At 45.1% G+C, this 63,783-nt stretch overlaps 1 protein-coding gene across 1 annotated transcript; it reads left to right on the top strand.

Moving 5' to 3' along the window:
• Nucleotides 1–12,509: 12,509 nt before the first annotated feature.
• PGM2 (phosphoglucomutase 2) lies at nt 12,510–56,556 on the top strand. Its single transcript, XM_040335144.1, has 14 exons — nt 12,510–12,639; nt 18,761–18,928; nt 22,220–22,326; nt 24,296–24,380; nt 27,769–27,852; nt 28,090–28,283; nt 33,591–33,780; nt 34,332–34,429; nt 42,903–43,083; nt 43,183–43,276; nt 43,385–43,514; nt 44,952–45,141; nt 49,375–49,508; nt 55,610–56,556. Exons 1-14 carry the CDS (start codon nt 12,577–12,579, stop codon nt 55,710–55,712), a joined length of 1,821 nt encoding a protein of 606 aa, XP_040191078.1. The 5' UTR covers nt 12,510–12,576; the 3' UTR covers nt 55,713–56,556.
• Nucleotides 56,557–63,783: the final 7,227 nt, after the last annotated feature.

Raw genomic sequence — 63,783 nt, 5'->3', positions numbered from 1 at the left:
CTCTCTCTCTCTCTCTCTCTCCCCTTCTCTCTCTCTCCCCTTCTCTCTCTCTCTCTCCCACCCCTTCTCTCTCTCCCTCACCCCTTCTCTCTCTCCCTCACCCCTTCTCTCTCTCTCTCTCCCCCCCTTCTCTCTCTCTCTCTCTCTCCCCCCTTCTCTCTCTCTCCCACCCCTTCTCTCTCTCTCCCACCCCTTCTCTCTCTCTCTCTCTCTCTCTCTCTCCCACCCCTTCTCTCTATCTCTCTCCCACCCCTTCTCTCTATCTCTCTCCCACCCTTCTCTCTATCTCTCTCCCACCCCTTCTCTCTATCTCTCTCCCACCCCTTCTCTCTATCTCTCTCCCACCCCTTCTCTCTCTCTCTCTCTCTCTCTCTCACCCCTTCTCTCTCTCTCTCCCTCACCCCTTCTCTCTCTCTCTCTCTCCATCACCCCTTCTCTCTCTCTCTCTCTACCTCACCCCTTCTCTCTCTCTCCCACCCCTTCTCTCTCTCTCCCACCCCTTCTCTCTCTCTCCCACCCCTTCTCTCTCTCTCTCTCGCTCCCACCCCTTCTCTCTCTCTCCCACCCCTTCTCTTCTCTCTCTCTCTCTCTCTCTCTCTCTCTCTCTCTCCCACCCCTTCTCTCTCTCTCCCACCCCTTCTCTCTCTCTCTTTCACCCCTTCTCTCTCTCTCTCCCACCCCTTCTCCCACCCTCACCAAGCCCCTCTCCCCTCCCAAATGGACACTAACAGGTGACAGCAAGTGAGAGTTAGTGATCCCATCCCTTCCCAAGCACTGCCACTTAACCCATGCCCCCAGCACTGCCAGTCTGCCACTGGCCTCATCCTCCTAATGAAGGACTACAGGTCCCAGCATTAGTCCCTTAGAGCTGAGGATCTGACATGCTCCCCCAATGGACGGGGTAGGAATCGGGTAGGTCAGTGTAATGATCAGGTAGGTCAGTGTAGGAATCAGGTTAGTGTAGTGGTCAGGTATTTCAATGCAGCAATCAATTGGGTCAGTGTAGGGATCAGGAAGGTCAGTGTAGTGGTCAGGTAGGTCAGTGTAGGAATCAGGTACAGTAGGTCAGTGTAGTAGTCGGGTAGGTCAGTGTATGTGCAGTTTTTACCCCAGATCCCTTGTGTCATTTGTATTTCTTTTGTGGTATAAAGTACAAGGTTTTATATACAACTTTTTGTGCCTTAGATATAAACAGCATTTGTTTCATGTATGTTAGCCCAACATCGCAAGAACAATTACACTCTGTGAATCTAAGCAGCTGCAATGTTGGGCTTCCATACATGAAACAAATGCTTAAATAGGTAAGGGGCGGGGCCTCTCGGCCACGTCATATGGCGGCACTGCCTCCTTGTGATGTCACCGACCACTGCTTGCTGGGGGGGGTGTCCCTGAATGGCTGTATGGAAATGTGGTCACCCTAGTCCCAGGAGACAGACAGAGCAGAAGCGCGGAGGAGGAAGTGAAATCCTCCCGCGCTTTCAGTTCTGAACAGAGGGGGTGCACTGCAGCCGTGATGTCACTGGTTGCTACACGCCAAGCGGCTGTAGCAACCAGTGAGCACAATGAAAGTCATGGGGAGGTGGTTCTGCATGCTGCAGACAGCGCTACCGTGGCTCAGACTCTGCTGAATTCATAATGACTTTACCCAGTGCTTCATTCCGGGACATTGTATTGTCCCGGAATGAAGGCATCCGGGAACAGGGACACAGATGCCAATTAAGGGACAGTCCCGGGCAATCCGGGACACGTGGGCACCCTAACTGTGTGGGTATTACAACCCCCAAACGGCAAATGTTCATGAACCCTTACTGTTTTGAGCTCCCTATAAGGCTGCTTTCACACTGGGTTTACCTGCACCGTGGGCACAGTGCAGTGCATCTGCAACTTTCCTGGGTTAGCTGCATTTTGCCATAGACTTCTATTATATCCTGTAGGTGTGGTGCACTTTCTGAAAGCGCACCAAAACTCCTGCATTCAGAAAGTGCATCAAAACCGCGGGATATAATATATGTCTATGGCTAAATGCAGCAGGTACACTCTGCTGCACCTGCGCCGTGTGGGTATACCGCAGCACATCAGTGTGAAAGCAGCCCTATGCTATTATGCCCAGTGTATTGCTTCACACTGACCTAAAGATGTCTTCTTTCCTGCAGCTGGCACCACTCTGGAGACCGCTAGCCTGGATAAGAGGTGGAGTGCAGTTGGTATCACTCTAAATGGGACAGGAGCCAGCACTACAGAGAAGCAGGGCCGGTGCATTGCCACGAAATGAGATTTGCCATGGAATGAGATGGTCCGCCTCCATCACATCCTATTGGCTCACTCCTGTCACGTGACATATTTAAACGTCAAGTATCGACGCGAACATCAGTCTCAGCTAGGCTATCATAGGGAGAGGATCTCCTCTCCCTGTGATAGCTGAAGCTGCACGGAGCTGGTGCACGGAGCTATTTGCGTAGTGCTGCGCCTGCGCACTACAACTTTACCTGCACTCGATGCTCTACTTTCTGTTCCCCGTTCCCTGAGCCTTAACGGGGGACGGGGAGTAGAGCTGCGGGCGCGGGGTGTAGTTAGCACTGGCGGGAGGCACGCTGACAGCGCTATCGGGCATTGGGATCCGATATCGCTGTAGATCCCAAAGTGACATTGTAATGAAGGAGAACATTTATTAGCCTGACATTGTAATAAAGGAGAACATTTATTAGCCTAGTAAATGTATGAGCTTCTGTGGCCCGATTCCGCTCTCGGAATCGGGCCACAGAGGCCATGTGAGCTCCGTGCACCAGCTCCGTGCAGCTTCAGCTATCACAGGGAGAGGAGATCCTCTCCCTATGATAGCCTAGCTGAGACTGATGTTCGCGTCGATACTTGACGTTTAAATATGTCACGTGACAGGAGTGAGCCAATAGGATGTGATGGAGGCGGACCATCTCATCCGATGGCAAATCTCATTTCGTGGCAATGCACCGGACTTACCATTGGGCTTGATTGGGCTCAAGCCCATGGGCCCTGCCCAATAGGGGGCCCCCTTTAATAAAAAGGGGGTCAGGAGGTCCCCAGTGGCCCAGAGGCCCCCAGACCCCCGGACGGCTACCCCCCCTTTTTTTTTTTATAAAAAAAATGTTTTTTTATATATTTTTTATTTATTTATTTTTATATATATCTATATATATATATATATATATATATATATTATTATTATTATTATTATTATTAATAAAGGGCCCAGAGGTCTCCAGGGCCCCCGGATGGCAACCCCCTCCCTTTTTTTTATGAAAAAAAATTTTTTTTTTAAATATATTTTTTATTTTATTAAAGGGCTCAGAGGTTCCCAGGGCCCCATGTGGCAACCCCCCCCCCCCTTTTTTTTATATTTTTTTATAAATGTTTTTTTTTTTTTTTATATTCTTTTATTTTTTATTAAAAAACCCAGAGGTCCCCAGGGGCCCCGGATGGAAACCTCCCTTTTTTTATGTATTTTTTTATAAATGTTTGTTTTTGATGGCAACCCCCCTTTTTTTATATATATATATATATATATTTTTCTTTATTTATTTGTAAAGGCCCCCCCCCCCCCGCTTCTCAATTTGCGGCAGCCCCCCGCTTCTCAATTTCAGGCGGGAGCACCCCCCCTGTTCTCTGCTCCAGGGGGCCCATGCCTTAAGCTGTGTAAGGGGCCCCAAAATTCCTGATGGCGGCCCTGCGCATACCTCCTAACACGCACGGATTCTGCGGGACTTTCCCACACTTTCCCGCAGTTCCGTGAAAGGGTTAATTTTCCCGCACTGCGAGAGGAGGCAGCACAGAAGCAGGAGGAACCGGAGCGGTGTGTGGAGGACTGTGGCTGATGAAGGGATGAAAGTCGACAGCCGGGCTAATGACAGTCTGTGGCCCCAGCTGTCAGCACAGGTGTGAGAGGCACTCCCCCCCGCTCAACAACTGCAACCTCCCCCCCCCCAGGAGGAACCGGAGTGGTGTGTGGATGTCTGCTGAAGGGAAGAGAGCCGATACATTCTGTGCACAGGTGAGAGGCACCCCCCCGCTCAACAACTTTAATGCCCCCCCCCGCTCAACAACTTCAATTTGCCCCCCCCCTCGCTTAACAACTTCAACCCCCCCGCCAATTCTCGGCTCCAGGGGGCCCCTTCAACACTCAAGCCCAGGGGCCCCCAGCACCCTAAGTCCTGCCCTGCAGAGAAGGCATCATCTTATGTGGCTCTTGATCTCTACTACAGCTTCAACTTTACAAGTAGTCCCTCTGCATTGCACTCTGATGCTCAGCAAACCCAGACCATGATCTACCAGTCACCTGTGATCTGCAGGTTGCTGACCCCCGCCCTAGACTGACCTATAGTTGTTGGTGTACTTGGGACTAAGCTTGGGGTACTGGCGGCCTCTGTACTATCCAAGGAGAACCTGTCTGCTTCCAGCGGCCCCTTTGGGGGTGAGCCCTACAATATATCTTTCTGGAGTTTGGCTCTTTAATTATAGAGACACACTGTCATTTAGGATTTGAGAAGATGCACAATGGGGTTGATTTACTGTTCGTGTGCTAGGGAATTAGCCTAGTGAATGAGGTGAAGCTCTGCTGACTTGCTGACTTCCATTAATCAGTCATGTGCCTGCAAAAATTCAGTTTTTTTATTTACCTTGAACGAGATTGAGTTTTCTTTGTGTAGCACCCCCTTGCTTTCAGCATGGGCGCTACGCTAAAGTTAGTGGGAATGGGAGAGTTACTTTGCTCCCATTCGTGTTTGTCTAAATTTGGGACTTCTGTCATCCCAGAAATGTCCACTGGGTCAGTCTGTGGTCAAGGGGTGCAATACCACCCCTTGCCGGCAGTTGGTGCCAGAGGGGTTCTGGCAGAGCAAGTTTTCCCCAGCAGCCAATTGGAGAAGTTTTCCCTCGCGGGCATGCTGGGAGAGAGTATATCTGTGACGGGGTCATGTGTTGAGAAGTCTTCGCGGGATCCCGGTTCCAGGTGCGGTATCCACCTTCAGGGTACGCGCATCCATGGACCCTGCCAACGCGACCCACCTGGCCAAAGCTGACAGCTGCATCGAACCTCATCCTGAGAAAAAAAGGGACCCCAGTCTTCTACTGGGTCCCATGACTTGTTGAAAGGATCCCAGTCTGGGATCAGGCATCCGGACCACTGACAGGTATGCTTGCTGTCATCCAGGGGGCCCATATAGGAAAAGTCAACTGGGATGATTCGCTCTCTTTATTCACCTAAGTCCTTTATTGAAACTGGCCTGTGGCAGAGGCCCTAGAACCGGGTCTGTGAGAGAGAATCGTTCCTCCCAGCTAGTTCAGAGTGACGCTTCGGCTGCCAGGCCTGTTATAGGGGTCTGTCCGGGGGCACTTTACCCACTCCAAGCAGAGTGGCGACGAGTTACTACAATTGGTACTATACCAGCAGTATTGATTGCTCCATTCAACATCCAGGCCTGATACCGAAAAGTTCTCTTCTCTTTCCTTCATTAACCTTGACCTTCCTAATACGTGTTGATTTTGGCCGTGTTTGGCCTGGACAATAAAGCATTGAAAACCCTTTTATTGGCTGTCTGGACCTTCGCTCACTACCACTGTTCTCACAATTGCACCCCTAGACACCGCCAGGCCGATCCCAAAATCAACCAGCGGCTCCTTCGGGGGTGAGCGCTACATTTGCATAGTGACATGCCACCACATTCACTAAGCTATGGGGAAAATTCTTTTGCAAAGCGAACATCCAATATGACTTTTTTAAATCAACCTTTGTGCGCGTTTAAACACTATTAACCCTTGCCTTTCTTGAAAAAAAAAGATCATTTGCATCAGTGGTTCTCAACCACAAGGTTGTGGCCTGTTGCAGGGCTTTGGTTTTATCACAGTGCCTTCCCATAGTTCTCCCTGCCTCCCACAATTGCCCACAGTGACCCAAAATCCCCACAGTGCCCCAGGCCCCCTGAGAGCTCTCAGCCTCCACAGTGCAACCCAACCTCTGACAGTGCTCCCCCACCTGCTGCAGAGTCCCACAGTGCCTCCTAGCCCTCACAGTAAACTTGTCTCTCACAGTGCCCCCAGCCTACTTTCGGGACCACAGCCCCAAACAGAAACCTTGTCACCCACAGGGCCATTAGGTTTGCTGCAGAGCTCCTATCCCCATCCAGAGCCTTCCAGCATCTAAATACTTATTTCATGTCACAACCGAGTTTAAAAGAGAAGAGAGGCGCCTCTAAGTGTAGCAATATGATTACATATAATGAGGGCACAACCAGAGGCGGCTCGAGGCTTTGTGAGGCCTTAGGCAAAACTTGACATGGGGCCCCACTCACACCCATGATGGGAAAAATAATTCAAGGACAAGAGCCTCTTCCCCACAACCCTGGCCGGTGGTTGTGGGGGTCGGTGGGCAGGGGGCTTATTGGAATCTGGAAGACCCCTTTAACAAGGCAGCCCCCAGATCCTGCTTTTTAATAACTATGGGACGGGGGCCACCTGGTTATGTCACCTGGTGAACCCGCCCCCTTTTGACTTCATTGACTGAGGGCATGCTGGGTCATTGACGTCACAAGGGGTGGTGCCACTGATATTCACTGGTTGTTAGGGACGCTGGCAGCCCCTCTCCTGAGTCAGGGCTCATAACTCTGTCTGCATGAGCACAGCAGCGTTAAGGTTCCCTGTCCCTCAAAACTGGGGTAATGCATTGGGTAAGCTAGGCGGCCGTGAGGCCCCTGTGAGTGCGAGGCCTTAGGCGACCGCCTAATTTGCCTAATTAAAGAGCCGCCTCTGGGCACAAAATTTAGCAACTCACATGGTTGATGAATAAAACAGGCACATCTAAGTATGCAGGCATCTGAGGTAAAGCTGTCCACATAGACCATCCTCCGCACCGCCATCAACGTCATCCCTTCCATGCTGCGCTCCACGAGCGATTCAAGCCTCGCTCTACTGCAGGGTAGTCTTCCCGATCACAATTGCAGACTGACAGCGGTGAGAGTCGGTGGTGTGGGGGATGGTCTATGTGGACAGCTTTACCCCAGAAGCCTGCATACTTAGATGTGCCTCTTTTAATCATCAACCATTGAGTTGCTAAATGTTGTACCTTCATTAAATGTAACCATATTTCTACACTTAGAGGCTCCTCTCTTCTCTTTTATACTCTGTAGCTCCTGCTGGATTTTTTCTTTCTGGAGGCTTCCATTTGTGGATGGACATTTTATGGTTACGCAACCTATCACATTGCTATAATCTTTTTATATGGACTATAGACTGAAGGATTTATGATTAAATGCGGAACGAATCATTTGAGTTTCCATTAATTCTTATGGGGAAATCTGCTTTGATATACAAACGCTTTGGATTACAAGCATGCTTCCGGAACGAATTATGCTCGCAATCCAAGGTTTTACTGTAATAATATTTAGCAGGAATTTGTTGTGTTTGTGTCGGCTAATAACAATTTTTTTTTCTGGGGGGGGGGGGGGGTAGGCTGTACAGGGCCTCATGATTTCTAACAGCAGCCCTGTGTCAGGCCATTATATAAAGTTTTGCATGAAACAAAAGAACATGGAACTGCCTATGCAGGTTGGAGATTTGTTTCTATATTGGCACTGAATGCCCTGAAATGGTTTCTGACAATAGGGGCTTTTATAGGATGGCACATGACTGATCCCATAAGTGACCAGACGCTTTCAGTTTAGTCACACTATTAGTGATCAATGTGTTTCCTGCAGAATCCAATTATTTCAATTTTTTTCTGATAAATGATCTCCGTCCACTTTATAACGTGACTGTGTACTGCAGCTTATTAACTGGACAGAAAAGTCACATAGAGCAGCATCACTGAGCGCACAGACAGTGGAACGCTGAAGAAAAAAGTATCCCCTAAAACAAATATCTGCCCCACAAAGGGAAAAAAGTATACAGTATATATGTAGCGCTACCCCCATAGGAGCCGCTGGTGAATGTGGTCGCTTCCCACCCTGCACAGCCAGGCACGTGAATTTCCAGTCACTCAGAGACAATAAGCAGTCCATGCAGCTTTGTTTGTTTTTTTATTTTATTAGGGTAATTGAACTTGGATGGGGAAGGGTGCATATGGGATGCCCATTTTATCAATGAAACTCTGTTGGGACTTGAACTATATATACTCCAGTATATACATTCTCTCCTCTTCTACCTTCAGCACACACTTGCTTGCAGACAGCACAATTTCAACTGAGTCTGGACGAATGCCCTTTGCAGGCAGGGACCACGTGCCCCTATGGTGTAGCAAAAATTAAAGGGCCAGATTCTCGTAGATATCCGGCGGCGTAACGTATCTCCTTTACGTTACTCCGCCGCAAGTTTAACGGGCAAGTGCCTGATTCCCAAACCACTTGCCTGTAAACTTGCGGCGGCGTAGCGTAAAGTCCACCCGCGCAAGCACTCCTAATTCAAATGATCCTGGTAGGGGGCGTGGATCATTTAAATTAGGCGCGCTCCCGCGCCGATCGTACTGCGCATGCTCCGTCGGGTAAATTACCCGACGTGCATTGCGCTAAATGACGTCGCACGGACGTAATTTGTTTTGACGGTAACGTAAATGGCGTCCAGCGCCATTTACAGACGACTTACGCAAACGACGTTAAATTTTCAAATTGCGACGCGGGAACGACGGCCATACTTAACATTGAGTACGCCACCTAGGGGGCATGTTTATCTTTACGCCGTGTATCGCTTACGGAAACAACGTAAAAACACTAGGACGGGCAAGCGTACGTTCGTGAATCGGCGTGACTAGTCATTTGCATATTCTACGCTGACCGCAAAGGAAACGCCACCTATCGGTCAGCGTAGATATTGCAGCCTAAGATACAACGGCGCTGGCCGTCGTATCTTAGGCATGTTTAAGTGTATCTCAGTTTGAGAATACACTTAAACATATGACGGCCTTAGATTCGGACTTACGTCGGCGTATCTGCTGATATGCCGGCGTAATTCTTTGAGAATATGGCCCAAAGTCTTTAATGCTAGCTGTCCCAGTGGCGTAGCGTTGGTTGTCAGCTCCCGGGGCAACGGAAGTAATTTGCACCCCCTAACTTGTGAACTTTTAGCACTACCTGATTTTTTTCCACTAGAACGGTATTAAACCCCTTACCTAAGCACATGTATTGTATATTAAGAAAATACTGATGTAATACTAGAATACTCAAATGTATTTTTATTTTACTCTCTTAAGAGTAGTGCACAGAGTTCCTACCTACAATGTCAGCCTTGAGGGATTGTGTGACTTGTAGTTTTGCAACAGCTGGAGGGCCACCAGTTTAAGACCCCTGTCTTAAAGGCCCGGGAGGCGCAGGCGCGAAGCGGTTCATGAGGGTTTTAACCACTTCCTGCCCAGCCTGTAGCAAAATGACGGCTGGGTTGAATACTTGAGGATCTGGGTGGACGTCTTATGACGTCCTCCCAGATCGTGCCTTGCACCCGCCCGTGGGGTTGTGCTGCAGTGCAATCTGTCACCGGCTGTGTCCACCGGATGGGCCAATCACAGCTAATCACAACAAAACAAACTAAATGACTTGATTTCATTCAGTAAAAGCTTGCTTATAGTAATGAAATTCATTGCTAGAAGCAAACATATAGCCAGATTCAGGTAGGGGCGCGTATCTTTAAGGCGGCGTAGCGTATCGTATTTACTATACGCCACCTTAAGTCAGAGAGGCAAGTACTGTATTCACAAAGCACTTGCCTCCTAACTTACGGCGGCATAGCCTAAATGGGGCCGGCGTAAGCGTGCCTAATTCAAATGAGGATGGGGGGGCGTGTTTTATGTTAATGTTTGGTGACCCGACGTGATTGACGTTTTTTTACGAACGGCGCATTTGCCGTCTGTACATATCCCAGTGTGCATTGCTCCAAAGTACCCCGCAAGGACGTATTGGTTTCGACGTGAACATAAATTACGTCCAGCCCCATTCACGGACAACTTACGCAAACTACGTAAAAATTTTCAATTTTGACGCGGGAACGACGGCCATACTTAACATTGACTAGGCCAGCTATTTGTTGGAATAACTTTACGCCGGAAAACGCCTCGCAGTAAACGGCATATCTTTACTGCGACGGGCGCACGTACGTTCGTGAATCAGCGTATCTAGGCTTTTACATATTCTACGCCGAACTCAACGGAAGCGCCACCTAGCGGCCAGCGTAAATATTGCACCCTAAGATACGACGGCGCAGGCCGTCGTATCTTAGATAGGTTTAAGTGTATCTCAGTTTAAGCATACACTTAAACTTAGGACGGCGCAGATTCCGAGTTACGTCGGCGTATCTACTGATACGCCGGCGTAACTCTCTCTGAATCTGGCCAATAATGTGTAAAACAAAAAATACTAACCACTTACCCGGAGTAGTACAATGTTACTATGGTAACATATTGTTCTGGTCAAAGTGTGTTAAAAAACAAAGTATCCATGATCACCGCCACACCAGTTATGTGTTGCACTGGTGACAATATGTAAAACAAAATAAAAAATGACAACTACAAAAAACTTGCCATGCCTCTTAAAGGGGTTGTAAAGCTTCGTGTTTTTCACCTTAATGCATCCTATGCACTGTATCACGCAGGAGCGCGCCCACAAGCTAACCCCCTTGGGAGAGAGCTTCCCAGAAGGGGGTAAGCTCTTTCGGGGAGGAGCCGAGACAGCCGCCGAGGGACCCCAGAAGACGAGGATCGGGGCCACTCTGTGCAAAACAAACTGCACAGTGGAGGTAAGTATGGTATGTTTGTTATTTAAAAGAAACATTTTTTTAACCCTTACAACCCCTTTAATAAATACCTTGGACTGTGTACTTTCCAATAAGGGCCATTTGGGAATATTTGTACTGTTTTGCCACTTTAAGGCCTCAAGATATGAGATCAGTACATCAGGATTGATCAATTTTTAGATATATACCATAGTTTGTGGACTGTATAACTTTCCTACAGACTTAGGCTGGGTTCACACTAGTGCAAATAGGATGAGGGTTTCCCCACATCCAATTTGTATGACAGAAGACTGTGACTGGCTCTCTCTATGGAGCCGGTTCACATATCTCCAGGGCGGCCTGCAGAGCGCATTACAAAGGGGTCCTGTGCATCTTTTGGTCCGTTTCAGGGGGAATTCAGGCAAAAATTTGTCCCTGAAACGGAGAACAGGGACGCACCGGACCCCTGCTACGAGCCGCATCTGTTATCAGTGTGAACCCAGCCTAAATAATATACACTGGCCTGGATTCAAGAAGCAATTGCGCCTGTGTAAGCATAGGTTACACAGCGCAATTGCTTACTTGCCCCGGCGTAACGAATGCTCCTGATTCAGGAACCTCGTTACGCCGACTGCAGCCTAAGATCTGCGCGGCATAAGGCTCTTATGCCCGCATATCTTAGGCTGCATTCTTGCGATGGCCGCTAGGTGGCGTTCCCATTGTGCTCAGCGTATAGTATGCAAATTGCATACTAACGCCGATTCACAACATTGCGCGAGCCCTGCGTACGCAATTTACGTTGTTTCCGTATGGCGGTTTTTGCGTAAGGCTGCCCCTGCTATTAGCAGGGGCAGCCAATGTTACGTATACCCGTCGTTCCCGCGTCGCGAAATTTGAAATTTACGTAGTTTGCGTAAGTGAATCGTGAATGGCGCTGGACGCCATTCACGTTCACTTTGAAGCAAATGACGTCCTTGCGACGTCATTTGCCGCAATGCACGTCGGGAAAGTTTCCCGACGGAGCATGCGCTCTACGCTCGCCGCGGGAACGCGCCTAATTTAAATGATTCCCGACCCCTACGGGATCATTTAAATTGCACGCGCTTACGCCGGGCATTTTGCCGGCGCGCCCACGCAATTTACGGAGCTACTGCTCCGTGAATCAAGGGCAGCGCAGTAAATTTGCGGGGCGCAGGGCAAAAACGTTGCCCTGCGCCTCCGTAAAAAATGTGCAAAACTACCTGAATCCAGCCCACTGATTTGGGTTATTTTCACCAAAGAATGTAGAAGAATACATTTTGGACAGAATTTATAAAGAAGGATTATTTATTTGCAGAAATAAAGAAAAACGTGTTTTCAGTCTTTTTTTGTTTCTTTTTAGCACAAAATCAAAAAAACAGTGGGGATTAAATACCACCAAAAGAAAGCTCTATTTGTGGGAACAAAATGATAAAAATATAGTTTGGGTTCAGTGTAGCATGACAGCGCAATTGTCATTTAAAAATTGACCGCGCTGAAAGCTGAAAATTCTCCTGGGCAGGAAGTGGGTAAAAACACAGGTCAGCCTGTGTAAAGAAGGCATTATTCTTCTGTCATTGCTAACTCTTCACTGCTGAAATGAGGTGACAATGTCTTGCTTGTGTCTGGCTATTACATGATGCTCAGTCCTTGCTGTGATAGAACTCCTTGCACCCTCTCCGCCTTCTCCTATTCCACCACTAGGTGGCAGCTGTGTGCGGAAGTAGAGGCAAGCCCCTCACACGTCACCGCTCACATGATCCTCTGACTCCTCCCCGGCCGTATTAGGTGTTCCCGGTGGCGGAGGTCGGTGCTGTCAAAGACAGGCGGAGAGAGGACATGGCGGATCGGGGGGACGCGGGGCTGTACCAGGAAGCTGAGCAATGGCTGAAATGGGACAAGGTGAGCCTCCCCTCCCTGTACAGTACATGACACCTTCCTTCCATTCATTACTAGCACCATCCGGGGTAACCATGACTGCCAATGTCATAGCAGCCCGGGCATGCTGGGATCTGTAGTCCTAGGAGCTCTTCTCACATTGCGTGCTGCAGTAACCTATCTGCATTGATGTGCGTTGTTTTTGCGCATGAACATGCGTTGTTTTATGTCTGCCCATTCATTTGAGCCCCCCATTCCCACCAAGACTACGATCACAGCTGGGAGTTATGTGAATGAGCACAGAAGTGATGTTTTCTCACATGTTCGCAGAACGCGCATAAAGCGCACCTTGTGCTTGCAGTGCCATGGCAACCCAAACGCGACAAGGAGATGCACAAAGCTTGACACCCAACACAACGAGTTCTTCGGTGCATTTTACAATCCGCTCGTTTGAACCGGTTTCCCTGTACATGTCACATGCGATGTGAGACAAAAGCACGAAAAATGAATGTTTGCGAGGCGCTAGGTGTGCGTCTGGCCCAATGTAGTGTGATGTGTGTTATTGTGTATGTGTGCGTCACAGAGGACAGCCTATTGCTTTCACTGGATTGCTGTATACACAACAGACACACCAGAGTGTCAGCGGACAGTAATAACCCCCCAGCATTGGTGTCAGCGGACAGTAATAACCCCTCAGCATTGGTGTCAGCGGACAGTAATAACCCCTCCAGCATTGGTGTCAGCGGACAGTAATAACCCCCCAGCATTGGTGTCAGCGGACAGTAATAACCCCCCAGCATTGGTGTCAGTGGACAGTAATAACCCCCCAGCATTGGTGTCAGCGGACAATAATAACCCCCCAGCATTGGTGTCAGCGGACAGTAATAACCCCCCAGCATTGGTGTCAGCGGACAGTAATAACCCCTCCAGCATTGGTGTCAGCGGACAGTAATAACCCCCCAGCATTGATGTCAGAGGACATAATAATAACCCCCAGCATTGGTGTCAGAGGACATAATAATAACCCCCAGCATTGGTGTCAGAGGACATAATAATAACCCCCAGCATTGGTGTCAGAGGACATAATAATAACCCCCAGCATTGGTGTCAGCGGACAGTAATAACCCCTCCAGCATTGGTGTCAGCGGACAGTAATAACCCCCCAGCATTGGTGTCAGCGGACAGCAATAACCCCCCAGCATTGGTGTCAGTGGACAGTAATAACCCCCCAGCATTGATGTCAGAGGACATAATAATAACCCCCAGCATTGGTGTCAGAGGACATAATAATAACCCCCCAGCATTGGTGTCAGCGGACAGTAATAACCCCCCAGCATTGGTGTCAGCGGACAGAGTAATGGCCCCCAGCATTGGTGTCAGCGGACAGAGTAATGGCCCCCAGCATTGGTGTCAGCGGACAGTAATAACCCCCCAGCATTGGTGTCAGCGGACAGTAATAACCCCCCAGCATTGGTGTCAGAGGACATAATAATAACCCCCCAGCATTGGTGTCAGAGGACATAATAATAACCCCCCAGCATTGGTGTGAGAGGACCTAATAATAACCCCCCCAGCATTGGTGTCAGCGGACATAATAATAACCCCCCCAGCATTGGTGTCAGCGGACATAATAATAACCCCCAGCATTGGTGTCAGCGGACAGAGTAATGGCCCCCAGCATTGGTGTCAGAGGACATAATAATAACCCCCCAGCATTGGTGTCAGCGGACAGTAATAACCCCCCAGCATTGGTGTCAGAGGACATAATAATAACCCCCCAGCATTGGTGTCAGAGGACATAATAATAACCCCCCAGCATTGGTGTGAGAGGACCTAATAATAACCCCCCCAGCATTGGTGTCAGCGGACATAATAATAACCCCCCCAGCATTGGTGTCAGCGGACATAATAATAACCCCCAGCATTGGTGTCAGCGGACAGAGTAATGGCCCCCAGCATTGGTGTCAGCGGACAGAGTAATGGCCCCCAGCATTGGTGTCAGCGGACAGAGTAATGGCCCCCAGCATTGGTGTCAGCGGACAGAGTAATGGCCCCCAGCATTGGTGTCAGCGGACAGAGTAATGGCCCCCAGCATTGGTGTCAGCGGACAGAGTAATGGCCCCCAGCATTGGTGTCAGCGGACAGAGTAATGGCCCCCAGCATTGGTGTCAGCGGACAGAGTAATGGCCCCCAGCATTGGTGTCAGCGGACAGAGTAATGGCCCCCAGCATTGGTGTCAGCGGACAGAGTAATGGCCCCCAGCATTGGTGTCAGCGGACAGAGTAATGGCCCCCAGCATTGGTGTCAGCGGACAGAGTAATGGCCCCCAGCATTGGTGTCAGCGGACAGAGTAATGGCCCCCAGCATTGGTGTCAGCGGACAGAGTAATGGCCCCCAGCATTGGTGTCAGCGGACAGAGTAATGGCCCCCAGCATTGGTGTCAGCGGACAGAGTAATGGCCCCCAGCATTGGTGTCAGCGGACAGAGTAATGGCCCCCAGCATTGGTGTCAGCGGACAGAGTAATGGCCCCCAGCATTGGTGTCAGCGGACAGAGTAATGGCCCCCAGCATTGGTGTCAGCGGACAGAGTAATGGCCCCCAGCATTGGTGTCAGCGGACAGAGTAATGGCCCCCAGCATTGGTGTCAGCGGACAGAGTAATGGCCCCCAGCATTGGTGTCAGCGGACAGAGTAATGGCCCCCAGCATTGGTGTCAGCGGACAGAGTAATGGCCCCCAGCATTGGTGTCAGCGGACAGAGTAATGGCCCCCAGCATTGGTGTCAGCGGACAGAGTAATGGCCCCCAGCATTGGTGTCAGCGGACAGAGTAATGGCCCCCAGCATTGGTGTCAGCGGACAGAGTAATGGCCCCCAGCATTGGTGTCAGCGGACAGAGTAATGGCCCCCAGCATTGGTGTCAGCGGACAGAGTAATGGCCCCCAGCATTGGTGTCAGCGGACAGAGTAATGGCCCCCAGCATTGGTGTCAGAGGACATAGTAATAACCCCCAGCATTGGTGTCAGCGGACAGAGTAATGGCCCCCAGCATTGGTGTCAGCGGACAGAGTAATGGCCCCCAGCATTGGTGTCAGAGGACATAATAATAACCCCCAGCATTGGTGTCAGCGGACAGAGTAATGGCCCCCAGCATTGGTGTCAGCGGACAGAGTAATGGCCCCCAGCATTGGTGTCAGAGGACATAATAATAACCCCCAGCATTGGTGTCAGAGGACATAATAATAACCCCCAGCATTGGTGTCAGCGGACAGAGTAATGGCCCCCAGCATTGGTGTCAGCGAACAGAGTAATGGCCCCCAGCATTGGTGTCAGCGGACAGAGTAATGGCCCCCAGCATTGGTGTCAGCGGACAGAGTAATGGCCCCCAGCATTGGTGTCAGAGGACATAATAATAACCCCCCAGCATTGGTGTCAGCGAACATAATAATAACCCCCCAGCATTGGTGTCAGCGGACATAATAATAACCCCCCAGCATTGGTGTCAGCGGACATAATAATAACCCCCCAGCATTGGTGTCTGCATACATTACATTTAGGGCTGCAACTAACAATTTTTTTCATAATCGATTAGTTGGCCGATTATTGTTTTGATAAATTGGATAATGGTTTTAAAAAAAAATAGCATTTTAAATTTTTTTGGGGGCCAAATTGTTGTTGGGCAGATTACAAAACACAAATTGCCGCAAAAACACATTACATGCTTTTCTGCAGCTTCTCCTTTGAAGTATATTGAACCAAAAAAACAAAATAGCACCATTTTGCATTAAAAAGTCCTTGCCCTTTCCAAATACGCAGCAGCTGAAAAGAAAATCATGGATGTGAACGTGTCCCATAGGAAAACATGGAAATGAACTGTAGTGTGTTTCTGCAAAAAGCACCTAAACACAGAGGCGTGACCCGGCCTGAGATGTTTAGTAACATAATGGGGTTATTAGTACAAAAAGAGCAAATAATCGCTACTGTAATGCTGGCCATACACTCCACGAAAAATCCACCGACCGTTCGGTCGTGAGCGCAAATGATAGTGCCATCATGTAATGAGCGATAAATCGTTCAGTGGATATAAATAAAAAAAATTTGGTTCGTTTTTTTTACATATACCTAGTGCAGAAAGTTCAGACGGGGAAACACATTACCTTCCGATTTATCGTTCGTTCTGCAGAAAATTTCCAAATGTGTCCTTCGTTTTTCCGGCTCAAAAACGTCCCAGCGATTATCGATTTTGTGCCCATTAACTGTCCGAAAAACGAAAGAACTGTCTGAACGACGGATTTTCGGCCGAATTTTCGTATAGTGTATGGCCAGCATAAGGGGTTAATTTTTTTACTGTGGGACAGTGAAAGTAATATTTACAGTAGCGATTTGCTCTTTTTACTATAAAGGGCTAATTTTAGTTTTTTTTTTAACCCCATTATGTTACTGGCCGATTAATTGATTATGAAAATTGTAATCGATTAATTTCATGATCGATTAGTTCCGGCCCTAATTACATTATCACTGTTAGGCAGGGGGAAGCATTTTTGACATAAGTGACCATAAAACCCTTCCTGTCGGTGCTTCAATTGTTTGCTTTCAAGGTGAAATGAAACCTGGACTGCAGGCAAAGCCTTTTGTTATGTGTGGAGAGGGATTGGAACCCCTGTCAGGCTTTGGATTGCTGTTCTGAGGTCAGTGTGGGGAGGTAATAGTAATGAGCAGACACGGGTGTGTCATGAAGTTGCGGTGTGTACACGTGTGATGGTGGAATGTGCAGAGGGACGGACACACGGTGTGTACTCTGAGCTTGTGAATGAATGAACTGCCCCTTCTCTGGCCTCCCTCAGTGAAAGCAGAAACCTCTCCCATGATCAGAGGTACTCAGTGACATGTCATATTATAGGAGATGGACTGGCTGATCCTCTGACACCATTCTATGTGATAAAATGAATGAAGCCAGACACAACACTCACTTATTCTCAAGGTTACTAGCAGAGAGCTCTGTGTTTACAATAAAAGCAATGTTCACACTTTGCAAATGTTTAATATATAGGTGCTTAATATATAGCACTTCCACCTAGTGGGGGCCTGCACTTCCACCTAGGGGGGGCCTGCACTTCCACCTAGTGGGGCCTGCACACAGCTGATGGGCTGCTTCTGCTGTGCTTACTCACAGCACAAGTCAATCTGCAGGTAGGGGCAATGGATTCCACTGGCATCAGCTGATTGTCGGGCAGAGACAAAGAACGAAGCTCTGCCTATGTACACAAAGCTTTGTTCTGATAGGGTGAATTGATGGGTTTTATGTTCCCATCTCTTCCCTTAGTAAAAGCAACACACTGGGTTAAAAAAAAAAAAAAAAACACTGGTCAGGCGCAGTTAAAGCGGGAGTTCACCCGAAAAGTTAATTTTTAACCTTAGATTGAGGCTCGTTTTGTCAAGGGGAATCGGGTAGTTTTTTTAAAATCGAAGCAGTACTTACCGTTTTAGAGAGCGATCTTCTCCGCCGCTTCCGGGTATGGTCTTCGGGACTGGGCTTTCCTATTTGATTGACAGGCTTCCGACGTTCGCATACATTGCGTCACGAGTAGCCGAAAGAAGCCGAACGTCGGTGCGGCTCTATACGGCGCCTGCGCACCGACGTTCGGCTACTTTCGGAAAATCGTGACGCGATGTATGCGACCGTCGGAAGCCTGTCAATCAAATAGGAACGCCCAGTACCCGGAAGCGGCGGCGAAGATCACTCTCTAATACAGTAAGTACTGCTTCGATTTTAAAAAAAACGACTCGATTCCCCTAGACAAAATGAGAATGAATCTAATGTTAAAAATGTACTTTTCGGGTGAACCTCCACTTTAAGCCTTTGATCGCCCTAGATCAGTGATGGTGAACCTTGGCACCCCAGATGTTTTGGAACTACATTTCCCATGATGCTCAATTACACTGAGCATCATGGGAAATGTAGTTCCAAAACATCTGGGGTGCCAAGGTTCGCCATCACTGCCCTAGATATTTAATTCCTTTCCAACCATTAGTACAGTGCATAGCACTGATCACTGTATTAGTGTCGCAGTCCCACTGTAACTCCTAAACGGGTTTTGTTAGAAGCTTTGATTTTGTGATGCTTTAATTTTCATACTTGTTTCTGTGCAGAATCCTAAAACCTCCGAGTTGGTCAAGCAGCTGGTGTCAGAAAAGAACAAAGAAGAGTTGAAGAAATGTTTTGGTGCCAGGATGGAGTTTGGTACAGCGGGGCTGCGGGCAGCGATGGGCCCTGGTGTTTCCCAGATGAATGACCTCACCATTATCCAGACAACTCAGGTAATCTCCTGCTGAACATATCTACTGCTGTAGGAACCCGTCTTTATTATTATGGCAAAATAGGACATTGGTTCTATGCTCGCCATTGTTTTCCTTTTCCTGATTGTCTTCTGGGGAGACCACAGAGCAATATGTGTTCTGTCAGGGAGACGGGGAAATCAATTTCCAAGCTAATGTCCATTCACAAAACAGGAAGACGCAGACCGCAAAAAAACCCGCAGTAGAGTGACGATACAACCATTAAAAAGTAAAGTATGGGTTTCAGGAGAAAAAAAAAATTATACTCATGTCGGTGGGTGCAGCATCTGTCCCCCGCTGGCTCGAAGGCTGATAACTGAGCGATCAAACACCGCTGATCACTCGGCTCTCTTTAGGCTGCAGAGAGCCATTGACTGTCAGTTAGTATATGTCTGCTCTGTCCCTCCAGCGCTCACTGGATCATTGTGCTATTGGAAGGGGCTCAGTCTCCCAGTCCAGGGATCTTTTTCCTGGAGCCTAGACCAGCTCTGGGTCACAGGAGGGCTGAACAAACTACATTCCTGTGACTCGCAGGAGAAGTATAGCCCAAAAAAGCTTTGGGTATACTTCTCCTTTAACCACTTCAGCTCCAGTGATGTACCTGTACATTGCTAGAGGTTGAACAGTTGTACTGGGATGATGCCTGGCTCTCTTGTAAAAGCAATCCCAGCAGCTAACTAGTCGCTGGATTGCTTTTACAAGCAGTGGAAGGAGACGTTTCCCAGGCCCCCCCCTTCTCCAACTACCTTTTACGGCTTTACCAGAAGTAATTCTCTGGCACACAAAGGCAGCTTAAATATATTTTTACTAGAAACATTTTGAAATTGTATTGATGAGGGATCGGTTTCTCTATATTTTTAGCTCCTTTTACCATTAAATTTTATATACTGAGATATTTTTCAATCTGTGAAAGTCTTTTATTACTTTATATACAATTGTTGGGATAGTCTTTGTTTTTAGGACTTAAAGGGTAACTCCAATCTCATGGGAGGGAACTGAAATAATAAAAAAATAAAAAAATAGCATATACAATTGCTACACAAGCTATATTGTAGTTGAATGTAATTCAAAACGACCTTTCCTTTTTAATCTGCAGCTCTGTAATTTTCTGTAAAATTCAATGCAACCTGAAGGTGTTCTGTATACAGATTGCGTACAGAACTTCCCCAGAAATGTCCTCCTGCTTGTCTGATTGGCTTGCTGATTTTCCCAGAAGTCTGCACTAAGGCTGCTTTCACACTGAAAGCGCCTGGGCATCGGCGCTAAAACGTTGCTATTTTTTTTAACGTCGTTTTTGTGGCACTTTTCGCCCGCTAGCTGGGCGCTTTTTACCACCGCTAGCGTCCGAAAAAGGGTTCAAAGCGCTGCTGTAGTGGCGCTTTGCCAGCGGCTCGGCAGCACTGCCCATTGATTTCAATGGGCAGGGGCGGTGTATACACTGCTCCTGAAGCGCTGCCAAGAAGCTGCTTGCAGGACTTTTCTTGACGCCCTGCCAGCGCAGCGCCCCAGTGTGAAAGCGCCTGAAAACGCCTCCAGTGTGAAAGTGGCGATGGCTTATTCGTTTTTTTTTTATTATTATTATTGCTACCTCTGCCCCCCTTAAGGAGATTCTTCCTCTCTTTTTGTCCTGTTAAAGCGGAGGTTCACCCTGAAAAACATCTATATGCCATTACATCCAGCATACGGCTGACATCTGCAGTATGCTGTGTGTTTTTTTTTTTTTTTTTTTTTTTTGCTGTACAATACCGTCTTATAGTTTTCATCCGGCTCTGAGTTCTGACTCCCGCGTGGAGTAGGCGTTCCTAAGAGGAGGCATAGATGATTGACGTGCGGGTTAAGCGCGTCACGCCTTCCGAAAATATCCAAGCTGGGACTCCGCTCTTTACGGCGCCTGCCGTGTAGAGCTGACTGCGCAGGCGCCGTAAAGTGCCGAGCCCCAGCTCGGATATTTTCGGAAGGCGTGACGCGCATAACCCGGTACGTCAATCCTCTATGCCTCGTCTTGGCAACGCCTACTCCCCGGGGGAGCGAGAACCCAGAAGCTGCATGAAAACAACGATAAGACGGTATATAGATGTTTTAGGGTGAACCCCCGCTTTAACTGTTATCTATTATCGAAAGTGAAAGTAGATCTCAAATTTTGGGTTGACTTTTGGGAAACACTAATAGAGGGGAAATATTCCAATAAGGACACAAGTTCTAGTGACACTTTGGGATTCCCTCACTTTGGAAGGACTTCCTGTTTTGGCTATGGGACAGGAAGTGAAGTAAAATCTCCCCAATAGGAAACAGATGGCAAAAAACAAAAACAACTAATGCAGGTTATAACCCTCCTTTACTCTATCCTTAATGGGGGGGGGGAGTTTTGTCTTTAGTTACACGTTAATTACTTGTAATAGGATGCAAGCCCTGCAACTTTCCTTTCACCACAAATGCATCAGCTGATTAATTATGAAAAAGTCCTTCCCATTCAGATCCACATAATGAAACCTACTGCTATTTCTTCAGAAAAGAAACAGTAGGACGCTGCAACAAAGTTTAATAAAATCCCTGCAATATACATTGATCAGCCAGAGGAGAATGTGTTTTTTCTCTCCAATATAAGTGGAGTTACTTTAAGTTTAATTATATTATTTTTACATTCCTCACAGCATCATGTGTTTGTTAATTGAAGGGAAATGATTGCGATATCCTGTGATAATCCTATTTCCTGTAGTCTTTAGTGATGCTGGAGATTGTTTCAGCACAGTCTGTAATGTAAGGCGGCTGATGTAATCATTTCATAGTAAGATTGTGACCAGCATATGAGCCCAATGGCTGGACCATCCGCAGACCTGCTCAGGAACTGAACGTTGGCATATTTCACAATTTCACAAAGAGTTGCTTGACTTGGTTTCTGTAATGTTGCCAAGTCTCCTTGCATGTTCTAGGACGTCTGTATGACTCACAAGAATTCTGTTAATATAAATGACACGTCTGCTTAGCTTTTAAAGTTTTAATAGAAATTCTACATAAACCTATGAAAATGTGGTCTGTTTAGGCTGTGAGTTCATACGTATATGCGTGTAATAATTCTTATAGGTTCCACAATGCTAAATGATATAAAGGGGTGTCATTTTCTTATGAATCTGCATGTATAAGTATAAAAAAAAAGATGTCTGCAGGAACCACAAACTTGGTGTCCCAAGTCCTGTATTTGTGTATGAATGCATATATATGTATTTCTAAGGTAAGGAAGTAAATGTACCTAATAAGTAAATGCTTTGTTCACAGGGATTCTGCCGATACCTTGAGAAGAATATCAGTGATCTGAAGGAAAGAGGCGTTGTCATTGGCTATGATGCCCGAGCTCACCCAGCAAGTGCAGGAAGCAGTAAGAGGTAAATCCGCTCCTATTCTACAGCTGGCCATACAGTATTATTTCTTTCATTCTGCCAGCTGGCTGGTCAAACAAAAACTAACATTCCTCCATCCACACAAACAAGGTGGGCAGGAGAATAAAATCACCCCTGTTCCATTGGGATCTTGTATTTTTATAGAGCACCCACCGCTGTCAGAATACACTGATCAGCAGCTGCAGTCCATAATCGTTGGCCTTTCAAAAGAAGTTGGTTAACCACTAAACTACTACACCGTATCAGATTTACAACTACAAAGTGGCTGTTTTGTGCAGTAACCTGTGTGTTTTGTGCAATTTCGCCTAGGGGGTGTGTGCGTGTCGCTTCTGCTGTGATTAGTCTTTGGTGTCCTGCTGCAACGAATGAAGTGGCAACCTCAGCCTGGACTATGACCAGGTCATGCATCCAGTGTGTTTCACTCCGCCCCCTCCGGCGCTTAGTAGTGAGTGTACAGCTTGTATAACAGTGTAAATTTGTTGTCATTTAAAAATAACTCCACACACAGCCATTAATGTCTAAACCACTGGCAACAAAAGAGTACATCCCTAAGTGAAAATTTCCAAATTGGGTACAATTGGCCATTTTCCCTTCCTGGTGTCATGTGACTCGGTGTTAAACTCTCTCATACTGGTCACTGGAAGTTCAACATGGCACCTCATGGCAATGAACTCTCTGAGGATCTGAAAAAAAGAATTGTTGCTCTACATAAAAATGGCCTAGGCTATAAGAAGATTGCCAAGACCCTGATACTGAGATGCGGTGGCCAAGACCATACAGCGGTTTAACAGGACAGGTTCCATTCAGAACAGGCTTTGCCATGGTCAACCACAGATGTTGAGTGCACATGCTTAGCTTCATAATTCAGAGGTTGTCTTTGGAAAATAGACGTATGAGTACTGCCAGCATTGCTGCAGAGGTTGATCGGGTGGGGGGGGGGGGGGGTCAGTCTGTCAGTGCTCAGCCGATTGTCATTCTGACAACTCGGCTGAATCTAATGTTAATCAAGGTTAATCTAAGGTTGCAATCAGGTGAGGAGTACAAAGACAAGTGAGTCTTGCCTACAGTTAAGCATGGTGGTGGGAGTGTCATGGTCTGGGGCTACATGAGTGCTGCCAGCACTGGGGAGCTACAGTTCATTGAGGGAACCACGAATGCCAACATGTACTGTGACATACTGAAGCAGAACATGATCCCCTCCCTTGGGAGACTGGGGCGCAGGCCAGTATTCCAACATAACGACCCCAAACACACCTCCAAGATGACCACTGCCTTGGCTAAAGAATCTGAGGGTAAAGCTGATAGACTGGCCAAGCATGTCTCCAGACCTAAACCCTATTGAGCATCTGTGGGGCATCTTTAAACGGAAGGTGGAGGAGAGCAAGGTCTCCAACATCCACCAGCTCCGCGATGTCATCATGGAGGAGTGGAAAAGGACTCCAGTGACAACCTGTGAAGCTCTGGTGAACTCCATGCCCAAGAGGGTTAAGGCAGTGCTGGAAAATAATGGTGGCCACACAAAATATTGACACTTTGGGCCCAATTTGGACATTTTCATCTAGGGATGTACTCGCTTTTGTTACCAGCGGTTGAGACATTAATTGCTGTGTGTTGAGTTATTTTAAGGGGACAGCAAATTTACACTGTTATACAAGCTGTACACTCACTACTTTACATTGTAGCAAAGTGTCATTTCTTCAGTGTTGTCACATGAAAAGATATAATAAAATATTTACAAAAATGTGAGCTCTATTTGTAGGGGGAAAAAAATATATATATAAATTTAATTTATGTACTGCGTTGCTTGACCGTGCAATTGTCAGTTAAAGTAATGCAGTGCTGTTTCACAAAAAAATGGCCTGGTCATGAAGGGGGGTAAATCTGGTTAAAGAAATGAATATCCCTTTTTATCAAGCCGTGCAGCACACGAGATTAAATTGTTTTGCTTTCCTAGGTTTGCAAAACTTGCTGCTACAGCTTTCATCAGTCAAGGTGTCCCCGTGTACCTTTTCTCCAGTATCACACCAACACCTTTTGTTGTAAGTATTTATTTCAGTGAATCTGTTTTACTTGTTAATGTGAACTCCTTTCATGGTAACAAGTAGCTATTACAAAATACTTTGTTACTAGGTGTGTGCCAATGTTCAAAAACCTAAATATTTTTTTTTTAAATGATTTATTTAAAGGTTCTGTCTCCCTGTATGAGTATTATGTTCAATTTGATTAAATAATTTAACGGTTTTTGTTTGGTCGATCGCACTGCTTGGTGGCCATATCGTTTCTTTAATGTAAAAAGAATTTGGGGGGGGAATAGAAAAGCTTCCTTAAAGGGGTTGTAAAGGTACAATTTTTTTATCATTTTTTTCCTAAATGGCTTCCTGTACCTTGACTCTCCTGTAGTACAAGGGAGGGGGCGAGCACAACACTCCACCCCAGGGAGAAAGCCTTGCATTACTGTGTGACGTTAGACAGAAGAACAGGAAGTGAGGATTTCTCAGAAGAAATAAGGACATTTAAAAGCAAAATGGAAGGATGAGGTAAGTGAAGGAGGACTGCACTAAGGTAAAGGAAGCTATTTAGGGAAAAGAAAATTGTACCTTTTACAACCCCTTTAACTGCTTCCCATATTGTAAAATAACAGTCGGATGGGACCGCTCTTGTTCTGGGAGGGGGGCGGACATCCTCCAGTTCTTGCCCTTGGACTGTGTTTGAGGGTAGAGGTACTATGTACCCCATACGCATTCACATGGGGGTGGGGGGTCCCACCCGCAGGCCCCCACAACCACTGGCCAGGAGTTTGGGGAAGAGGTTCTTGTCCCCATCAACATGGGAACAAGAGGCCTTAGTGGGGGGTTCTGATGAAGAGGCCCCATGTTAAAGGCATGTGGCCTGGGATGGTTTAGGAGGGGGATCCCACTCGTTTCCCCCTCTTTCCTGACCTTCTGGGCTACGTTATTGGATAAGGGTCTGGTATGGATTTTGGGGGGGGGGGGGAGACGGGACTTTCTCCCCCCCACCCCCCCTATATATATAATATATATTATTATTATTTTTTTAAGGGTTTACATTGAAGTCTATAGCCCTCAAGTTGCATGAAAGTTGGACCAAAGTAATGCAAGTCACACAGATATGAACGGTACTCATTGGGAAACATGGGGTGCAAATTGTCACACAATTGCCACATTTAACGACACTGAAAGTGAGCAAAGGAAGTTGAGGGGAAATCTTTCAATGGGAACACCGAAATTGTTCCAGTGACTATTTTCCTCACTTTGAAAGGATTTTTAACTGTTCCCTACTCTAATCTAAGAAAAAATAATCTGGGGTTGGGTTACCAAAACTGGAGAGTGCAAAATCTGGTGCAGCTCTGCATAGAAATCAATCAGGTTTTATTGTCCGAGCTTAAAGGGTCACTAAAGGAAATTTTTTTTTTGCCTAAAATGAATGTCTGCAAGGTAGACAGAATAGTGAAATGATTCTGTTAAAAAAAACAAGTAAATATCTAAATTCCTTCATCTATATCACCTCCGGCATTCTAGTTTCTGTTCTCTCATTCACTTCCTGGTTTGCGGCGCTCGTTCATGTAAGAACTACATTTCCCAGTATGAATTGTGGCACGCCCAGTAATTCACACCTTCTTGAGGTCTCTAACGTAGAGAGCGTCCTGCCACACAGATGTAGTTCCCAAGAGGGGGCGAGCACATTACTGACCACCGCAGTATACCCTCCCGTCACGGTGGTCGGTAAAATCAGACAAGCAGGAAGTGAACAGAACAGAGAAGAAATAGAGCAACTTCTGAGCAAAAACGAACAATAAGGAAGTGAAAAGAGGAATGTCTGCAGGTAAAGGATGCTTATAATGAAAAAAAAAAAAATTCCTTTACAACCCCTTTAACTAAACAAGCCGATTGGCTACCATGCACAGCTGTACTAGATTTTGCACTCTCCAGTTTTAGTAAATCAATCCTGTGTGTATAAGTGTTACTATCAGTATTGAGCCCTCATTTGCTACCAGTTTTTTAATGGATGTTATATCTAGTCTCGTCTATGAAAAATAATTCCAGGGAGTTCAAGTAATTGCATTGCTCTGCAAGTTTCACTTGGAACCAGGTAAAGAGAACTCGACTGACACAATATTATTCAACCTGTGTACAGATGTTTTGGAATCTGCTGTGCTGCTTCATGAAATCATCCACTGCCCAAGACCCTTTGAGACGGGGTGGACTCCATCAAGCGGCTCCGCTTGCTCGGCAGGGAATGTCTCCACTGATCCCCTGCTGAGCAGGCGGACACAGTCTGCTGTTCTCTATGGAAACAGAATGTCATCCAATCCACTGGATGGGTGGAGAAGTATCTCCATCCGTCTGTTTTTAGAGGACTAAAACTGATGCCGGTGGGTATCGGCGGACACGTACGCTGACGGCCGATGCTTCACAGAGGAGATGGACTTGATGACCTTATTAGGTTTTTATTGCTGTCTGTGTTCCCCGTTGCGGAGATTCACTCTCTATTTGTTCTGTTTACCATTGTCATTAAAAGTAAAGGTAAAAGAAAATCCCAAATTTTGGGTTGTCCCCAGAAAAGTTATAGAGGGGAATTCATTTTTAGAAGGGAATTTGAACACTAGTTCCAGTGATCTGGGGCCCCCAAGGGATTCCCTTAATTTGCAGGGATTTCCTCTCTCTTCCTGTTTTGGCTGGGTGACAGGAAGTGAAGGTAAAATGCCCCAATGGGCCAAATGGCAAAATATAAACTGACGGGTTAAAACCCTCCCATACTCTATGGGGAAACAAATAATAATAAATCCCTATAGTTCTACTTTAAACCTATTTCTTACTTTTGAATAGAGCAGAGAATGGGAAATTCCATCTGTATCCCTGCTGGCAAGACTCACCTTCTCTGTTTTCTCTGCTGACCTTTGTCACCAGAATACAAAGTGATTAGAAAATAAAAAATGATATGATATTGATATAGGATAAAGCGCTCTACGTAAACTGTTGGCGCTATATAAATCCTGTATAATACAGGAGGTGCAGGGAAATCTTCCAAGTGTGACACCTGTTTGGGTGACAGTAGCCAAAGAGGGGATTTAACATTTATTTTGTGGCCCAGCTATAAAAGCAAATTCTGTTCTACATTCATGGGTTAAGTAAATTAATGCCTTCCCCCTTTTTTTTTTGTGTGTGTATGTATATACAGGGTGGGCCATTTATATGGATACACCAAAAACAAAAGTTGGATTCAAAATGTCCGCCATGGTCACCACCCATCTTGAAAAGTTTCCCCCTTACATATACTAATGTGCCACAAATAGGAAGTTAATCTCACCAACCATTCCCATTTTATTAAGGTGTATCCATATAAATGGCCCACCCTGTATAATGTTCAGTGTCAGAAATAATTGGTTGCTGCGTTTCTGTCTTCTAGCCATACACAGTGACACATCTCAATCTCTGTGCTGGAATTATGGTTACTGCCTCCCACAATCCAAAGCAAGACAATGGTTACAAGGTAAGTTGTAAATACAATGGAACCTTGGATTACGAGCATAATTCATTCCAAAAGAATGCTCGCAATCTGAGGCTGAATAAAATATTATGAAATTGTGTATGTCCTGCTTAACTTATTTTACTTGTTATTTCTTATATACATGTTAACTATAGTGCAGCCATTTTGTTTCTGTATTCTAAACAAAGTTTTGCAAGTCAGCAGGGCTGTTCATCATGTTTTATGTCCTTCGTGTTGTAGGTGTACTGGGAGAATGGTGCACAGATCATTCCACCACATGACTCGGGGATCGCTCAGTCTATTGAGGAGAATCTAGAGCCGTGGCCACATGCTTGGGATGATTCCCTTATTGACGGCAGTTCACTTCTAAAAGATCCATTCCAGTCTATTAATAAGGATTACTTTTCCGATTTACAGAAGCTTTGCTTCCACAGGTGAGTAAAGAGGTATATTTCACATTAATGGTACAGTTAGGTCTACATAAAAGACATAATATTGCGGTGGACCACCATCGTCAAACAGGTGTCCAGAGTGCCAAGACCTTCCCTGTGCATGAACTTTTCTCCTTTTTAGTGTTTTAAATACAGTGCCTTGAAAAATAATTCACACCCCTTGAAATTTTTCACTTTTTGTCATGTTATAACCGATAAAATATATTTACGTTATGTGATAGACCAACACAAAGTGACACATAATTGTGAAGTGAAAGGAGAATGATAAATGTTTTTTTCAATTTTTTTTTTTTTTTACAAATAAATATCTGAAGGTGAGGCGTGTATTTGGCCCCATTTACTCCCATACCCCTAACTAAAATCCATTGGAACCAATTGCCTTCAGAAGTCGCCTAATAAGTATATAGAGTCCACCCATGTGCAATTTAATCTCCATATGAATACAGCTGTTCTGTGAAGCCCTCAGAGGTTTGATAGAAACCCTTAGTGAACAAACAGCATTATGAAGGCCAAGGAACATACCAGACAGGTCAGGGATAAAGTTGTAGAGAAGTTTAAAGCAGGGTTGGGTTATATAAAAAAAAATATCCCAAGTTTTGAACATCTTCACGGAGCACTGTTCAATCCACCATCCGAAAATGGAAAGAGTATGTCACAACTGCAAACCTACCAAGACATGGCCGCCCATCTAAACTGACAGGCCAGGAAAAGGAGAGAATTTATCAGAGAAGCAACCAAGAGGCCCATGGTAACTATGGAGGAGCTGCAGAGATCCACATCTCAGGTGGAAGAATCTGTCCACAGGACAACTATTAGTTGTGGCAAGAAGAAAGCCATTGTTGAAAGAAAGCCATAAGAAGTTTGCGAGAAGCCATGTGGGGGACATAGAAAATGTGTGGAAGAAGGTGCTCTGGTCAGATGAGACCAAAATTTAAACTATTTGGCCTAAAAGCAAAACACTATTAGGTAGATTCACAAAGAGTTAGGCCGGCTTATCAGTAGATAAGCCGACCTAACTCTGAATCTACGCCGGCGTTTGTTTAAGCGTATGCTCAAATAGAGATACGCTTAAACAAAGCTAAGATAGGCCGGCTTGCGCCGTTCTATCTTAGCTTGCAATGTTTCTGATGGCCGCTAGATGGCGCTTCCATTGCGCCCGGCATAGATTATGTTATTGAGGGGATACGCCGATTCACGAACGTACGCCAGGCCTACGCCGTCGAATTACGTCGTTTCCGTAAGTGATAGGCCGCCTAAAGTTAGAGCTATGCTCTAGTGGCCTAGCCAATGTTAAGTATGGCCGCCGTTCCCGCTGCAAAATTTGAAATGTTAACGTCGTTTGCGTAAGTCATCCGCGAATCGGGATTTACGTTGTTTACGTCCACTTCTAAATCAATAGGCCCGTACGGCGTACTTAGCCGCAATGCGCACTGGGAAATGTAGTCGCCCGGCGCATGTGCAGTGTCAAAAAACTTCAAAAAACGTGAGGTCAAGCCTCATTTCCATACAACACGCCCCCCTCCAAGTCATTTGAATTAGGCGCCCTTACGCCCGCTCGTTTGAGGCTACGCCGCCGTAGATTAGCAGGTAAGTGGTTTGAAAATCACTACTAGCCTAACTAATTTACGGCGGTGTAGCCTAAACAGGCTAGGCCGTCCTAAAGATAAGCCTTTCTACGTGAATCTACCTATATGTGTGGCTGAAAACTAACACTGCACATCACCCTGAACACACCATCCCCACCGTGAAACATGAGGGTTTATTTACAAAGGCAAATCCACTTTGCACTACAAGTGCACTTGAAAGTGCAGTCGCTGTAGATCTGAGGGGGACATGCAAGGAAAATTAAAAACGGCATTTTTGCTTGTATATGATTGGATGATAAAAATCAGCAGCTCTTTCCCTCAAATCTACAGCGACTGCACCTTCAAGTACACTTGCAGTGCAAAGTGGATTTGCCTTTAGTAAACCAACCCCATGGTGGCAGCATGCTGTGGGGATGCATTTATTCAGCAGGGTCAGGGAAACTGATCAGAGTAGATGGATGGAGCCAAATACGGGGAAATCTTGGAAGAAAACCTGGTAGAGTCTTCAAAAGACTTGAGACTGAGGCGGAGGTTCACCTTCCAGCAGGACAATGACCCTAATCATACAGCCAGAGCTACAATGGAATGGTTTAGATCAGGGGTAGGCAATCTTAAAAGGATGGAGATCTAACTAAACAACATGGGAGAAGGCAAAGATCACTGGGCGGCACGGTGTCGCCTCCTCACACCTGATTTAAACCTCTAAATGCCGTTCTACTGTGTTGCAATCTCATGCATTGCACAGCAATCGTGGGTCTAAATCGTGTTGAGGAGGCAACATATCGCCACATGTCAAATACACTGGGATTGCTTTTCAGAGGAGCAGCAGTGGTTGCTGCATTTATGAATGAGCTCTTAGTTGAATTTGGCAGTGGCGCCCTTAGGGCTTGTTCACATGTAAAGTTGGGGGGTGGTAAAACCCTGGGGTTGAGTTGCAGTTTTATCTTCCCCAATCCCTACACCCTTTGACTGCTGAGGCAGCAGCCAAATGTGTACACATGCCACAGGAATTAAGCTCCCTGTTGCGTTTGGCTGCTACTGCCTGCCAATCGCAACCCATTCAAGTAGATGGAGCCACTCTGCAAGGTCCCCGCAACTGCATGCTTCTGCGGGGTTCAAGAAGGTAAAACAGGTGGTGAGAAAGCAACAATGCTGCCTTCTTTAACCACTTGTTTGCTGTACTACATAAGGTTGCAGAACGGCCTCATTCACTTGAATGGGTCATGCGTGGCAGGCACTACACTCAACAACCATGATGGGGCATATAACTCCTGCTGCGACATGGGTACACCCCTGGCCACTGCAGCTAAAGGCGGTGTGGATGGGGCAGAGGTGATAAGAACATGTCTCAACTATGGGGTATTGGGCCCCCCCCAAACTCAAATGTAAATGAACCCTTACTGTTCTGAGCCCCCTATAAAGCCTTTTTCACACTAATGTGCTGCGTTTACCTGTATTCCAGGTGCAGCCCAATGCATCTGCAACTTTTCTGGGTTAGCTGCGCTTTGCTATAGACTTCTATTATATCCTGCAGGTGTGGTGGGCTTTCTGAAGCTGCAGGTACACTGCACCCATGGTGTGTGTGGGTAAAGCGCATCGGTGTAAAAGCAGCCTTATACTATGATGCCCAGTGTATTGCTTTACACTGACCTGAAGATCTTTCCTGCTGCTGGTACCATTCTGGAGAACACTAGCCGGAATAAGAAGTGGAGTGCAGTTAGTATCACTACGCATGGGAGAGGGGCATCGGCTTATGCGGCTATTACACCTTACTACAGCTTCAACTTTACAAGTAGTCCCTCTGCATTGCACTCTGATGCAAGCCCAGACTGTGCTCTACCAGTCACCTGTCTGTAATCCAAGCTGACCCCTGGTTTAGATCAAAGCATATTCATGTGCTAGAATGGCCCAGTCAAGGTCCAGACCTAAATCCGATTGAAAATCTGTGGGAAGACTTGAAAATGGCTTTTCACAGGCACTCCCCATCCAATCTGACAGAGCTTTTGCAAAGAATGGGCAAAAAAAATCACTCCCTAGATGGCAAAGCTGGTAGAGACATCCCCAAAAAGACTTGCAGCTGTAATTGCAGCAAAAGGTGGTTCTACAAAGTATTGACTCTATCACATAAAATCCCAATAAAATACATTTATGTTCTTGGTTGTAACATGACAAAAATGTGGTAAATTTCAAGGGGTATGAATGCTTACTTAAGGCACTGTAGAGGAGAAAATGAGACGGGCTAAAAAGGCAGATTACCTCTCAGACATATGAGCCACATACCTTCTAAAGATGACGTTGGGCTATTGGACTAAACAGGATTAGTTTTGTTTTCCTGTGTTTTTCTGCTTTTGGTACGCATGAACTGTTATATATGTTCAATTTGGGGGAAAAAGCGTTGTGAACATAACATTGCATGGTAAAGTACTTCCAACTTTTCCCTGTAAGGCAATTGCATAATGTGCTAGTATGCATTGCATACTAGCACATTGTAAAATATTTAGTTTAGAACGAAGCCCACTAGCAGCGTGCTGTCACCGCTGACAGGGCTTCCATCTCCCCCCCCCCCGGTCTTCCATCTGGGTTTGCGGATGTATGAGTAGCCGGAGCCGCGTTTACATCACTCCCACACGTGTGTGGGAGCCCCTGGCTCTGAAGGTCCAGCACGGTAAGCCGGACCTTCAGAGCACATACGCCAGTGACTATATTGGTCATTATATTTTGTGGAACAAAATTGTGTAGCGCTATGGCAAATTAATATCTATAATGGTAGTTCCTCATGGGAACAATGGGAACATAAATAAAGTAACAAATGCAATAAAGAAGTTCTCGTGAAAGATAAAGTCCAATGGTTGTAAACACAAAGTCCATATATCTGTAGACACCACGTGCAAAATGAGGGAACTTGATTAGAATCCCATCGAGACAAATAGTGTAGTGAGTGATCACCGCCACCAGTGGTAGTAAATGGAGGCTTACCGAAGATGGTGGACCTGAAATTACGTACGTCAATCAAGTCATAACAAGCTTCAAGTACCAGACAGGGTACACAAAGTAGCAATCACCAAGAAACTTGCTAGAAGTAATCAATCAGTGTATGATCATAAATGGATAACCTTGGATCTTTGCAGCTCAGCAAGGGGTTAAATAGTTGAAAGAAAATGGAAAGAGAAGGGCCACATAGTGTAAACCGGTATAAAACTGGGTATTTATTGTAAAAAGATAGCAAGTGCACTCACATGTATCTGGATAAAAACTCGCATATTCTATAGTATGAGGCGGCAGTGGAGGCGACCCGACGGCGTTTCGTGTTATTCACACATCATCTGGGGTGATTTATTATATATTGTGTGTGTGTTTGTTTTTTGTTTTTTTTGCACACAACTGGTTCTGCAGCCTGATTGACGCCAGCCAGGAATGGAGGGATGGAACAATGTCTGGGCCTCGGAATAGCCCTCATTGCCCCCACTTCTGTACATTTGCTCCTTGTATGTGTGCAGCTTGCCAGCACATAGGACCAATTCCATAGAACTAGTGGGGGGAATATGACTGTATGTACTGCTCTTGTTTTCTATTTATGTATCTTTGTAAAAATAAGAGATTTCAAGCACTGCTGCTTTATTTATTTTCCTTTTTTTGTTGTGAGCTATATGCTTTTTCAGATTTAACACATTTGTAACGCTATGTGAATGACACTTTGTTGCAGGGACATTAACAAGTGCTCCAAGCTAAAATTTGTGCACACATCTGTGCATGGCGTGGGCCACGATTTTGTCCAATCGGCATTCCAGGCTTTCAGTTTCAGCCCTCCTCTCGCTGTCCCAGAGCAAAAAGATCCAGACCCAGAGTTTCCTACAGTGAAATACCCAAATCCTGAAGAGGGGAAAGGAGTACTGGTAAGTATCTTTACCTTATTTTATGTGTCGCCAACATTCTGTGTTTCAGTAAAAATGTTAGGCGAGCTCCAGGCACATTCTGGCCAAAGATCCAATGAGTGATTTTCTGTTTTGCTGAATAATTTGTATGGCTGGGAATGATTGACAATGGTTGGCAATGCCTGGGAGTGTTAATCCATAGTCTTCAATGGCCCATCCATGGGGCACTCCCTCCTCTGCCCAGCAAGGGAATGGGCTCATATACATGGATCAGAGTGGACCGAAAATATTTAAGTACATGTATATTTCTTAGACAGGTTCTATAGCATAGGTATTTGGATGGGGGAAGGGACAGTTTTTGAAGGATCGGGTTTACCTAGAATTCCACTTAAGTAACGTTTAAACAAAATGTGTCTGTCTTTAAAAGGCTTTAGAATTGACGGCTTAAAGGAGGGTAAAACTAAAGCGATGGGCATCTGATTCTCAGTATTTGGTGGAGCTGATCTTTGGTCTTTTAGTAAAAGTTTACTTTAAAATAAAAATGGACAATAATTGTTTGTGTTTCTCTGCAGAAATTGTCTTTTGCATTGGCGGAGAAAGAAGGTGCCAGAATTATTTTGGCAAATGATCCTGATGCTGATCGGCTGGCAGTTGCGGAGAGACAGGAAAGGTGGGAGAATTTTTTTTTTGTTTTTATTTTAGAAAGGTCACAAGTACCTTTTGGTGAGTTCACTGACAGTGAATTATAATGCTCTTCATTTACTGTTCTCTGTGAATTCATTTTCACACAGTACAGTGAAATAGAAAACAATCTACCCAACTGTGTATGAGGAGGAGGGCACAGCACACATACTACCTCCCAAGTTCAGTAGAAAAGCAGAGCATAGACAGGCTACCTTATAAGCTCAGTAGCAGAGCACAGCACACGCATAGTGACTTTCCCCTCACATGTTCAGTAGGAGTGCACAGAGCACCCATACCACCTTGCAGGTTCAGTAGGAGGGCACAGCGCACCCATACCACCTTGCAGGTTCAGTAGGAGGGCACAGCGCACCCGTACCACCTTGCAGGTTCAGTAGGAGGGCACAGCGCACCCGTACCACCTTGCAGGTTCAGTAGGAGGGCACAGCGCACCCGTACCACCTTGCAGGTTCAGTAGGAGGGCACAGCGCACCCATACCACCTTGCAGGTTCAGTAGGAGGGCACAGCGCACCCATACCACCTTGCAGGTTCAGTAGGAGGGCACAGCGCACCCGTACCACCTTGCAGGTTCAGTAGGAGGGCACAGCGCACCCGTACCACCTTGCAGGTTCAGTAGGAGGGCACAGCGCACCCGTACCACCTTGCAGGTTCAGTAGGAGGGCACAGCGCACCCATACCACCTTGCAGGTTCAGTAGGAGGGCACAGCACACCAGTACGACCTTGCAGGTTCAGTAGGAGGGCACAGCACACCCGTACCACCTTGCAGGTTCAGTAGGAGGGCACAGCACACCAGTACGACCTTGCAGGTTCAGTAGGAGGGCACAGCACACCCGTACCACCTTGCAGGTTCAGTAGGAGGGCACAGCACACCCGTACCACCTTGCATGTTTTGTTGGAGGGAAGTGCAATGTAACCTCCCCTTTTTTTTTTTTTTTTTTGCATCCTAATACTGACACTTTTACATCTCAGTATGTGAGAGGCAGCAAAAAGTTATTCCAGCATCAGAAGAGGGTGTGTTCAAGGATCAATAAATTACTAGCTAATAGAAGTGAGACAGGTTGGTGTACAGTACATAGTGATAAAAAAAACTTTGCCAGTAGGCTCTGATCCTTTTATGCATTTCAAGGTTTAGTTTGGCTAGCTTGTACCCTTTAAAAGTTGTAATTATCAATACATCAACCTTGTAGATGTAGGGGCTATTGTAGCATTTTTTTTTTTTTTTTTTTTTTTTTTACATATTGTTAAAGCAGTGCAGTGTCGCCATAGTGACACTGTTCTGCTGTAAATACGGTGTTGATCAGGATTTTCTTCTTCTTTTTTTTTTTTCTTCAAAGATTATTGCTTATACAGTGATCATCAATGTATAAGCAATTCTTATCTGTGTGTGTGTGTGTCATTATTGATAATGCCATTGTTTACTACTCTAATTGCTGTGGTTGGCCCCAGCTGTCACATGGTACAGGGCACTTGTGATTGGCCCAGGACCATGTGATCAATCAGTGATCACTGTAGTAAACAATGACATGAATGGCAGCCATTGTTTACTATTGCCGTGATTGGCCACAGTGATCAATATGGTATTGGGCCAATTGCAGCCGGTACTGTACCCTAATCTGTAATCTGCTGTGTCCATTGGAATGTCACAGAATGTTTTGCTATGCGCTCCTAAAAGCGTGCATGAGCACTTGATGAAGAAGGCTGTACGGTACATCTGCCCACATCAGCGCTGCTCCTGTCTGGCTGTATATGTACATTGGCTGGATGGGAGGGGGTTAAAGCAGAACTGAAGTTCCACAAACAGTGAGTAGGCAGGCTTTTATTGCAGAAGACATGCAATGCCCCTACCTGCCTGCATGCTGTCTTCTCTGGTCCTGTAAACTGAGCTGTAAATTTGCAGCGCCAGGCCTATCTCTGAGTGCCGGGGTGGTGCTCAGGAGTGACTTCATCCTCCTGTGGCAAATGAAGAGGCCTTAAGACTTCCGCTCAGAAGAAGATGCTGGTGCTGGCACAGGACCATTGGACAGGTGAGCATTAAGCCTTTAGGTCTGCTTTAATACTTTCTAAGTTGCTGACAAGTTTCCAAATCGGGAGCTCTGACTTCAGGTGTTATCTGCTTGTTTCATATTAGTGCATTAGAAACAATGGCAGAAGCTTGAAGATCAGCATGGCAGCCAGACAGTATTTTCTGAAGATCAATAATGGGGATTTTTATATTTTTCTCAGTATAGGTTTAATTTCTGACCTTGTAGCTTAAAGTGTCACAATTAGAATAGTGCAAACTTAAAGTGGAAATAAACCCTCCTATTTTCATCCAAGGAAGCTGCCATCTTGGTCTCTGTTTAATCTTCAACTGTCATGATCTACACATTTGATCAGTTATAACACCAGTAATTGGATGGTTTGACAGTTTGGATGAGAGCTCAACCAATGGTAACCATTATATTCTCTGTATGTGCCGGAAATGCAACTGTATTTTGAAGATGTTAAATCTGTGTCTTATACTGCATGGAAAAGCTACTGATTCCACACTGAGCCTGCCTGCTGCTGCCATCTTCTTTTGAAAGAAGAGTAAACTTGTAACTGTCAGCTTGTGGTGGTTTAAATTAGGGCACTGGAGAGTAGTGCTGTCATTGACAAAAACAAGCCAGCAATATTGGAAATTAGTGTAGTAGATGACTGTGTGGTTGTGGGCTTGTGTTTTTGTGTATGACTACCCTGTTCTCTGGCACTATCATTCACAACAAGACAAGTTATAAGTGTACTCTGAAAAGCACATGACGATGGATGGGCTTAGGTCTGGGATCAGTAGCCTATTTTGTTCAATATAATGAAGGCAGCAGAGGAGAGGCACAGGGCTTCAGAATCGATAGAAGGCTGCAAATGTTCATGCTGGCAGCGTTCAGAGGAGGAGGGGGTGAAGACTGTGTGATCTCTGTGCCCTTTAAGTCCGAGGCAATATTGGATTTGTCTTCTCCCTTCAGCATGGTTAAAAAGCATTTTGGCAAGCTGCCCGACCAGACCGCTCAGCAGCCACTGGACAGATATAAATGGGATCATATGCAATTCGCACTGGGCCCCCTGGGGATTTCAACAATAATTAAAGTGTTTGTAAAGTCAGATTTTTTATCTTGATGCATTTTATGCATCAAGTTAAAAAACCTTCTGTGTGTAGCAGCCCTCCTAATAGTTGACATAGCCCCATCTCTGTCCAGCGATGTCCACGAGTGTCTCGGCCGTCCAAGACTCTCCCTCCTGATTGTCTGAGACACAGCAGTGGTGCCATTGGCTGTTGCTGTCAAAGTCAGTCAGCCAATTAGGAGAGAGAGGGTGCCAGGCAGCTGTAACTTGGCTTGCGTGCCCCCACAGCAAGCAGCTTGCTGTGGTGGCACTTGACAGGAGGGAGGGGCCGGGAAAACAGAAGAGGGACCTGAGAAGAGAAGGATCCGTGTTGCTCTGCAAATCCACTGCACAGGGCAGGTAAGTATAACATGTTTGTTATTTTTCTAGAAAAATAAAACAACTTTACAATTACTTTAAGTTCTGGCAATTAGGGATGACACCAATACATCGGCTGCTTAAAATTATCGGCTGAAAATAGTGTTATCGCCGTTTTGGCGATAAGTGCTATAATGGCATGCTACGTCCCAATGACTGCAATGCAAAATGTGGCCCCTATTGGCTGCAATGCAAAATGTGGCCCCTATTGGCTGCAATGGAAAATTCGGCCCCTATTGGCTGCAATGCAAAATCGCCAGCCACATAAAAAAAAACTGTCTGTTTCGGAAAAGTGCATCCTGAATTTTTTGTTTGGGCCCCCGAAATTTTCATTTCAGTGCAATACTTCTTTCAGTTATGACAATGTATCTGCTGAATCATTAGAAATGTAAACTTTCCTATGGTCCATAGGTGGTGTGAGAGCTGTAGTGGGTAATGTAAATGACACATTGATTTTGGTGGGACCATCTAATCCTCTTGAAACTGTTCCATTCATGCGGGAATGAAGCGGCTGCATTGCATCCATTCTGTGTCACACAGGGTACACAGTGCTTCATGTAGAATTGATTTCTTTTTAGTAACACTAAAATTGACATACGGGTAGACTGCAATGCATCATGATTTATAGAGGAGACCTTCAATCTAGCTGAAAGGTCTGCAGTGACGTACAGATCCACTGAGAAAAGATTGAGTACAGCACAAGTAGCTGACGTAGCCAGGGAATGACATTTCTAGAGAATATTGTAGTATTTTACCAGTAGTAATCTTTCTGTGTTTGTATAAGCACTATTTCACTATTTTAACTACTTTAGCTAACTTGTACAGGAAAGAAAAACTTGGAAGCAATCTTCTATCTGTTTGAAGAAGAGCGCTTCCAATGGCCTGCACAGTCTACAATTCACCAGCCTGCAGAGGAGGTGACCGTGTTACATTACAGATGTTGCAGTGTTCTTACTTTACCTTTCAGTTTTATGTTCAGACATAAGGAAAAGGATGTCATTTTTTTTAAACCTTTACTATGTTATTTCTGCCTGGATTCTTGCAATTTACTTGGCTTTGTATTTCGAGTAAGGCCTCATGCACATGATACGCCTACTTTTTCAGACGTTTTTTTTCCCCCATATGTTTATGCGCGTATATCCGTTTGCACAATTTAGTGCGTAAATGCATGAAAATGTATTCTCTCGTTCTCCACAATATGTAAATGGTAACGTGTGTGCACGAGGAGTAAATTACTGACCAAAAAAGCAGATATTAGATTTTTTTACTGAAGAATGCACAGCGCTTGTTTATGCGCCTGTGGGCAAAGGCACATTACAATTGGCTGTATTTTAGCTTGGTAAAAAAAAAAAAGCTGTACTGCGTTTTTTAAACTGCAGTGTGCATAAGGCCTATGGAGTTGACATTGACCTCAACCTGACATTTAACTGAGCATTTTGAACTTCTAAAATAGTATGTTGTGCTGCTAGTCACAAGATCACAAAAAACACTCTCAAAGGCTAACTTCCTTTATAGTAGTATTACTACCTACTAGGCAGGGCATACATCAGGGTTTGACAAATTTGCTTGGAATCTAGGAGCCAGCTAAAAAAGTTAGGAGCCAGAAAACGCACCCGTCCCGACGAGCTTGCACGCAGAAGCGAACACATACGTGAGCAGCGCCCACATATGTAAACGGTGTTCAAACCACACATATGAGGTATCGCCGCGATTGGTAGAGCGAGAGCAATAATTCTAGCCCTGGACCTCCTCTGTAACTCAAAACATGCAACCTGTAGATTTTTTTTAAACGTCGCCTATGAAGATTTTAAAGGGTAAAAGTTTGTCGGCATTCCACGAGCGGACGCAATTTTGAAGCATGACATGTTGGGTATGAATTTACTTGGCGTAACATTGTCTTTCATTATATTAAAAAAAATGGGGATAACTGTACTGTTGTCTTATTTTTTAATTAAAAAAAGTGTAATTTTTTTCCCAAAAAAGTGCGCGTGTAAGACCGCTGCGCAAATACGGCGTGACAAAGTATTGCAACGATCGTCATTTTATTCTCTAGGGTGTTAGGATAAAAAATATATATAATGTTTGGGGGTTCTAATTAGAGGGAAGAAGGTGGCAGTGAAAATAGTGAAAAATGACATTAGAATTGCTGTTTAACTTGTAATGCTTAACTTGTAATACCAACAGCCACCACCAGATGGCGCCAGCTCACACAAGGAAGAGCTCGGGACTTCACAAAAAAATATATATATATATTTTTTCTTTTCCCCACCTTCCAAGCCAAGTCGTCAGGACGCTATTCCTAGTCGCCATGGCAACCTGGCGACCGGGATTTGTCGAGCCCTGGCATACATGATAGTCCAGTTTACAGAGATATCCCTGTTTTCCACTACTCCTTTAAGAATAACTATAAGCACATAAGATTTTGTTATTACCTTTAGGAACACTAAGCAGTTTACAAGCTCTTGTCTTTGCCTAGTCTTTCTCTGTACTTTAATACTGGCTGTAGATTCCTCCATCCACACAAAGGAGATAGGTTGAGGAATATCCCTTCTTCGGGCTTATTCTGACAGTGGGACCTGTAGTTGTTGGAATACACTGATCAGCATCTGTGGCTAATTGGCTGCAGTTGCTAATCGAGAGGTTTTCTAGCATGTTCCTTGGTCAGAAGTCTGTCAAATGATTAACCTCTGTCCACCAAAGACGGCCACACACTGAAATTCGTCCAGTTCGTGCTGAATTGGTAGAATCTCAGTGTATGGCCGGTGTATTGTCCTCAATGTTCCACTGTGGGGGAAGTTCCTTCACTGACTGCGCAGGCGCAAACTTCCCGACGGAAATCCCCGAACCTCGCCCGGCATCCAGGCTCATTCTTTAACATCCCCGTGGATTGGAGGATGTTAAAAAAAGAGCCAGGAGGCCGAGCGAGCGAAGCGAGCCGTCCGAGCGCAGTGAGGCCGACTGGCCACTTACCTCAAAATCCACGTCGCCCTGGATGCCGGCCGCCTTTCGGGAATTTCCGTCAGCAAGTTTGCACCTGCGCAGTGCTTGAAGGAACTTTCCCGATAGCTGGAACCAGCTCAGCGCATCAGTTTGCGCATGCGCTGGAACTTCCAGGACACCTGGAACCAGCACGGCAGATCACCGGCTTAAACAACACCAAATATGAAGGTTGCCATTGCTAATCTCTCCATCTGAAGATTCTAGCTGCCTTGTTCTCAATCTGACCATCAGGCTTTAATACATTAAGTTTCTGATCCAGAGCAAGTACACAGATAAGGACTTCAGACATCCCTGATTTGCATTTGTGTTTCAAGTCAGTAAGTACCGAAGCCCAAAGGGTCTAGGAAGAGGCAAACAAATTGAAACTAAGCAAATTTCAGCCAGTTCCTGATGACCTCTGAACCGTGTATGGTTAACTTTAGTTCTTCTTGTGTCTTGTCTAAGTGCAGGCTGCTGGGAGTAGGGTGCCAAACAAATCGGCAGTTATGCCTGTTATTACATGTTGTACACCTCTCTTTACTTGACCGCACTGAAAGACACTTTAGACATGATTAATGTAAATGTAGAATTTTTTTTTTTTTAAACCTTCTGCATGCAGCTACCCCTGCAGTCCCCCCTAAATACAAACCTGAACCCCATCTTGATCCAACGATGTGCATGAGAGATGAGGCTCTCTCCCTCCTCATTGATTTAGATAAATCACAGCTACTGACAATAAATTGGGTGATGGGGCTGAGCTCCGCTCTGTATGTCTTATGGACATGCAGGGCTTAGGATCGAGCCCGCACGAGTGTCCCATAGTAAGCAGCTTGTTATGGGGGCACTAAGTCGGGACTGGGGGACCTGAGAAGATGCTTGGGGCTGCTCTGTGCAAAAGCATTACACAGAGTAGGTAAGTATGACATGTTTTGTATCACAAAAAACAAACAAACAAAGCTTTACTACAGGGATCGACAAATCCCGGGCGCCAGGTCGCCATGGCGACTAAAAATGGTGTCCTGGCGACTTGGCTTGGAAGGTGGGCAAAAAAAAAAACTTTTTTTTTTTGTGAGCTGGTGCCATCTGGTGGTGAGCCGTTGGTATTACAAGTTAAACAGCAATTCTAATGTAATTTTTCACTATTTTCACTGCCATCTTCTTCCCTCTAATTAGAACCCCCAAACATTATATATATTTTTTATCCTAACACCCTAGAGAATAAAATGGCGATCGTTGCAATACTTTCTGTCACGCCGTATTTGCGCAGCGGACTTTTTTTAATTAAAAAATAAGACAACAGTAAAGTTATCCCCATTTTTTTAATAGTATGAAAGATAATGTTACGCCGAGTAAATTCATACCCAACATGTCACGCTTCAAAATTGCGTTTGAACACCCTTTACATATGTGGGCGCTGCTCACGTATGTGTTCGCTTCTGCGCGCAAGCTTGTCGGGACGGGGGGCGTTTTCTGGCTCCTAACTTTTTTAGCTGGCTCCTAGATTCCAAGCAAATTTGTCAACCCCTGCTTTACTATCACTTTTAAAGCGGAACAAAAGTTGGCAGATTCTCGCTCACTCGCTGGCTGACATTCTCTTTTGGCTTCTTCTGGGTGCCAAGTCTTCAGCTGCCTTGATTGGTCCTCAGGAAGTGACGGAACTTTCATTCATATTAAAGCACCAGGGTATGCAGAGAATGACAGCCTAAGCTGAACGAACTCCGCTCATGGTACACGCTTAAGAAGATTGTGAGCAGACAAATGTCTGCTCACATTTTCTTTACTGAAGAACAACTTTAAATTTCTGAAAACCTTTTATTTATTGTCCAGTTACAGTATGTAAAGGGGGAATCTTGTAGATGTAATGACTTGGAAGCAAACTAATAATTGCATGCAGTAATAAGGAATCATTTGCCAGCCTGTTTGGCATTAAAACATACCATTTCTTATTGTTTTGTTACCATTCAGTGGCGAATGGAAAGTATTCTCTGGAAATGAGTTGGGTTCTCTGCTGGGATGGTGGATTTTCACTTGCTGGAAGGAGAAGAACCCAGACCCGAGTGCAGTGAAAAATGTCTACATGCTGGCAAGTACGGTCTCCTCAAAGATCCTCCGGGCCATCGCTGTGCAGGAAGGTTTCCACTTCGAGGTACTATTCCTGTATTCCACTCTGTCTATCCACAGAGCACTCCAACATGTTATATTTGATTCCCAGGCCCCTTTTTTTTTTTTTTTTTTTGTCTTGTAGGAGACGCTGACCGGATTTAAATGGATGGGAAATAGGGCAAAAGAACTCATTGATCAAGGGAAGACTGTACTATTTGCATTTGAGGAGGCGATAGGTTAGTTGACACATATAGATTGGATTTGTTGTACATACAGAACTATTTCTATGCTTTGATCTCTGTTTGCTTCCTAATGACTTAGATTTATTGTTAATCTGATTGCAGGATACATGTGCTGTCCCTTTGTCTTGGACAAAGATGGAGTAAGTGCTGCTGTCATTGCTGCAGAAATGGCCAGCTATCTGGAAACAAAGAACCTCACCTTGTCCCAGCAGCTGAATGCAATTTTCAACAAGTAGGTTTTCTATTATTCAAGAGATTGTGATACAATATTTTGAAAGTAGAATTGGGCATTTTAAGTGCTTTTTGAGGACTCGTTTACACTAATGTATTATCCAAAGTACACAGGGTCTTGCTGGCAGAAAGAGTCTACATGCTTGCTGTACACCTGTAACATTTGTGCAGCGTATACATGTGGGCAGTGTACTAGAACCCAATTGGCTGCCGCTGCTACTCCTGGTTGACCTGTCAATAACAATTCATAATCTATCATGATTGACTACCCATGTTTATTCTGCGCATGCACCACCTGTGCATCAGTGACCCCTTTAGACTGACAGTGTCTTCATTACACGCGCATTGTTATTGATGCATCTTCTAGAAGCAGCTGAAGCGACCAATAGGGTACCTGTACTACTGTACACATTTAAACATTGGCATGAAAGTTTACATGGTAAACTGGGAGAGACAACGCTCAAAGTTGGCACAAGAGGATCCACATACAACGTCCACTGCCAAGGTACTTGCCTGGCTCACCTCTAGAAACGGCAGAAGGTGAAGGTCCACTTAAAAGGCTAATTTGCAGTCATGTAACATACTGTGTACAGTTTTATATGCATGTTTACACAGCTGTACACTAGTCTATAGTCTGTGTAAAACAGTGAAAAAAAAATAATAAAAAATAGGACCCAACTCTGCATGGGGTCATAATTAATTTATATTGTATACTCAATGCATGTAAACTTTCATCAGAAAGTTCAATGGATGATGGCACACAAAGCAGGAATTCAGATAGGAGGAATGTTAACGCATTTCAATCCCAATGGCGCTTATTCAGAACAACATCAAATGATATTAAGGGGGAAATCTCTGAACCACCTTGGCTGTTCTCCGTTGTCTGTTTTTTGGACAAATGCCAATATTAAAATATGTTTGGACTCTGGAGACCGTCTGGTGCTCTCATTGGACTTTGTATGCTCGAGTCCTCAAATCTAGCCCCCCGTTTTTGTTGAGCAGCGTTACCAGAGCCACTGTGCCTTATTGCAATCTAATTTTATCTATTTTCTATATTCTGCTTGTTCCACATGAAAGTTGGTAACCTTCAGAAAATCGGTTATTGTTTGTGGGATTCAGGAGGTTCCAGTGGTCCAGTGCTGTAACCTTAAGTTTCTTTGCAGCCCTTCGGGAGCGGTGAATACACCCCTCCTAAAGCGCCCATGCCCTTTGAAATCAATGGGCAGCACCGTCGGCAAAGTGCCGCTAAAGAGCTGACGCCCGGGCGCTGGCAGTGTGAAAGTGCACCTGTGTCCAGACTATGGACAATAAATGATGTATATATTCTTAATAAGTAAAAGTTTTGTTTTTAAAAAAGCCTTACCTAAACACGTAGCAGCCAGTCTCCATAGTATCTTGCATATTCTAAGTCTACACCTTTTTGATTCACCTTTGGCAGGTATGGATATCACATTAGCAGGAATTCATATTTCCTATGCTATGATCAGACTACAATCAATAATCTTTTTGATAACCTGAGAAACTATGATGGAGACTCTGGTTACCCCAAGCTGTGTGGTAAATTTCCACTTACTGGAGTGCGTGACCTAACCACCGGATTTGACAACAACCAGCCAGATAACAAAGCTGTGAGTCTTCAATGAGTATAAAATACACTGAACTTCTTCTTTTTTTTTTTTTTTTTTGAACAAAGGTTTTTATTAAACACAGTGCATACATATTAGGCACAAAAACATACATGTGAAGGTATTATTCAAAAAGTAAAGGTATTTATCATACAGTGCAATACACAACTCAACTATCAAGTCTTGGCAATCATTATAAGTGTATACATGTTACGTATGCTACTCAATAGATTATATGTTATTGGTACAGTCTATGGCATTTGTGGGAGGTGTCTGTCCCATGCTCGTGTGCAAGTGTCCGAGTCCTGCAACCAACGGTCCCATATTTTATTATATTTGGCAGGACACCCTTTATTATATATATGCATTTTTTTTGTAGGACCTAGTCATGCTAATTTCCCCCTTCCACTCCGTCAGTTTGGGAGGTACTGGTCTCATTTATTTCCTGGCTATGAGTTTCCTGATAGAGAATAGTGTTTCTTGAAGAAATATTTTATTGTATTTGTCCAGAACATTGGGAAAAGAAGGGATTGTTTTGGGTCTAGCACTAAGGGGGAGCCCATATTGTCATGCAGGAAGGTCACAATTTGTTTCCATAGTCCTTGCATTTTGCAACATGACCAAATGAGATGGTAGAAAGTGCCAGTGTCCACACCACACATTGGGCACAGGGTAGAATGGTCTCTTATACCTGGCCACTCTAAGGAGGGTGAGGTATGCCCGATGCAAAATGTATATCTGAGACAGTCTGTATGACAGTTTGGGAGACTCCTCCCTGCAAAACCCCCCCATGCTTCTTCCCATTCCTCATCCTCCATTGGGCCTACCTCCCTTTCCCAGCGGAGTTTCAGAGCATACGCTATTGTGCTAGATACAGCAGTGGAGAGCATGTTATAAAAAGACAAGATTAGACCGTTAGGATCTGTGCTCCTAACTATGGCCATGACAGGATTAGGAGTAGGTTGAGGAAGGACCATGACAGGATTAGGAGTAGGTTGAGGAAGGACCATGACAGGATTAGGAGTAGGTTGAGGAAGGGCCATGACAGGATTAGGAGTAGGTTGAGGAAGGACCATGACAGGATTAGGAGTAGGTTGAGGAAGGACCATGACAGGATTAGGAGTAGGTTGAGGAAGGACCATGACAGGATTAGGAGTAGGTTGAGGAAGGACCATGACAGGATTAGGAGTAGGTTGAGGAAGGGCCATGACAGGATTAGGAGTAGGTTGAGGAAGGGCCATGACAGGATTAGGAGTAGGTTGAGGAAGGACCATGACAGGATTAGGAGTAGGTTGAGGAAGGACCATGACAGGATTAGGAGTAGGTTGAGGAAGGACCATGACAGGATTAGGAGTAGATTGAGGAAGGACCATGACAGGATTAGGAGTAGGTTGAGGAAGGGCCATGACAGGATTAGGAGTAGGTTATTTATTACAACTTACTTTCTATTCGAGTCGGGGCCATTTATTTAGAAAAAACACATTGCCATGCATTTGCCTTTTGTAAAGATTGAACACAAGCACTCTTAAGTTTTTTCCTATAACAGCCCTAGTTTCTGGGTATATTGATTCAAAAAAGTGGTTCGGGTTACCTTTTATATAAACCTAGCATATAGCAATTGCAATATATCCCCATTGTTGTGGCCAAATGCTTATGAGAACTCCGCGTTCGAATAGTCTATAGCTTCAGACACCTATTTGGTCAGTTGTTTGGCTCTTTTATGCCCCTCAGTGCCGCACAAAATGAGGTTTATATCAAGAGACTGTCCCCATTAGATCACTATGGGATGCTAAATGTGTTCTTATAGTGATCTCATTCACATTACCTGCAGCAGCATCCATCTCCTGCTCCCATGTTTGAGAAACACTACTTAACCTAACCCTGAGAAATTAACACTTAAAGCGGTTGTAACCCCTTACATATACCCCGTGAAGGGGCTATCCTCAAGTGATACAGAGATAAAACAAATCCTCTTTCATAAGATGTACCTGTCTCTGCAGTCTTCCCTATATCCAAAGTCCAGAATTTATAAGACTTGTCTGAGCTGTCAGAAACGGGACGGAGAACTTAAAATGCACACTGCAGTGCTCAATGAGGAGAACTGATTGGATAGAAGGGACACACCCCCTCCACACACAGAGCTGAAGCCATCACTCAGATGGAGATTCCTCCCCTGTCACCATTTTTCTCTTGGTGTCAGGAAAACTTGTCAGAAGTGATTCATGCTGGTAGCAGAAGAGCAAAGCAGCAGACAAAAATGACACTTGGTGATCCTAATTGAGACAAGTACACACTATAGAGGGATATGCTTTATTCATATTTCATGTCTGAGTTTTACAACCACTTTATTTCTAAAACCGAGTATTATGCCGCGTACACACGATCATTTTTCGTCATGAAAAAAACGTTGTTTTAAAAAAATGTCATTTAAAATGATCGTGTGTGGGCTTCACATCATTTTTCGGGTTCTGAAAAACGACAATTTGTTTTTTCGAACATGCTGCATTTTTTAACGTTGTTTTAACAACTTAAGAACCAGACCAAGATACAGCTAAAGGACCTTGCCCCTTTTTGCGATTCGGCACTGAGTCACTTTAACTGACAATTGCGCAGTCGTGCGACGTGGCTCCCAAAGAAAAATTGGCGTCCTTTTTTCCCCACAAATGGAGCTTCCTTTTGGTGGTATTTGATCACCTCTGCGGTTTTTATTTTTTGCGCTATAAACAAAAATAGAGCGACAATTTTGAAAAAAATTCAATATTTTTTACTTTTTGCTATAATAAACATCCCCCAAAAATATATAGAAAACATTTTTTTTTTCCTCGGTAAAGGCCGATACTTATTCTTCTAATTATTTTTGGTAGAAAAAATTGCAATAAGCGTTTATCGGTTGGTTTGCGCAAAATTTATAGCGTTTACAAAATAGGGGATAGTTTTATTGCATTTTTTTTTTACTACTAATGGCGGCGATCAGCGATTTTTTTTTTTTTTTTTTTTTTTTTTTTTTTTTTTTTTTTTTCGTGACTGCGACCTTATGGCGGACACTTCGGACAATTTTGACATATTTTTGGAACCATTGTCATTTTCACAGCAAAAAATGCATTTGAAATGCATTGTTTATTGTGAAAATTACAGTTGCAGTTGGGGAGTTAACCACAGAAGGCGTTGTTGGGGTTATGTGTTCCCTGAAGTGTGTTTACAACTGTAGGGGGTGTGGCTGTAGGTGTGATGTCATCGATTGTGTCCCCCTATAAAAAGGATGATACGATCGATGACGGAGCCACAGTAAAGTACGGGGAAGCCGTGTTTACACGCGGCTCTCCCCGTTCTTCAGCTCCGGGAACCGATCGCTGCGATCGGGTCCCGCGGTCACGGAGCTTCGGACCGGGTCACGCCCGCGACCCCCACGGCTGGGCTTAAAGGACAACGTACCTATACGTTGATGTGCCCAGCCGTGCCATTCTGCTGACGTATATCAGCAGGAAGGTGTCCTTGAGTGGTTAAACAATGTTGTTTTTCGGGTTGTAAAAAATGATCGTGTGTGGGCTAAAATAACGTTAAAAACCCGCGCATGCTCAGAAGCAAGTTAGTGAGACGGGAGTGCTCGTTCTGGTAAAACTATCGTTCATAATGGAGTAAGCACATTCATCACGCTGTAACAGACAGAAAAGCGCGAATCGTCTTTTACTAACACGGAATCGGCTAAAGCAGCTCCAAGGGTGGCGTCATCTGCATGGAACTTCCCCTTTTATAGTGCCGTTGTACGTCACCACGCTTTGCTAGAGCATATTTTAAAAACTATGGTGTGTGGGCAACGTCGTTTTAATGATGAAGTTGGAAAAACGTTGTTTTTTTTCTACATGCCGAAAAATGATCGTGTGTACGCGGCATTACACTTATATTGGAGTTTCCCTTCCCCCAAAATCCCCACCCAACAAGATATTGCTGACTACATTGCACAGCTACTTATCAAAATGATTGCAGCTGGGGCTGTGGATGTGCTCTGCACTTGTCATTCATTCCTGTAGAGTATGAGCTTGTACGCTGAAGCTCCATAGAATTGAATGACTGTGGAGAGATGAATTATGGTGCAGAGTGCATGTGCTGGCATAGCTAGAAATTATATATATATATATATATATATATACCATTTTTTTTTTCTTTGTGTGCGCTGTTTTTTTAGACATGAGCTATATACATATTGCTTACCCTCTCTGTCTCTTTTCCCTCCTGCAGATACTCCCAACCAGTAAAAGCAGCCAAATGATCACTTTCACCTTCGCCAATGGGGGAGTGGCCACAATGAGGACCAGTGGTACTGAGCCAAAAATTAAATACTACGCTGAACTGTGTGCAGCACCAGGGAATAGGTATGGCAGGACTACTACTGAGGCCCCGTACACACGACAGAGGAACTCGACGTGCTTGGCACGCCGAGTTCCTCGTCGAGTTTTGGGATGAAGCCGCCGAGGAGCTCGGCGGGCCGCCTTCTCCCATAGAACAACGAGGACAACGAGAAAATAGAGAACATGTTCTCTATTTTCTCGTCGAGTTCCTCGGCGGCTCCATCGAGCCAAAACTGTACAGACGACAGAGTTTCTCGGCAGAATCCGGGTTTTGACCGAGTTTCTCGGTGAATTCTGCCGAGAAACTCTGTCGTGTGTACGAGGTTTTACTGTGATATCTGAGGATTGTTTGACCACATTAATTGGATAGGTTCTTCTTTAGCGGACTTTTACTGTAATGCTTATTTTTTTTACTATATGCTTATTTTAAAATGCAAATCGCATTGTGCAAGACATGTTGGTGACATCGCTGAAAATCTTTCATGTTGCTACAGTATGGAAAATCCCAGACTCTTCTGCCAGTTAAGATGACCAAAGCCAAGGTATTGGTTACATGGTCTCTGCCAATGCAGAGGATTGTGGGGGACTGATATCTGTTAAGGCGGAGCTACTGTGCAACGGACTACCTGAACCCCAATAATAATTGTTAAGATTGCTGTCTTACAAGTTCAGAGTATAGGTTCACGTGAAAGAAAACACATGGGGGGGGAACCCCCAAGAATGGTAACATAAGCTGTCAGCACATACCTGCAGAAATGTCTGCTTTCCCCTGCAATTTTTTTAAATTCCTGGTAGTAGGTTAAACAAATCCTGCATCCACTTTTCATTATACAGTGCCTTGTGCTTGAACTACAATGCTATGTGATGGATGGAAGGGTGCGGTTTTCCCCCATATAACCTCCTTTTCCCATATCCTCTTCAAAAACAGCACATGAGAGCGTGAGATGCTTTACCTACCTTAAACCAAATACACATCATCCACATTCAAATTTCAAGTGGATGTAAACCCTCACATATACCAGGTTAAGTGACCAGCCTCAGATGATACAGAGATGAAACAAATCGTCCTACATAAGTTTCACTTGTATATCTGCTGTTTTCAGCATTATATACTGTTTAGAAAGTGCGCATCATGTTATATTTTTTTTCTTCCTGATTCACCTGTGGGTGTGGATTCTTGGCATACAATGTGAGATAGCTGATTGGAGGAAAGACGCAACCCATCCATCCGCTCCCCCCACACACACACACACACACACACACACACACACACACACACACACACAGGCAGAGAGTTGCAGAGCTGTGCTTTGAATAGACCAGCTCTCTACTAATTTATTTATAGCACCCACCCTGACACAAAATTCAGCCGGGTTTTATCACAGCTGTAAGAGAACTTGCCGGAGGTTATAACAGAGGAACCGAGCAGGAGAAAGCCACTGGACTTAAGGCGTTGAAGAGAGAGAACAAAACACTGTAGATATTTATGCCCAGCTCAAATTTCACAAATCGGGTTTAACATCCACTTTTTAAGAATACGATCACCTAGTGTCCTTCGTGTTTTGTTTCCTCAGGTCTAACAGGAACATCAAAATGGTTTTATTTTTCCCTCCGGCCTTCGTGCAATTTGCAGAGGCCTCTCAGTATACGTTCCCCTGTGATTCCAGTGGCAATGGACTTGGAGGGGTTGCATATCACAGGTTTTCTAGGCTATGTTTGTTAGTATCTTAGTTGACATTCCCACTCATCACCTTCTTGGTTTTCCCCAAGGTTCTTTTATCTTTCTGAGGGGAAGCAGCTATTCCTGTGGGTAGAGAGGCTGTAGTGGAGCCCTCACTTACTTACATTCGGTCAGACTCCAAGTCCTCGTGACTGGCTAAGCTCCTGATAAATGCGGCCTATCGGTATGAATGGATCTTGGCTGCATTCTCTGAAATCTTTTGGAAGTAGAGCTGCATGGTTGAAGCAGGTTCGTGTTCCACCCCCATGGGTATCGGCCAGGTTGAGCAGAGATATCCAGAGACCCTGACTATTTCCAGATAGGCAACGCATGTCTGCCAAGCCAGGTGAAGCATTGTGCACGGGCCAGGATAGAATGCGGCCTGCTACACTGCTGGTCCCCCTGAGTGGATAACAGTATGGTGTGTGTGTATTTATACCCTGTGCCGGCATTCACAGACACCAGGGAGGGGAGCACAAGTGGGTGGAGGATGGAGCAGTAGGCGGACCTAGATCTTCCCAGGTGTATTACAGCAAACTTCATCTGGTAAGCAATGCTAAACCATGCAATCTGAATTGGCCATGACAGACGTTATTAATCTGGCAGATGGCTCCAAGGTAGGTTGATTGGAGTTTTTCTTATAGCTCTGCTTTCTACTATGCCCATACTGTGTGGAAGCACAGTGTGGAGTACCCTTGGGAGGATGTCTTCTCTTTGGGTGTTGGGTTCTATGGATGGTTGTGTGCCTCTAACAAGTTGTGTTCCTGTCCACCATTGGTGTGACAATTTGGAGGCAGGGGCAGCAGCCCTAACACCTCAAGTTCCGAAACAGGGTGACAGCAGCTCAGAGCAGCAAAAGTTGCAACTTGGCTGTATGAGCAAACCTGTCTTTAATAATTGCCCATTTAATGCCTGCAGGTTTTGGACCTCTAGATGCGCTGGTTACACACTTTAGGGCTATTATGTTTGCAACCTTTTCCAGGGGTGTCGGCAGCTTTTATTTATCACTAGATCTGGACTTTTTGAGACCTTTAATAGCTTGTAGGCTTTAACTGTCTCCCACCTGAGTGAGGGTAGATAAAGCAATCTATATGTACTACAGCAGGGGTCTTGCATTATAATTCAAGGGGGTCCAGTTTGCAACATTTTCTTATGGCAGAGGTCTGAATCTCATATTTGCATTATAACACCTCGCAGCTCTTTTTACATCATAGTCCGCTGAGACGGCTGATCCCCCGCCCCTCCACTGCTCGGCGCTCCAATGAGCGCTGAGAAGTAGAACAGAAGCGACGCTGACTGACGGTCAGCATCGCTCTGCTCGGGGAGAAGAGAGAACCAAGCCATCGGTGGTGTTCGGTGGCTCGGTTTTGACAAATATATGATTACATATTCTCCTATCCAATACCCCTGAAGAAGGACTTGAACCTGAAACGCATCGGGTACAGAAGTATTTTTGGAGAGTACTACTTTTTAATACATTTTGTATGCTTGCTATGAATTCACTGTGTTTTCCTTTTTGTCTTTTTGTTATGTCATAGTTTTAACTGATCACCACACGTGACCAGGGCTGTGGAGTCGGTAGATAAATGTTCCGACTCCTCAGTTTTTTGGACTTCCGACTCCTCTGTATTAATATGCGAATGTATTTTATACATTCCTTGAAGGAAAGAAAGGCAACATACATGTCATTACCACAGGACTACTGGCTGGGAAGCCAACAGTCTACTGTATTGAACAGTTTAAGCAAAAGACAAACGCAATGAAAACAACAGTTTTATTAATTTTCTAGAACACCCTCTAATAACTTCTGAAGGTCCTTTAATCCGAGGGTCCGTGTTATTGTTTTGTTATTTTCATCCACAAATCTAACATTAATAGCAAAATAATTGACTCTGTGACGTGTGCATGCATCCATTTTAAGGAAGACAAAACGTTCCTTCAGAACTTTCTGTAGCAAAAATGTAGTAGGAGTCGGAGTTGGTGCATTGTTTGCCGACTCTGACTTCAGGTACCCAAAACTTCCTCCGACTCCTCGACTCCGACTCCACAGCACTGCATGTGACTGATCCAATTTTACATGTACAAATAAACGCTTATTTATTCTATACCAGTGGTGTTGTTGCCTTCAAAATCCCACAGAGGGGGCATTCTCTTTTTTTCTATGTACCAGGGATGTGGCAACTACCCACCACTTTGACATGGTGAAAACATGTATTATGGGTATCCAGTATTTAGTATGCACACCAGTTGGTGTTCTCTTACGATCCGCAGGGAATCAGCTTACAGATTCCCTGATGATCGGACCAGAGCGAGTGGAGGACACGTCTGTGTCTGCTCAGTTTCTGCAGAGCGGACACAGACAGAGCCCACTCTTCTATATGATCGTCCAGGGGTAAATGGGTATTTTGTTTTGCTTTTTAGCGGACAGGATCGGGCTCGGAGGTAGGCGGGTATTAAGGACACCTGTAGTTGCTGAGATTTTTTTCCTTGTATGAAAATACCTGAACATTAACCTATGCATTCTGAAATATGTTGCCTTTATGCACAATCTACATAGACGACATAGGAGTAAATGGTTTACGGATAAGACCCCTGGCTGCTGCAACCTTTCCAGGGTCTCTCTGCAATGTCTTATGCCTTTTTATATATGAATTTCTTTTGTATGTGATATTTGTTATTTATTAGTCTTCTTTGAGCGATAGTCTGTGTTGCAGAAAGTTCTGCATGATTTGTTTTTCATTTCTTGTATGAATACACCTCAACACTGGACTTTTTACTTTACGTTTTGTGTATTATTTTACATGCTGGAGTCAGTTCTTAACCCCTTCATGACTAGGCACAATCGTAACAATTACATGGTGTATCCAGGTGGATTATACCTTGTTTTGTTTTTTCAGGACAAATTATACTTTAATTTGGTGGTAAATGGTAATGGATATCTGCTGATTTTTTTTTTTTTTTCTATTATCAATGGAAAACTTTTGCAAAATAGTAAAAAATTATATGTTTTTTTTTTAGATTTAGCTGTATTTCTTACTACTACCATAAGAACAACCCAAAATCAATTCTCCTGCTCCTACGATGTATCTCTCGCCTCCATTCACAGAGAGAAAACACGGGGGCGGGTTTCACAGTGACTGATTACTCTGATGGCCAATCAGAGGTCCCGATCGTCAGTATGGGGTGCTCCCAGCACATATTTGCATATGCACGGCGCCAAGGGGTTAAAATGTTTTGTAAAGGTTCACTTTTTATTTTTAAGTAACATGACATACTTTCTTTGTGTATTCGTTTTCCTCAGAGCAGCCCCCATCCTCTTTTCTCTTCTCATATCCCCAGCCGGCGCACCTGTCCCCTTTTTTTCCCATGCTGGGTGCCCCCATAGCAAGCTGCATGCTCTGGGGGTACTCGTGCGTGATCACTCCTGTCTTTAAGATGCACAGTGTGCGGCTCAGCCCCACCTCCCGCTCCCTTTTCACTTGTTGTGATTGATAGCCGTGGGAGCCAATGGCTTACTGCTGTGTCTCCTCCAATGAGGAGGGAGAGACCCAGGAGCGCTTCTGCTCTTGTGCACATTGCTGGATCAGGCCCAGGTGAGTATTAGGGGGATCTGCAAGCTGAAGGTAAAAAGCCTTTAGAACCATTTTAATATATGTATCGCTTTGATTGTATTAAAGCGGATAACCGCTGAAAAAAAAAAAATTAAAAGTCAGCAGCTACAAATACTGCAGCTGCTGACTTTTAATATCGGCACACTTGCCTGTCCTGGAGTCCAGCGCCGTCCGCAGGAGAGGACGAGTGATCACTTGTCACTCTGCTGCTCCCCCCCTCCGCCATCCTCTGTGACGAAACCAGGAAGTGAAGCACTCTGGCTTCACTGCCCGGTTCCCTATGGCGCATGCGCGAGTCGCGCTGCCCCTGCTGACTGGCTCCTGCTGTGCTCTGGGAGTCGAGTGTTCCCTGAACACAACGGGGGGGGGGGGGGGCGGTAGCTGACGTCCTGCCCGCAGTCTATCTGCAGACTGTGTGGCCGGAAGTGGGTGCAAATACCTGTCTTTAGAAAAAGGGAATTTTTAATTGCATTCAATTTACCATATGGCTTGAGCCGCAAATTTATACAATGTATTATTTTTATTTGCCAGTTTTTTTTGTTTTTTCACAAAAGTGGAGTCACCCTTTTAATAAACCGTGTTGGGAGCAAAGCAGTAACTCTTTTTATTGCTGCAACCAATGGTTACCAATGAGACTGGACTAAGACCAGTACAAAACTATTTCTTGTTCCAGGCAACAAGTGACCAATCAGTGAGCTAGTGATATTTCTGTCTATCTTTATAGAAATTCCCACAAATCTAGAATCCTGAAATACAAGCCGAGTTAACATTGTCATGTGTTTTTCTTTTCACAGTGACTATGATCAGTTGAAGAAAGAACTGAATGACCTTGCTGATGCCATCGAAGAACATTTCTTTCAGCCGGAGAAAAATAAGTTGCAGCCAAAAGCGGAATAATGGCCTTGTTTTGTTTGATGGTGCCTTCAGAGGTTGCAGGAGCTGGTCTTGTTGGTGTTTTTCAGCTTGAATACACAAAGCCTGACAATTGTTTAGGAAAAAAATCTGATTTATTTTTAGGTACATCGAGAAATACAACCAAACCCAACGGACGCCAATGTCACTGCAAGAGCAAAACCTTCCTGCTTGGCCATGTTTTAATGCAGCCATTGGTCCCCTAGTAGAGATTATTTTGCATTATCTTAGCTAATTCATTTTTATATCTATTTATTGTTAAAGAAACGTTCTGGAGAGTACAAGGATATGAGCAGGGCCAGATTTCTGCTTAGTCGGCATAGGGCATGGCCTAGGGCAGCCATTATAGGCACTCTGTTCTCTACATTAGTAATACATTCCCGCGGGTAGTGAAAGGTATTCAACTGCTGACGCCTCTCAGAGCAGTGTGTGCATTTTCCTTTTATTGGAATAATTACTGTATGTTTACAGTTCAGCATATCTAGATCTAAGTTGTTGGGTGTCAGTTTGCCTGTTGCTGCAGCGGACAGTTGGAGGTGTAATAATGCAAAGGTAATAAGCTGTCTCTTTAGTCTTCCTGCAGGTTTCTATTCTCTTCTCTTCATAGTGAAGTCTTTTTATACTATTTAGCTTCAGTTACTGCTATACCTTGCCACAACTGAACGGAAGCTCAGTTGTAAACCAGTTCATAGCCATTATGAACTTGACCGAGCCTTAAATCTTCTGTTTACAGAAATCATTCCTTTCTCTGTATTTTAAACCTGAATTTTCTCATTTATGCAATTTTGTGTATACACACTGTCTGCCATTAAATTCAACTAAACACGAATACCTGTGTCATTGTTCCTTTATATTGAATCTCTGCTGGACAAATGGCTCAACTGTGATGAGATGTGTAGTAGCTGAATCCAATACAGGCATGATGTGTGTTTGCACAGTGTCCTTTGCCTCTGAATAACCGGCTAAAGCCGTGGTCTCCAAACTGCGGCCCAAGGCCAGATGTGGCCCTTTGCTTGCTTTTTGTCAGGCCCTTGAGGCACTACTTCTCCTAATGACACCAATGATGAGGCACCATTGCTTTTACTGATGCTAACAATGGTGCACCGTTCCTCCCACTGACGGCAACAGTGGTGCACCGTTCCTCCCACTGACGGCAACAGTGGTGCACCGTTCCTCCCACTGACGGCAACAGTGGTGCACCGTTCCTCCCACTACCGACCTTTTAACCCCTGCTAGTGGTCGAAAAAGTGTTAAAACCGCCCGCAAAGCGGCGTATTGGCGGCACTGCCCTTTGATTTCAAGGGGCAGGGGCGCTGTAGGAGCAGTGGATACACAGCGCACCACTCCAGTATGTAAGCCCTCTGGCTTTCACACTGGAGTGAAAGGAGAGGCTCTTTCAGGGCGCTTTGCAGGCGCTATTTTTAGCTCTAAAGCGCCCAAGTGTGAAAGTAGCCTGAAAGTGGTTGTTAGCCCCAATCATGAAATTTGACCTAGGCACATATTATATCTGTAGGGCCAGATTCAGAAAACACTTACGCAGCGTAAGTGTAGAGATGCGCCGTTGTATCTATGCGCCTTATTCACAATACTAGATACGCCTGAAATATGGCTTCTTCCGACCGACGTAAGTCTTTGTACGCCGTCGTATCTTGGGTGCATATTTACGCTGGTCGCAAGGGGCGCTTCCGTCGATTTACGCATTGAATATGCAAATGACCTAGATACGCCGATTCACGAACGTACTTGCGCCCGTCGTATTAAGCTACGCCGTTTACGTAAGGCTTACGTCCGGCATAAGTTTACCCCTCATAAATCTGGGGTAAGTCATGTTAAGGTATGGATGTCGGAACAGCCGTCGATTTTTACGTTGTTTACGTAATTTGTACGTGGATGGGGCTGGGCGCAGGTTACGTTCACGTCACAGGCATTGAGCCGGCGTTTGTTAGGGAGTAAATTCGACGTGATACTGAGCATGCGCACGCATGCGCCGTTCGTTCGGCGCTTCATTTACATGGGGTCACGATTCATTTAAATACATCATGCCCACCTTCCACCTACTTTGAATTAGGCGGGCTTACGCCGGCCTAGTTACGTTACGCCGGCGCAACGTTGTCGGCGAGTGCTTTGTGAATAGTGATCTTCCCTCTCTGTTACATCGGCGTAGCGCATATCAGATGCGCTACACCGCACTAAAGATACGCTGATGTATCTGAATCTGGCTTGTAGTGTTTACTTGCTCTAAGTGCCGTGTCTTTCTGTTTCTCCATTCTTCTGTTATCAGCAGAGTCACTTCTGACACGTTCTCCAACACATGAATAACAGCAGGTGAAAATTTGTTTCAGGGAGGAAGCTTAGAGGTAGATTCAGACTGCAGCTCTGCAAGTTCCTTCATTCCTCTGCCTATGTGGAGGGCGGTGTGTGCGCGCCTTTCCTCCAATCAGCTCTCACACAGTGTATGCCCAGACTCCCCTCCCACTGCTGAATGAGGAAACAAGATTTGTAACGTGATCTGCACTTTCCAAAGAGTGTAGAAAGCTGAAGACAGCAGATTTATAAGTAAAATGTTTGGTGGGAGATTTGTTTCATCCCTGTGTATCGTCTGAGGCTATTCACTTCACTGGATATATGTGAGGGTTTACATCCACTTTAAGTGTATACACCTGCTGGGGCTATTCTTGGGAGTCCCAACTGTACGTTATTTCATTTTTGTTGTATACTATGGAGAAGGCACAATTAGTGAGACTCAGAGGTCAGTGGTAGGAAAATCTCAGCCCTGTAGTATGTGATCTAGTTTACCTACAACTAAAATCAAATTTTTTTATGGACCAGTTCTTTCAAATCCATTTGAGTATTCTCTTAGGATCCCAGTGCTCATTTACAGAAGCTCATCTTGCAATATGCTGCTGATGGTATCTGAAAGCAGTTAAAGTAAAGTTTAGTTTTTGGGGCGGGAGGGTGATTGCTAGCAGGGAGGCTTATGGTTGTAGAAGATAAGCCTCAACATAGGTAATTACTAAAGGCAAATTCATTTTGCACTTGGAAGTACAGTTGCTGTAGATGTGAGGGGAAGCTCTGCTGATTTTATCATTAAAATCATGTGCAAGCTAAAATGCTGTTTTCTATTTTCCTTGCATGTGCTCCTCGCATCTACAGCGACTGCACTTCCAAGTGCACTTGCCTTTTTTAAATTACCCCTAATGTCTCTTCTGTGGTAAATGGCTCCTCTTCTGTCTGCCAGCTATCTTTGTAATGTTGTACACAGAGATGTGCATGAGTTACATCCTCCTAGGCTGGCCGATGAAGATGACTGAGAACACCGAGTACTGGAAAAATATGCTGGTGATGGAACTCGGGACATCGCATTGCTAGAGCAGAGGTAAGTATAGCACAATTTGGTTCTGCTTATAAAATAAAGCTTGCTTCACAAAGCAAGGATAAGGATCTGGATTTTAGCCATATGACTGTCATTTTTTGTCATTCTTTTGAAAATAAGAATCGTCATCCTGGTGTGATAGCTTTGTACTTTGAACTTATGGAGGGATGTTGTCATTATAAAATCAGATTTTTTTGTTTTCGTTTATACTACCGTGTTTCCCCGAAAATAAGACCTACCCCGATAATAAGACCTAGCATGATTCTCGGGGAGGGCTGCAATATAAGCCCTACCCTGAAAATAAGCCCTAGTAGAATCTTGTTTTTTTAATCCAACTTGCAGAATGATTACACCGCCATAAGGTGTGCGTGTCTCCCTTTGTAACTGCACCGTGCAAAACATAGACTCGCGGGAGGTCTTCTCTCCTCCTGGCTGATGCCCACAGCCCCCCCCCAGCAAACGGAGATGGGTGACGCTAGCGTGACAGCGGCAATCCCCTCCGCTCTCCTCCCACCTGATGCCCTTTTCAGTGCACGGGGTCGGGTCGATGCCAGTGGGACACCGGCTCCACCCTCCTCCCGCCCGCAGCCCCCCTCCTCAGTACACAGAGCGGGCTGACACCAGCGGGGACCCCGGAGCAGAGAAGAAGAGCTCAAGCAGACCATGCGACACCCAGAGGAGCTGCAACAAAGGTATTTCCCACAAAACACTCACAAAGGGAGACACACTGCACCCCACACCGGCACAATTCCTACAAAACGAATTACATAATTCTATAAGGATGGATTTTAAGATGGTATTTATGCCAAAATACTGACACCTGACAGGGAGGGGGAGAAGACAGGGGACACAGGTGATGGATAAATGACACAGCAGGAGCACTATGCAATCTATCATGCTTTAAAGGAAAATAATTTTTTTCTTTTTTTTTAGGGTTACAACCACTTTAAGATCATTGTACAGACCGTAATTAAATAAGACATCCCCCGAAAATAAGCCCTAGTGTGTTTTTGTTTGCCAAAATTAATATAAGACCTGTGCTTATTTTCGGGGAAACACGGTAGCATGCATGGAGCCTCAATAAAAAGGGATGGTCTTACCAGTGATCTAGTTCACCTGCAGCGGAGGAGATGGCAAAAGGTGGCTTGCCTTCCTGATTCTACAGGTTTAAGACTTAAATTTGCATGTAGATTGTAGAGCTTTCTATATAAAAACAAGTCCAGATTTATAATAATTTTTATTATGTGCATCATTGGCATTAAAAGAGAAGTATGTTTTGTTTTTTTCTATTCATACTTACCTCGGCGTCTCTGCACTGAGAACTGGACACCGCCGATGGCTCGGTTCTCACTCCTCCCCGAGCAGAGACATAGTGGGCTGGATTCATGTAGCTCAGCGGATCTTTAGATCCGCTAGATCTACCTGGTTTACGATCCGCCGGTGCAATTTAGCGAGGCTAGTGCATGATTCATAAAGCACTTACCTCGCAAGTTGCACCGTTGGATCGTAACTCCCCCCGGCGGAATGCAAAATCCGCGGCTAGGGGGAGTGTACAATTTAAATCAGGCGCGTTCCCGCGCCGATTTAACTGCACATGCGCCGCCGGCAAAAAAGCCCAGTGCGCATGCTCCAAATGACGTCGCTAGGACGTCATTGTTAGCGGCGGGTACGTCAATTGCGGCCATCGGGATTCCCGATCGACTTACGCAAACGACGTAAAAATTTTGAATCTCGTCACGGGAACGGCGGCCATACTTAACATTAGCTACCCCTCATATAGCAGGAGTAGCTCTCCGCCGGAAAAAGCCGAACGCAAACGACGTTGAAAAAGAGCGACGGGCGGGCGTACGGACGTGAATCGGCGGTTTTCCTCATTTGCATATGCGACGTGTAAAACAAAGCGACGACACCTAGCGGCCGGCGGGAGATTACAGCCTAAGATTCGACTGGTGTAAGTCACTTACACCAGTCGGCTCTAAGAGAGATCTATGCGGAACTGATTCTTATGAATCAGTCGCATAGCTCCGACCGTGGGATCTCACAGATCCGACCGTCGGGTCTCACGGATACGACGGCGGATCAAGAGATCCGCCGGCGTATCTATTGATGAATCTGGCCCAGTGACTCTCAGTCAGCATGGCTTCTACTGTACTTGGAGTGCCGAGCAGTGAAGGGGTGGGAAGAGCGGCTCGCTGAGACTGCCATCAATCAGGACGGCTGGCGGACTTGGAAGTCATGATGACGCGCTTCCCCGACTGATGGCAGTGTCGTCAGCGGAGAGCGGACTTTAGACCGCTCTCCACTCAAAACGGGTAACAGGAATGCAAAAAGAATTGCACTCCTGTGACCCAGAGAAGCCCAGCCTAAAATGCTCAGGCTGGACTTCGCCTTTAAGCCCACTGCAGACTGTTAGCACTGTGTTGTACTGCTGCCCTGGATATGAAGTACTAGATGAACTCTGGAAGGGTTGAGACATGATGACATGGCTGAAATGTGATTTTTATTTTTTTGTTTTTCATTGGTAGAACACAAAGTTCACTCAAACACCACTCTGATCTTTAAAGGCTGGACATCTGCTGATATATGAGACATACGGTACAACCAGCCTAAATATAGACGGTGAATTCCTCTTGCATTCAAACATACGTTTTAAATAGCAGTTCATTGAGACAATTTAATAAAACCTTCCTGCAGAATACTAAGCTATGATGGTGGTTACGAACAATGAGGATCAAGGTCATATGTGGTAATGTGAGGATGTACATAACATGGCACACAATGCTTTTCTTTTCTGGAAAGTTCATATAGCAAATGACACAGCTCTGACCTACACTAGTTGACATTTGTTATACAGCAACCAAAATCTGATTATGTTCCTATACTGTACAAATAATTCCTGCCATAGGGTGACAAGTCTCCGAGTCCAGAGACGGGTAACAACAATTGGTGAAAGGTCTGGGGCAGGGATCTTCAAACTCTGTCCCTCCAGCTGTTGCGGAACTACATATCCCATGAGGCATAGCAAGACTCTGACGTTCACAGACATAACTAGACATGGTGGGAATTGTAGTTCCTGAACAATTGGAGGGCCATAGTTTGAGGACCCCTTGTCTGGTGGATAAAACACATCCAGAGAAACTTCAATAACTTAATATGGAACAGTCTACACTTGTCTAGAGGAAAGAAGTTAAAGGGGTGATTGAAGTCTTTAACCACTTAACCCCTGGACTATATTGCTGCCCAAAGACCAGAGCACTTTTTGCGATTCGGGACTGCGCCGCTTTAACTGACAATTGCGCGGTCGTGCGACGTGGCTCCCAAACAAATATGGCGTCCTTTCTTTTGGTGGTATTTGATCACCTCTGCGGTTTTTATTTTTTGCGCTATAAACAAAAATAGAGCGACAATTTTGAAAAAAATGAATATTTTTTACTTTTTGCTGTAATAAATATCCCCCAAAAATATATATAAAAAAATTTTATTTCCTCAGTTTAGGACTATACGTATTCTTCTACATATTTTTGCGCAAAAGTTATAGCGATTACAAAATAGGGGGTATTTTTCATGGCATTTTTATTAATATATTTTTTTTACTAGTAATGGCGGCGATCAGCGATTTTTTTTCGGTACTGTGACATTATGGCGGACACTTCGGACACTTTTGACACATTTTTGGGACCATTGGCATTTTTGTAGCGATCAGTGCTTTAAAAATGCATTGGATTACTATAAAAATGGCACTGGCAGTGAAGGGGTTAACACTAGGGGGCGTGGAAGGGGTTAAGTATGTCCCTGGGTGTGTTCTTACTGTGGGGGGGGGGGTGGCCTGGCCTGGCCTCACTAGGGGAAAAACTGATCTTCTGTTCATACATTGTATGAACAGAGGATCAGCATTTCCCCCCCTGACAGGACCGGGAGCTGTGTGTTTTCTGTAACGAGCAATCGCGGGTGCCCGGCGCCGATCGAGCCCCCCCGGGCACACGCACGGGAGTCGGGGGCGCGCGCCTCCGGCCCTAGTGGCCGCTCAAAGAGCCGCCGTATAGCTACGGGCTCTCGCCCAGGAGAGCCGACCTGCCGCCGTAGAATGACGGCGGCTGGTCGGCAAGTAGTTAAATGCATCAAGGAAGTGAATAAGGTTTAAAGCGGAGGTTCACCCAAAAAACAAGAATATAACATTACATTCAGTATACCTCAAACATGTACAGTATGTCGTTTTTTTGGGGGGCGTGTACATACGGTATTATCGGTATTTTCCCCCCAAAAAAAAAAACAGCATACTGTACATGTTTGAGGTATACTGAATGTAATGTTATATACTTGTTTTTTGGGTGAACCTCCGCTTTAAGAGGGCAGTATTTTCAATATGATCCTGAGATCAAGAACAGAGGGATATGACTTTAAACTAACTGGAGGAAAGTTCAAAGCTAATCTTAGAAAGTATTATTTTACTGAAAGGGTAGTTGATGCTTGGAATACACTACCAGCAGAGGTAGTTGCCAGTAAATTGCTTCAAACATGCTTGGGACTTGTGTGTTTGTTGGTTTGTCTTAAACCCAATAAAAATATCTTAAAAAAAAAAAAAAAAAATATGCTTGGGACAAACCTTGATCTATACTCGGGGGGGACACTTGACATTTTTTATTGAAATCACTTTTCTACGACTCTATGACAATGCTTGCTCAC

This window comes from Rana temporaria, chromosome 1, assembly GCF_905171775.1.
Source record: "Rana temporaria chromosome 1, aRanTem1.1, whole genome shotgun sequence".
Lineage (NCBI taxonomy): Eukaryota > Metazoa > Chordata > Amphibia > Anura > Ranidae > Rana > Rana temporaria.
The sequence above is the reverse complement of the archived record's forward strand: the minus strand, read 5'-3'. Positions and strand labels throughout refer to the sequence as shown.

Excerpts from the sequence above, each read along its gene's own strand:
- PGM2 (XM_040335144.1), top strand. The coding sequence starts at position 12,577 with ATGGCGGATCGGGGGGACGCGGGGCTGTACCAGGAAGCTGAGCAATGG. Across the intron at positions 27,853-28,089 it reads AGCAAGACAATGGTTACAAG|GTGTACTGGGAGAATGGTGC; the intron begins GTAAGTTGTAAA and ends TTCGTGTTGTAG. Across the intron at positions 43,515-44,951 it reads CTGAATGCAATTTTCAACAA|GTATGGATATCACATTAGCA; the intron begins GTAGGTTTTCTA and ends CACCTTTGGCAG.